General features: G+C 40.7%; 3 protein-coding genes and 1 pseudogene across 7 annotated transcripts in view; 1 reads left to right on the top strand and 3 right to left on the bottom strand.

Annotated features, from left to right (window-relative positions):
* The first annotated feature begins 18,851 nt into the window (after positions 1-18,851).
* Positions 18,852-19,512, top strand: LOC120294114 (annotated as a pseudogene).
* Positions 19,513-21,356: 1,844 nt separating this feature from the next.
* LOC104444213 (alpha-glucosidase 2-like) lies at positions 21,357-43,995 on the bottom strand. The gene is given in 23 exon segments (XM_039313119.1): positions 21,357-21,711; positions 23,367-23,512; positions 23,846-24,019; positions 26,328-26,430; positions 27,527-27,682; positions 28,587-28,695; positions 28,808-29,001; positions 29,727-29,847; positions 29,933-30,020; positions 30,824-30,893; positions 30,996-31,116; positions 31,575-31,742; positions 32,592-32,777; positions 40,054-40,103; positions 40,106-40,139; positions 40,206-40,348; positions 40,609-40,777; positions 41,497-41,592; positions 41,943-42,025; positions 42,817-42,934; positions 43,036-43,173; positions 43,254-43,322; positions 43,509-43,995. Coding segments are annotated over 23 exon segments (2,973 nt in total). The 5' UTR covers positions 43,752-43,995; the 3' UTR covers positions 21,357-21,517.
* A 1,861-nt stretch (positions 43,996-45,856) lies between these two features.
* Positions 45,857-50,673, bottom strand: LOC104444214 (protein MOS2). 4 transcript variants are annotated; one of them, XR_001987469.2, is made up of 3 exons: positions 49,088-50,673; positions 47,195-47,337; positions 45,857-46,885 (listed from the first exon to the last, which is right to left on the bottom strand). XR_001987469.2 is itself a non-coding variant. In XM_018874167.2 (2 exons), the coding sequence occupies exon 1, from the start codon at positions 50,528-50,530 to the stop codon at positions 49,121-49,123; it is 1,410 nt and encodes a 469-aa protein (XP_018729712.2). In that variant the 5' UTR covers positions 50,531-50,673; the 3' UTR covers positions 45,857-46,836; positions 49,088-49,120. The 4 variants fall into 4 exon arrangements, 2 of the variants coding, with proteins under 2 accessions (XP_018729712.2, XP_018729709.2); XR_005551465.1 differs by having other exon boundaries at positions 45,857-46,836; XM_018874167.2 differs by lacking the exon at positions 47,195-47,337 and having other exon boundaries at positions 45,857-46,836.
* Positions 50,674-59,107: 8,434 nt separating this feature from the next.
* Positions 59,108-63,398, bottom strand: part of LOC104444212 (ATP-dependent DNA helicase Q-like 2) — a 12,269-nt gene continuing 7,978 nt past the window's right edge. The window contains exons 16-20 of one of the 2 annotated variants that reach the window (XM_010057852.3): positions 62,844-62,951; positions 62,098-62,162; positions 61,648-61,726; positions 59,981-60,201; positions 59,108-59,511 (exon numbers count right to left, since the gene is read on the bottom strand). In XM_010057852.3, the coding sequence (XP_010056154.2) occupies positions 59,317-59,511; positions 59,981-60,201; positions 61,648-61,726; positions 62,098-62,162; positions 62,844-62,951 (668 nt within the window). In that variant the 3' untranslated portion in view covers positions 59,108-59,316. Of the gene's footprint in view, positions 59,512-59,980; positions 60,202-61,643; positions 61,727-62,097; positions 62,163-62,843; positions 62,952-63,398 lie in introns of those variants that run through there. The other variant, XR_725365.3, reaches the window with a different exon arrangement.

The raw sequence follows: 63,398 nt of genomic DNA, 5'->3' as shown, positions 1-63,398 counted from the left end.
GTATTGTGGGGAAAAATTAAATATAGGAAGGTAAAACGTAGACACTGGACAAAATCTGTAATTCTTCCCTTGTTTAGATGCATAATGGAGAAAACTGTGCGGGGGAAAATAAAATTGAGTGATAGATTTGAGTAGCCTTTTTCTTTCTCTTGCTTCTTGCTTACCGCTTTCACTAAGTATACTCTTGTGATTATATTTATATGTATCAGACACAAGTCAACTTCCATCCATTTACCTCTGACTTTGGAGATACCTTCTTTGGGTCCACCAGTAAGTAAACGAATTTCCTTCCATTCCGTTGTAGTTAGCCAGATAATAGAATCATTGCGAGCAGGTTCTTTTTTTTTTTTTTTTTTTCCTTCTGGTCCTTTCAATGTCTTCCATTCCAGATAAAAGAGCAAAACGCAAACACTCATGAGTAAGCAAGAAAAAGCGGGCACTAAAAATAGAGTTGAACTGCATTAATATCAATTTGTTTCAACTGTAAAAAAAAAAAGAAAAAATAGAATATCGCATTTCCTGTTAACAAGGATGTTTATGGTTCGTGGGTCTGTTTGGAGTATACTTTAAATTAAAAGCAAAAAACAACGAATTTCAGTTAGAAATTTCACCAAAATCAATTTAATAAGGTTTAAAGTCAAACCAAACCATGAACTTAGTTCATTTAAGAGATATGGCTCTAAAGCAATAACAGCTAAGAAGCTAAGTAGTGAGTTTCATTTAATTGCTAACATCAAGCTAGAAAAATATTTCCATTACAGAAAAACATAAAGGAAAAATGCAAGTTGCAATTACATAGAAAATTCATTAGCTATGACAATTTTCATTAGGTGCGAGAAAGAGGGATCATAGTCTTACTGTTGATGACAAAATTATTTCCTTAACAAATACTATCAATTTAGTTAGGTTTATCAAGTTAACACAAGTAGTGGAACCCCAACAAATAAGTTTAACAGAAAACTTCTCTACAACCTGAGACCAAATAAAATCAGCCTTAACAGATAGCAGCTTCATCAGTTTTTAAACTTTTGCCACCACTTCAACCCCAAAAAATAAAAATAAAAAGTAAAAAAATAATTAAAAATATATATTTGCCACCACTAGAGCTCATCAACCATGCCAAAGAGTTACAAAATCCCAACTTAACAAACTAATTCATATGCCTATCTAGCAATGATTTGCCAGCCACCAAGCACATGGAGAAACTAATTCAATGGTTGATTGGTTCAATCCAGAGCTACTAATTGATTGCACCAGATCCCCCAGCTAAGAGCAGAAACATTAAGTAATTCAGCATTGCCTCACTTGGTAAGCAGATCCTCTTGACTCAACTCATTAGTGCCTTTTGACACAAATAAATAAAATCACGACCAAGGGATTGGAATTTAAATTTCGCTGTATAATGAAAATTTACTGCTTTTTTTTTTCATATATTTGTATAATGACAATCATAAGACTGGGACAAGATATCATAAGTCAACCTGCACCATCTTCAGAAATCCACACTCTCTACTTCCACCATGCACAACATTTTACTGGGGCGTGGAGCCTTCGAAGGTCACCAGGGGCGACGGCACCGAGTGGAGGTGGACTTGCTTTCGGGTAACGTGCAACTTTTTTTTCTGTGGCGATTTCGTCTTGCCTTGTTTGCGTCGAGTCTGCTTTTGTTGCTGATGCGTGTTTTGACGGTGGACGAAGCCGACGGAGACGTACAAGGCGGACCTGTCGATAAGATCTGAAGAAGCACCATGCGCCGCTGACGTTCCTGGACAAGTTGGCCTTCTGGACGGTCAAGTCCTTGAGATACCCCACGGACAAATTCTTCCAGGTACGTCCTCATCTTCAGTTTATGATCCGGCGAGTTCCGCACATCTGGCGGTTCAACGCCTGGTTCTCCATCTAATCCTAAAGATCGGATAGTTGTATCGTTGGCCAATCTACACGTACACCAGCCCTCGGCGTATCAAGATCCATTAGAACATATAACTTAGAACGCGCATGGTCTTGGTTGGTGTTCCATCGTGCATGGACTAGTCGATGTTTGATATGGAGTTGTACCTGTAGAGACAGAAGGAGTCAGGGTGACCTCGCTCTTTGAAATGGACGGAGATTTCTTGGACAAAAAGTTTTAGATTGCGTTTGAAATTGCTGATTGTGCCTTCAGCCTTTTCTTTTCCACTTTTTTTCTCTCTTTGTTTTTCAAGGGGGTTTTTTATAGGCAAAAGAACGCTTCAAGTGCCATAATTTTGCCTAAAGAAACACTTAAGTGCCATAACTTACAAAAGGTACACTTAAGTGCCATATTTTAAGAAAAGTGGAACACCTGAGTACCATCTCTGGCGAAGCTGTCCGGAAATCATACGTGGCATTAAAATATTAATATTTCTCACCGATGTGGCTCGCCGAAGAGCTGACTCAACTCGAATTCATTCTAAACAACGTCGTTTCGGGTGTTGGCCCAAAATAAAGCCCTTAAATCAACGAACATGCCGTCGTCTTCCCCATTTGCCCTAAATCTAAAACCCTAAATCGAGCAAAATGCCATTGAAGCGCTAGAGCTCTAATCCCGCACCCTAATTCGATTTGCCCCAAATTCTACCACCGAATATTGAAAATAGAGAGCAGGACTTTCAGTAGCGGCTCAAATTTCTCTCGCCGAAGCGAAGGAGAAGGCGAGCGTTTTTGTTTTTGTGGATTACCAAGTCCAAGAAGAACATCGTGGACTCGAACGAATCCCGGGAGAAGATTCTATGGATGTGCCCGATACAGAGAAGGCTTGAAGTGCAAATACTTCAAATGGGTCAATGCGAAATTCTCTCACCAAACCACAGATGTGATATTGGACCTACTTGATGGATGTCATCAACCTCCATGTACGCTTGTAAACGATTTGGACGATGTTGACTTAATGCAAGCTCAAGCTCAAGCATCTTCTGTTAACCATTTGAAGAACGAAGTTTCAAAAATGAAAATTGAACAGAAGTGTTACAAAGTGTTTATTGTATTGCTGTTTTTTTGTCTATCCTACTTTATGATAAAATGTAAAGTACTGGAAGATGAGAAGAAGTTTCTCCGACTGCCATAGTTGTAAATGTGTGGAGAAATGTACATGTTTTGAATGAATGAATGAATGATTTCGACAAATACTGTTTGTACAATGTTTTTGTCAGTGATGATGAAATGTATATTAGGTCGATGTGTTGTGGTGACTATTTTACTTGAATTGAATGTAAACCAGCAGTAAATATATAAACCAACAACTTCTCTGTTTTACTGCAAACCACCATATACATAGAACAGACACGAGTGATTACTCGAGTGCTATAAGTTGTATCTAGTAATCACTTAAGTGCCAATCGTAATAGAAAAAGAATCATTTAATTGTCAAGTTATTATTAAAATGATCACTTAAGTGCCACTTGTTAAAAGTGAACACTTAAATGCTAGGTTTTTTAGAATGTGATCAGTTAAGTGCCATTTTTTTTGTACACATTGGCTACTACTAGCCACCACCACCGCCCACCGTTGGCCACCATCGGCCTCCAGCCGTCATCACCACTAGCCACACCAAGCATACAGGCATCCACTTGAGTCACCACCAGCCACCACTATGCTGGTGGTATGTTGCTGCATAAGTTGCAAGTGTAAGGTGTCTTACACCAGCTTGCACCAACACTACCTAGTGCAAGCTGTGCAGATTGCACACTTACATCTTACACCAGATGCATCAAAAACAAAAACCTCCAACCCAACCCACCACCACTAGGCTTCACCAGCCGCCACCACCAGCCACACGAGCACCCTAGTCACCACCACATATCCACCACCGTGGAAAGCAATAAGTAAAAGTAAAAAAAAAAATTTTAAAAAAATGAAAAAGTCATGCCAAAAATGACAAGCAACAACCGTTCCATTGATTTTGAACATCTATCTCACAAACTCAATGACAAATGAAGTCTCATAAGCTCAACTAACTCAATGACAAACTATCCTAAAAAAAAAAAAAGCATCCACAGATATTTACAACTAACTCCTCAGCCCCACAAACCATATCACATCCCATTTCATCAACAATATGGACAATGCCTCATGTTCGTGCTCGTTTTGATGGACCTCACACTTGATTCATAATCCTTACACTTTTTCTAATTGGACGTGAGACTTCTTCTTCAACTGTCTTGGGATGCGTTGATTCTAATGGAGCTGCAATTGTTTTAGGCTGAACTGATTCAACAGGAGCTGCAACAGTTGTAGGCTGAACTAATTCGGATGGACCTGCAACTAGGTTCTTCTTACTATTCTTTCTTGTTGGCACAGGCAATGTCTTCTTCTTTGTTGGCGCAGCCATTGATTCTTGAGTTCGGCCTTGAGAGATAAGAACCTCTGAACTTCTCCCAAGCTTCAAAAAGAAAACTCAATTATCAACAAAAGTTTACGCTATAAATTAAATTAAATGCAGCCTATAAAACTTACATTAAGAATAACTATTCCGAACGGTAATCGTATAAAGACCATAACCATATTGTTTTAGCCTCTTCCCAAGAGCCCCTCTTGTTCGAAGGAGAGCGTCACTTTCAGATACTTGTGATTGGTTGCATCTTCTTATTGCGTGTGATTTCTTCGACTCTTGTGGCTGTTCAGCTACAACATGGGCTTCTTCGGCCAATTCTTCAGCTAGGCGTCTTGTAGGTGGCTCTTGATTTGGTTTTCTTCTGGTTATTTTTCTAGTTACGCCTTCAACTTCAGTGACACCTTCGGTTGGCTTTGGTGGTGGCCCTTGTGATGACTCTTCTAGTGGCCTTTGTGATGACCTTGGTGATGGATCTTGTGGTAGCCCTTCAGTTGGGCCTTCTATTAGCAACTGAGCTCTAGTTTGCCTTCTTCGAACCTGAGAAAAGGGCAAAGGACATCATAAATATAACATCAGGCCATATTAGAACATAAATGAAAAGTAAACTCAAATCATTTAATTGACCGGTTATTTTTTTCTCTGTTGCTGCTGAAAAACAATCGACTTAACTGGCCCTCTAGTTGTTTTAGCCAATCCTGCAGCTGGCTGTCTTCCACCTTCCCTTCTTTGAACAGGCCCTTCATTTTCAGGTATAGCAGGGGCTTCGACCAATTCTTCACGTGTCACGGTGACCTGACAAAAGCAAACACATTACATACATGTCACTTATATCTATGTACATATTCATAACAAACCATAAAGTAACATAAACACAATTGTCATGACTTACTGGGTTTATTGTCGTCGACTGAAGAACAGTCGACTCACTTCGCTTTTCTGTTTCTCCTTCTCCAACCGTCCCTTTACTAGGCCTTTCGGCTAGCCTCAATTGTTCCTGCTGCTTCTTTAATTGACAACCCTTAATATTGTGCCCTGTTATGTGGCAAAAATAGCACTTTATCGGTACACATGTCCTATTCATCCTACGGTGACATGAGTCATTTCCCTCCATCATTTTTCTTTTTTTCTTTGGTCTTCCCATTCACTTCTTTAGTAGCAAAGGTTGAGGTGTTTTGTGATCTATTGGCTCCCAGAACTTGCTACTTCTAATTGGCTGCAACATGAATTGATACGAAGTAAGATATTCCGGTTTCTTGTACCAATCATCAAGGTAGTCTTATGTGTTGTGGCCCTTCAATTGAATTGCACATATGGCATGTGCACAAAGAATTCCACTTAGTTGCCATGCTCTACATGAACATTCCATCGTACCTAAACGGACAACATACTTATTGGAACCTTTCATTATCTAATATCCTTCATCTCCATTCCAAATGGGATGACAATACCTACTTGCAGCCAAGTTGTCATCTAATTTCTTAGCAATATTAGAACCATATTGCTTAGTCCACTTTGCAGTGTCATCTTTTTGTCTGTGCAGCCGAGTCATGACCAAAACCCGTATGTCTTCAAGTATCGAGATAATTGGTTTACATCTAACATCTATTATCCTCCTATTGAATGCTTCGCAGATGTTGTTATCAATGTTATCGCACTTGAATTTCTCGCTGAAGAACGCCTTACACCAATGCTTCGGGTCTGTTTGGAACAGTGCATCATAACCATCCGTTGTCAATTGATGCATCTCTTCTTTGGCCATCCTAAAGTCAGTCATATTTGTGCTATTTACTAGCTGCCAAAATTGTGACTGCAACTTGTCCCATTTATAGGTCTTTGCCCAATTTGCGTATATGTGCCACGCACACATTCGATATTCAGCATAAAGGCAACAACTCAATTATTGCTAGAACAAGTCCCTAGTGACCAAATTTTTTAAAAAGTAAGCATTACCTTTTGTTGGTCGCTCATAAACGCTCACCCTACCACATTTGTTATCTCTAAATCAGTCATCAAATTTTTGAGGAACCAGGACCAATTGTCCTTGTTCTCTACCTTCACAATAGCCCAAGCTAGGGGAAACATTTGGTTGTTTGCATCTCTTCCAATTACGGCCAGCAATTCTCCATTGCATAAGCCCTTCAAAAAACACCCGTCCAATCCTATAATCCGTCTACAACCAGGTAAAAATCCCCGTTTGCATGCATCGAAACAAACATAGAATTTATCGAACTTCGTCCCAATATCAAGAAGTGGTCTCTCAACGACCTCTATATACACTCTACTTCTAGGATTTTGCAACCTACACTCCCAAGCATAGTCCCACAACTGTCCATATTCACTGCTGTACTGACCAATGAGTATCTTCATCATGTTTTGCTTCGATCTTTTACATTGATTCCTGGATATATTGATGCCTACCTACTCCTTCACCAGCATCCTGAACTGAGTAGTATTCATCTAAGGCATCAGCTTAATCAATTCAAAGAAGTACTTCGATAACCATGCACTTGTTACCATTTTATTCTCAAAATTAATGGAACAAGTATGTTCCTCTTGGTAAACTCTAATCTGGAAAGATCCATTTCTCCGAACAAATGCGCCATAGATCTTCCATGGACAATTTTGCTGGGAACACCTAGCTCTTACAAATGTCTTAGTGTTTCTAATGAAGTCAATGTTCCTTTGTGCAGCAATGAAGTTCTTCAGTATAGCTTCTCTAAATTGTTTCGCATCATGAAATTTCATGCCTACCGATAAAGTAGGAGAGGCAACGGATGGATCATAAGCAAGAAACTTACTTTTCCTTTTCCTTCTATGCACAGGTCCCTCATCTTCTTCAAGCTCATCCTAGGAAGTAGCATTCTCGACGCTTTCTTCATAGTCGGTCTCCTCGCCAAAGACTAGCATCCGCCAGGGCCTTCGGGTCCGTTTGGAACTTCATTGGCTACTTGCAAAGCTGCAAACTTAGCTGTCAAAAAAATCCCTTCGCTGTATTCTTGACTGTACAAGCTCCTCGTCATTGTCATCACTTATAAAATTTTCAACAAGCGACCCTCCATCATCATCATCAGTTGATTCAGCTACTTCCCAATCTAATCCAGAGATTGTGACATCACCTATGTCATCATCACTTTGGTGAATTGCATCTGCGCTTCTCTCATGTCCATCATATCTATCCTACCCTCCTTCGACCTTAACGTCAGTACTACCTTGAATATCATCTCCTTCTTGTCCTACTTCGGCGCTCTCTCTCCATCATCATCTTCATCCTCACTTTCACTATTATACTCAACAAATATTTTTACATCTTCACCATGAAGATAATGGTATAGAACATCCTTAAGACCATTATCATCTTCTAAGCATCTCAAACCATCTCTTAAGTCTTTCCCAGGAATACAATACAGCAGCTTCTGAACTTTACAAGGCAAATAAGTCTTTATATCCCTAAGAAATCCTATATAAGATGCATTCTTTATATCCACAAAGATGGTGCCCTCATTTCCACCCTCATACTCCCACTCATCCTCCCCAATCACAAATTCCCAATCGTAGCAAACTATGACAACGACATAATCCTTGTCATGCGTCATTGCTGCACCAAGAATAAGAAAAAGAATTATTAGTTTTTGGGACCACTAGACAATTGCACATGGAAGTCCCCCCACTCTCATGGACTTTAGTAAATAGAGGTCCCCACACTGACAATATGCCCCTACATGACAGCCAAAAAAGAGGTTGACACTTTAATTATTTGCCTTCCCTTTCCTTAAAATATTAACAAAAAACAGAGGTCCCCACAACAAGCACAAGTCCCCACAGTAATCACAGCCCAAGCAATTTTGTCTACTACACTAAACGTGCGATGTGAGAGAATGTACATTAACTTAAGCAAATTAAAGCATACTCTTAACATCAACTTAATCAAATCACAGCAATCATAGCAAGATGGTTCAAGGACATATCCTATACAGCCTCACAAGCAGGGTGGTTCAAGGACATACCCTATACACTCTCACAAGCAGGGTGGTTCAAGGACATACCCTATACACTCTCACAAGTAGGGTGGTTCAAGAACTTAGTTTTCTTCTCAGAATGACATTGGTCACCTGCTTTACTATGATGCTCTTAAGGAGATGCATAGACAATGATCCAACAATCAAAACATACTCTGACATCGGCTTGAAAGACAAATCCACCAAATTAATGAGAAATCTGGTCTATTTGTGTAATGTCAGCAAGTTTCAGTTGAAGTGTATCAACACAAATTCCATCGGAGTTGTAATAAAATAATCGAGCCCTAATTTCATCACAGGGGAGGGGGAGAAGGGGCCGAACCTAGACGAGCGACGATGGTGAGTGGTGACGATGACCAACAATGGTGAGCGGTGAGCGGCGACGGTGACCAACAACGGCGACTGACGATGGCGACCGATGACCAGCTCTGGGCATGAACAACGACGGAGAGAAGGGCCTGAGATCTACTGTGAGCGCGGACGGGGAGGAACGTCATTTAGGTTAGCGAGCCCTAATTAAATAATCGAGCCTAATTAAATAATTGAGCCCTAATTTCATCACAAGGAGGGGAGAAGGGGCCGAACTTGGACGAGCGACGATGGTGAGCGGTGACGACGACCAACAATGGTGAGCGGTGAGCGGCGACGATGACCAACAACGGCGACTGACAACGGCGACCGATGACCAGCTCTAGGCGTGAACGGCGACGGAGAGAAGAGCCTGAGATCTACTGTGAACGCAGACGGGGAGGAACGGCGTTTAGGTCGTGCACAATAACCTAAACGACGTCGTTTAGGTCAGCGCACTCAATGTGGATGGACGACGTCGTTTTGTCGTCGCGTCGGCTTTTTTTTTTTAAATAAAAAAAATATTTGCCACATTAGTAAAAGAAGTCCCCGAAAATCACTGGAAAATGCCACGTATGCAATTTGGCCGGATTTTGGTCAGATTGGCACTCAAGTGATCTCTTTTGCTCCGATTTTGGCACTTAAGTGTACATTTCGTAAGTTATGGCATTTAAGTATTCCTTTGGGTAAAGTTAAGGTACTTGAGGGGTCCGCACGTCTGTTTTTATATTTGGTTTTGAATTTAAAGATTTAATTTTTATTTTAACATAACACCTCGAATTTTTATAAAATTATGTGAAGTTGATGTTGGACTTTTTTTAAAATTAAATATCAAAGTAATTTCTTTTTTTTTTTTCATCTTATTTATGAATTTAAAATACGAGTTTATGCGTCTAATTGGTAATTAGGGGTAAATTGTCTTCTTTCACCACTTTGTCCATCATGGGATTTGGACCTTTTTTTTTTAAGGGAAAAAGCCACGAAAAACCTTGAACTTTGCCCAAAGTGACACATTTACCCCAAACTTTTTTAGACGTGAAAAACCCTAAACTTTGCCAACCATGACACATTTACCCCAAACTTTTTTTGTGACACCAAAACCCCGAACTTTGTTATGTGACACATTTACCCCAAAATTATAGGGCATTTTGGTCTTTTCATTTTTTTTTTTTTTTCCCTCTCTCTTCCCTCCGGCGGCCGGCGGAGGAAGCCCGCGTCCGCCGAGGGCTGCCCTCGCCGGCGTCGGCGGCCCTCGCCTGCGTGCGGGGGTGCCCTCGCCCCGCCCCATTTGGCGAGGGTCGTCCCCGCCCAACGCCAACGAGGGGTGCCCTCGCCCGACGCCCGGCGAGGTCGCGTGAGGGTGTTGATATAGCTAGTATAAGCACCTAGGGGGTGAATAGGTATATAAATGATTTTTTCGATAATTGCACAATACTAGACGGTTGATAGATTTGAGACAAACAATAATCAAAGTAAGACCGAGAGAAGAGAAAATTGAACACGCGGTTTATAGTGGTTCGGCTTATTTCAAGCCTACGTCCACTCTTCTGCACTGACAGCCTATTGGCTGGATTCCACTATGAACAAAGAGATGTTACAGCGTTGTTCTCCCTTGATTTCTCGGTGTAGATGATCTACCACACTCGCTCAAGGTATCACTAAGTTTAGACACTCTTTGTGTATACAATTTCGCTCAAAATGTATCGACTAATAATCAAGGTGCTTCAGACTTTACCAAAAAAAAAATAATCAAGGTGCTTCAGACTTTGGAATTTCTCTATCGATCATGCACTAAAGCAACTAGAACGTCTTCCTTTTATACTCCTTTATGCCATCATACCCGTTGGCACTTACTAAAGGAATTCCTCCAATCTACCCATTGGACGGAATCAATCAAGAAGATCATTCGAGCTATTAAAGGAACCTAACGATAGCCCATCAATCATGTTCGCCCATACAATCAGGATCTTGGTTTCCATGAATAGAACATTCCAAGAATATTTCGTCAACCATCGGATCTTCAAACGATCTTGATTACGAATAAAAAAAAAATCCGTTATATTTATCCAGCCAAGAGATCTTCTCCCAGGATAGGACTAAATCCTCAACCAAATACTTTAGCTCGGATTGCCTTCGTCCTTTGGATTAGAAAAAGCTTGTCAATGAGAATGGTCTTGAGTCTTAAGTCTTGATTCTTTGAAGTCCGGTGATCGAAAGTCTTGGACTCTAAACGAAAGGTCTGTATTTATCCGTACTAGGCGATAGAAACGTTTGTCGTCACTTCAAAATATTCCGGAAAGATTTCTCCAACAATCTCCCCATTTTTTATGGTGACAAAACTTTCTTGTAGATTTGAACAACTTTGACCTGCAAAACATTACTCAAGCAATATGGCTATCTCATAAAGATTAATAAATCAACTAGACTCGCATCCCACGTAAAATCGGTTAGTCTTTCATGAGTAAGACCATACAACAACACTTGATATAAATGCAAACAAGTCAAACATCAAAATCCACACCCAAGTCAGTTAAATTCAAGTTCACACCCAAGTCATACTCAAAAACAAATATTCAAACACACAAAAGAAATTTAAAGTCAAAGTTTAAAGAGTTCAAATTGCAATTCTCCCCCTTTTTGTCATCATTAAAAAGGTGAGAAAAAGTCAAGTGCTTGGGAACGCGCACAACTGAAATCTCCTATCGACTGGACGATGCCTTCCAGCCTCTTCAAGTCTTCCCGTAGATGAGCCACCTCTTCTCATTTGGCATTGGCTTGAATTTGAAGAGCGAGGTCTTTCATTTGATCCGCCAGGGTAACAGAAGATGCTTGTCCAGCATTCTTCAGGACTTGAAGTTCACAGTCTAGAGCATAGATTTGACCCTGCATTTCCAGAAGAACATTAAGGATACGACGAAAATCTGTGGTATTGTCCGTCTGTGTGCTCGCATTTGCTCTTTCGGATGGAGTGAAGGTAGACGATGAAACTTCGTGTAATCGAGCAGATTTGGTGTTGACGTATCATGTCCTTCCTCGAGGCATTTGAGAAGCCTGAAAATCTTCGGATTTGCTTTGGTGAGCGACTCACACCTTCTTTGTTGACAGCATGTGGTGTAGTCCTTCCTTGCTCGCCATCTCCCCGTCTCTAGGACCTCAATTGGGGAAGAGTGATGGTCATGCTCTTCGACGTCTTGATTCCCTTTCTCTCCGGCTTCATCGCAGACTTTTCTTTTCTTGCTTCTCCTTCTTCTTCAGCTTCTTTCTCTTCGTCTTCTTTCTCTTTCTCTTGTTGCTCCTCTGCTTCTCTGTTCTTTGCTTGTCCCTCTTCTTCTCTCTGTTCTTTTTCCTCTGCTTCTTTTCCTTTCTTCTGTCGTTATGTTGATTCAGGTACAGAACGTCTGGTCCTTTTCAATGCAGAGATAGTGAGATCTTCCTCTTCATCTTCATCCTCCAAGATAAGAGTTCTTTTCTTTTTGGATGGAGCACCCATGGGCTCCTTCCCTTTTCTCTTTGATGCAGAAGATATTGGAGTCTTCACTTTGAACTTTTCCATTGCCTTATTAAGCTCTTTCAAACGCATTTTTGTCGGCATTTTCAAACCCACCACCATTTTGTCGCATGGTCGAACACAAAGAGTATGTGGAGGTTCAATGTTCAAGTGTCGAAGATCTTGGTCACAAGACCTAGATAAGGCAATTGGCCCTTTTGTCCTTCACCATTGCTCTGTACATGTGAAAGAGAATGGTGTGAGGGGGAGAGAACTTCTTCCCCGAATTGATCGCGTACATCAATTTCGCCTCGGAGTTAGACACGTTAGTCTTGGATGTAGACTTTGGCCTGATACAGTTGATCACAATTTTGTGAAGCAAGATGTTGTTGGCATGCATTCTTGTGTAGGTAACTCTTCCTTCTGTACTCCTGTCTTTGACAAGTTCCAGTGTGGTACGAGCGATTGAAACCTTGATCGGTTGATATCGTCCTCTATCAACTCAATTATGTCCGCCAACATGTCCACATCTACCACATAGACTTGGTCTCGAACACCTTTGAAGGATATTCTATTCGCATCTAAAAAGCTAAGATTCGAATAGAAGTATGCTGTCAATTGCGCATAACCGTACGTGGTATCGGACAAAATTGCTCAAGTTGAAGCGATTGAACTTCTCCCTTAAGTTCACATTAATGGCATCCAAGAAATCGAAATCAACACTCCTAGGTTTATCACCCCTCGTTTCAACGGTCGAAGAACAGATTCTCTGTTCCTTCGATTTAAACAAATCCATCCTTTTTCCCTTCACCTTCGCAGCAACACACATTCTAGGTTGAAATTCCTTGAACATTTTATCATCATCGTTCCCGTCAGTCGGATTCAGTCCCGATACACGAGGATCACTTGTAATGTTCGTAAGTGCTTCCTCGGCCTTTCCTTTGGGAGCAATTCCCAAATCCTCCATTCGTCTCAAAAGATATACTCATTCCCATAATTCTTATCTTTAAGGAAGTCATCTATGTAGTTCGGCGGAGTCCCAATGCTCTTCAACGCACGATAGAGCTTGTAAATAAAGAGGGTTTTGGACTCTTACGTGGTGCGTCCTCGATTATTTCTTCCTCCGGTTGTTGACCCGCACCTTGTGGGGTAGATGGTGAAGAGTGACGAGGTGGAGAGTGAATCGGGCTCTGTTGCTGACTCGGTAAATCTTCCTCTTCGGTGAGATCGAAATGGGTAGGCCCCTCCTTCATTCTCCGTGGTCCCTGTTGCGATTCTTGAAGATTTTCTCGAATAAGACATCCTTCTTTGTCGTTGAAAGATTCCTTTACTCGCTTTCCCAAGAAAAGATGACAACTTTCTCGAAGATAAACACGAAGTAGAGACGGATTAGGAGGAGAATGCCTTTTTAGGGTTTTGAAGTTTAAGCGAGGAAAAGCGTATATATACAACTCGGTTTTAAAAGGAAAAACCAATCGGCACAAGGAAAATGAGGCACGCCTCTGTTAAAATCGATAAACCAAATAGAAGTTAATCTTTTTGAAAAGACAAGATTCAGTTTTTCTACGGAAATTATAAATTAACTGAACTAATGATCGTACCTTTTTGAGATTGAATAAAATAACAACTTACAGTCTATAGCCATGAATGTCTAAGTCTGAGGGTTGGAGAGTCTTTAGACTTCAACTTCCTCAAGCTTCAAAATGTTGAGTCTGGAACAGATAAAATCGAATTGATTTTTCTCCAAAGGCTTTGTGAATATATCCGCTAGTTGATTTTTTGAATCAACAAATTGAATCGAGATTTCTCCATTTTGAACATGATCTCTAATGAAATGATGTCGAATCTCTATATGCTTTGCTCTTGAGTGAAGGATTGGATTTTTAGTGAGATTGATTGCGCTGGTGTTGTCGCATCTAATCTCTGTGCATGAGTCTTCAATTCCAAAGTCTTGTAGCTATTGTTTTATCCATAAAATTTGCGAACAGCAACTTCCAAGAGCTACATACTCTGCTTCTATTGTTGAGAGAGCCACAGTGCTTTGTTTCCTTGAAAACCAAGACATTGTCCTGCTTCCAAGCAACCGGCAAGTTCCCGAAGTGCTCTTTCTATCAACTCTGCAACCGGCCACATCTGCGTCTGAATATCCCAGAAGATTAAAGTCTCCCTTCTTAGGATACCAAAGACCGATGCTTGAAGATGAAGCAACGTATTTAATAATACGTTTCGCAAAGACTGAGATGGGATTCTCTAGGATCTCGATTGAAACCTAGCACAGATGCAAACACTCAACAAAATGTCAGGTCTAGAAGCGGTAAGATAAAGAAGTGAACCAATGATGCTCCTGTATAGCTTTTGATCAACTTTCTTCCCTTCTTCATCTTTGTCTATCTTCAAAGAACTTGACATCGGTATGTCGGTCTTTTTGCACTTTTCCAGTCCAAACCTTTTGACAAGATCATTAGCATATTTTCTTGATAAATAAAAGTTCCTTCCTTCAATTGTTTTACTTGAAGACCAAGAAAAGAATGTTAACTCTCCCATCATACTCATTTCAAACTCATCCTGCATAGATTAGTCTGTCGTACCAAGCTCGAGGTGCTTGCTTTAAACCATACAAGGCCTTTTTCAATCTGAAGACTGAGTCTGGCTTCTTTGGGTCTTCAAACCCGGTGGTTGTTCCACATAAACTTCCTCATGGATAAATCCATTTAGGAAGGCACTTCGACGACCATTTGGAATAACCTGAAATTTTTATAACAAGCAAATGCAAGTAATAGTCGAATAGCTTCTAACCTTGCTACTGGTGCGTATGTCTCATCATAGTCTATTCCTTCTTCTTGCGTATATCCCTTGGCCATGAGTCTTGCTTTGTTTCGTACGACTCTTCCTTTCTCATTCATCTTGTTCCTGCTTTCCCAGAATACATGGAGTGCATGGATAAGTCTTTTGATATGGTAATTTGGGTAGACCTCGAACAAGCTGCTTTGATGAGATTTTGGCTAATTGCTTCATGTTGACATGACCAAGCTTTCTGTGCCATAAGCTTGCTTCGTCTTAAATTGAGATTAGGCATTACGATTCATTTGGTTTCACATCCAGAAGATAGATATTTCCATGTCTTCGACCCATGAAAGACCGAGTAGAGTCTTTACTGGTTCCAGGAACATGTTCCTTACGGAAAGAAGATCTTAAAACCAAGTATCACACAATTGGCTAATGCCGAGAAGATTGTAATTGAGTCCTTCCACTAGGAAACATTACTTATTGTGAGATTTCCAATTTTCACAGTTCCAAATCCCACAATACTTCCTTTGTTGTTTCCTCCAAATGAAACTTTTCCACCATTTACTTGAACAAGTTTTATGAAGCAATTTGAGTCTCTGTCATGTCTTGAGCATCCTTTGTCAAGATACCACTTTTTCTTGACGGAGACCCGCATTTAAAAGAGAGTCTCAAGCTTTCTTTGGTACCCAAATTTTCTTGGGTCCTTTGGTGTTAGTAAGATAAACGGTATTAGCCCATACTTTCTTAACGGGTTTCCAAACCATAGGACACTTTTTTTCAAAGTGATCCGGATTGTTGCACTTTGAACACACCGAGGGCATTTCGACCTACGAGACTTTACAAAAACTTTCTTGAAATGATTTTTGTAAGCTCTCTCGAGGGTCTTTCCTTAATTCTTTCTTTTACTTTAGGAAAATCAATCAAGAGAATTGTTTCGCTGTCATACCTAGACCGGACTTATTGAAGTAAGGTCTTTGAGTGAAAGAATTTTTCAAGTTTTTCGGACCTATTGAAAATTTCTTTGAAATATTTGATAAGTCAGTTTTTAAAAGGGCATTTTCTTTTAAAAGATTATCTTCATTTTCTTTAAGAGTGGAAACATTCAAGTCTAAACTTTTAACTCTTTCTTCTAAAACGTTTTCCTTTTGTTTTAGAGCTGAGTTTTCCTTTTTAAGTTCGAAATTCTTTTGAGAGAAGTCTTAAGACTAAAACACAGTTCATCAATGTATTTAGAAACTTTGACAGGAATTTTAAAATTACTTGCCTCAAATTCACTTTGTTCGAGTCGATCCGGACTACGAGCCGAGTCGATTGTGCCATCGGACATAGGTTGGCATATTCATTATCACTTTCTTCACACTCTATATCACTCCAGGTTTCGGCTTTGAGAGCTTTTCGAAACTTTTTAGCTTTTCCTCTCTTCTTCTTCAGAAGAGGACAATTGGGTCTGATGTGTCCATTTTTCTTACATTCAAAGCAAACTATATCTTTATTTGGTTCCTCATCATCAACGGACTTGGTCGCTGTCTTTGAAAACTTTGTTTTTTGAGTTGAACCTTCTTCCTTTTCTATTCGAGTTTTCGAATCTTCTTATCATGAGAGCAAGCTCCTCATCATCCATATCATCTTGTAATCTGTATCATCGAATCATCATTTGATTTTAATGCAATGGATTTCTTACCTTTTGGATCTTCATCTTCATTAATTCGTTTCCACTTCATAAGACTGAAGAGTTCCAATCGCCTCGTCGACAGATAGTGGCATAATTCTTTGCGTCTCTCTTATTGAAGTCTTTATGTGATTCCAATCCTTGGAGAGTCCACGCAAAGTAGCTTGTTTACCTTCATGGGATCAGAAATTGTTTGTCCTTGATTCTCAAGACCATTGACAATATCTGTAAAACGGCTAAACATGTCAATTATAGATTCTCCTGGTTTCATTTTGAAGGCTTCATATTGACCGAGGAGAATGTTAATTCTGGTTTCCTTCACTCGATCTGTTCCTTCATAGGTGATATGTAATCTGTCCCAAACTTCTTTTCTTTGTAACACAAGAAGATATTCTGTTATATTCAGTTGGTGACAAAGCACAATATAAAGAGTAAATTGCTTTTGCATCGAGTGTTTGTCTCTTGATTATCTCTTCCTGAGTCATTCTACTGGTCTCAACAGTTTCTTTCCCTCTTTCAAAGACTGATGCAACTGTAGGAGTAATTCCTTTTTCTACAACGTCCCACTCCAGAGGATCCTTTGATCGTAGGAAAGCTTTCATCTTGTTCTTCCAGATGTTGTAATCATTTCCATCAAAGTAGGGTGGTCTGGTATTGCTTTGCCATTCCATCAGCCCTGGTGCTAGCATACTAGCCATGGATCTTTTACTCTGAAGTGAAACACTTCAAATAAAGTGAGTACACGAGCTCTGATACCAATTGATATAGCTAGTATAAGTACCTAGAGGGGGGTGAATAGGTATATAAAGGATTTTTCTCGATAATTGCACAATACTAGACAGTTGATAGATTTGAGACAAACAATAATCAAAGTAAGACTAAGAGAAGAGAAAATTGAACACGCGGTTTATAGTGGTTCGGCTTATTTCAAGCCTACGTCCACTCTTTTCTGCACCGATGACCTATTGGCTGGATTCCACTATGAACAAAGAGATGTTACGGCGTTGTTCTCCCTTGATTTCTCGGTGTAGATGATCTACCACACTTGCTCAAGGTATCACTAAGTATAGACACTCTTTGTGTATACAATTTCGCTCAAAATGTATCGACTAATAATCAAGGTGCTTCAGACTCTGGAATTTCTCTATCGATCATGCACTAAAGCAACTAAAACGTCTTCCTTTTATACTCCTTTATGCCATCATACCCGTTGGCACTTACTAAAGGAATTCCTCCAATTTACCCGTTGGACGGAATCAATCAAGAAAATCATTCGAGCTATTAAAGGAACCTGACGATAGCCCATCAATCATGTTCGCCCATACAATCAGGGATCTTGATTTCCAAGAATAGAACCTTCCAAGAATATTTCGTCGACCATCGGATCTTCAAACGATCTTGATTACGAATAAAAAAATCCGTTATATTTATCCAGCCAAGAGATCTTCTCTAGAGGATAGGACTAAATCCTCAACCAAATACTTTAGCTCTGGATTGCCTTCGTCACTGGATTAGAAAAACTGTCAATGAGAATGGTCTTGAGTCTTGAGTCTTGAGTCGAGTGCGGTGATCGAAAGTCTTCGGACTCTAAACGAAGGTCCGTATTTATCCGGACTAGGACCGATAAACGTTTTGTCGGCTTCAAAATATTCCGGAAAGATTTCTCCAACAGTGTCCCCGCCCTCACTAGCGTCGAGCGGCCCTCGCCTGCGTGCCCGGCGAGGGTCGTCCTCGCCCGACGCCGGCGGGTGCCTCGCCGGATCCGGCGAGGGTTGTCCTCGCCCGACGCCGGCGAGGGTGTCCCCTGCCCTCGCCGGCGTCGGGTGGCCCTCGCGGATCCGGTGAGGGAGGCACTCGCCGACGCCGGCGGGCGACCCTCGCCGGACGCCGGCGGAGGAAGAAGAAGAAAAGAAAAAAAAAAAAAAGAAAAAGGAAAAAATAGAATAAAAAGACAAAAATGTCCTTAATGGGGTAAATGTGTCACGGTTTGAAAAGTTTGGGATTTTTCACGTCACAAAAAAAAGTTTGGGGTAAATGTGTCACTTTGAGCAAAGTTCAGGGTTTTTCGTGGCTTTTTCCCTTTTTTTAATGTTAAATTTTATCTTTGATATGTAAGGGCGTAAGAGGCTAAACGCGCGATTCGCTCCCGAGAGTTTTGACATGAACATTTATTTCTTGTGAACAGAGAAGATATGGCTGCAGAGCAATGATGCTGGAGACCGTGGCAGCGGTGCCCGGCATGGTCGGAGGATTTGTTTCTGCACTGCAAATCGCCGAGGCGGTTCGAGCACAGTGGTGGTTGGATCAAAGCCTTGCTAGAAGAAGCTGAGAATGAACGCATCCACCTCATGACCTTCATGGAGGTTTCGCAGCCAAGATGGTACGAGCGCGCCCTCGTGTTTGCAGTCCAGGGCGTCTTCTTCAACGCCTACTCCCTGGGCTATCTGATCTCTCCCAAATTTGCCCACCGGGTGGTTGGCTACCTTGAAGAAGAGGCCATACACTCCTACACCGAGTTCCTGAAGGAGTTGGACAATGGAAATATCGAGAAAGTCCCGGCTCCGGCCATTGCCATCGACTACTGGCAGCTCCCCGAAGGATCCACTCTGAGGGATGTCGTGCTCGTGGTGAGAGCTGATGAGGCACATCACCGGGATGTGAACCACTTTGCATCGGTAATGATCTCATTCACAGCACCTCTCAAATTTTTATAGCACTTGTGCGATTTATCAATCGGACTGGATACTCAATCTGATCTTGACTGGTTGAAATGGATGAATTGTTTCAGGACATACATTATCAGGGCCGTGAGCTGAAGGAAGCTCCTGCTCTACTAGGGTATCACTGAAATATTCCAGGTCACTAAAGTGCTGTGAAGGATCAAAAGTTCGTTATATGCTCGAGGACTATGTCTTTTACTACTAAATAATTTCGGTACTCATTACAGTGTTTAGAATAAACTGTTGTGTTCATCAAAATGATTCTGGCTACAGGAGTTCATCGTCGTGAACCTCATGGTAATTGTACTTCGATTCCATTTCCCCCTTGTGAAATAACCCCATCTTGCTGTTGCTGAATAAAGAACTCATGTTTGACCAAGATCATCCGTTCTAATTCACGATGGTACTTTCCAAATGGCAGATTTTGCGGTTGATCGAAGAATTGGAGTTCGTCTGGGGAGAAGCTTTCTGCTTGAAGCGAATGATAAAATGTTCAAGCCATGTCTTCTCTCCTGCAACTCCAAGGTAGCCCAAATGGTAAGTGCAATACAGGGTGCTCTTCTTAGGCATGGCCAATTTTAGAGTCGAACCTTTTAGAATTTGAGAATTGGAGAATAGCAGTCACTGACTGACTACTATCGTGTCAACTAGGATGGGTTTAGAAATTACAAAATCTAGCAACATCTTTATAGCAAAATGTAAATTTATGTTAGTTCCTTCAAACGGAAGGATAGATTCAATTAAATTGAAGCAAGTACTATGCGAAACGGCGAGATGGTAGGGACAGCAATGATTCAATATGGTAGTGGCAGTTCCCATGAACAATAGGCAACTACCTCAATTTCAAGACATCTCCCATGATTGGGAGATGTTGAAAAATCACAAGGATATATGATCAATCTTAGTGTAAGAGTATAAGAATCGGGCCCCACTATTGTTTTGCATGAAGGTCATAGGGAAAATATAGAAATAATTAGTCAACTTTAGCATATTGTGCAATGTCATTCCTAAAGTTTCAATTTGTTCAATACTTTCTTGAACTTTATCTTGATGTGTAATATTTTCCATATACTTTTAATTTGAACTTTTTGTGCATATTCAATCTAGTCACTGAATTATATTAAAAATTTTCAATATTGACTATAAACTTGAATTAATGAAAAAGATAATATTTAATATTTTAATATAGTTCAGGGGCAACATTGCATATTAAGCTAAAGTTCATGAACTATATTGAACAACTTAAAAGTTAAGAGACAAAATTGCTAATTGAATCGAAGTTTGGGAACCATTTATATCATTTTTCCTATGTTATGAGGGCAAATGTTTTTCTCTAATCACACACCACCATGCTTAGCAAAATAAAAGGACAGGATGAACCAGCATAAACGCGGGTCGAACCAGAAGAGAAGCCATGTGTTGTGCTATGGTGCTTATACTACAATAATTTTTTTAAAATAGGATCACATTTGATTTTTGTCGAGATCACCTGCGACAAAGCAGCATATTAGCTTCTTCGATAGAAGCTCATTCGTTGGAAGGAATCGACCCGACATTTTGAAGAAGGCCCGTGAAGACCCTGGAACTTCGCTAGGCGACTGAAAGTATAACCAACGGCAAAAGCTGATTGAGTGCTTAGATTGGCTAAACCAGAAATGAGTAGATTCGCTGATGATAAAATTTGTTGAACTGATTTATGTATATTTTGGTGAAGCTTAGCGACACATGTTAACAAAGATGCATATTCTCCTTTTTTTTAGGCTAATTGTGATGATTCTGCTGATTTTCCACTGAATTTGTAGTTGACATGTTGCTCGAAAAGATGCAAACTTTTGGATGCATAAACAGAGATGGTAACAAGACTTGGCCATCCAATGGTCATAGATGAAAAGCAAGATTTGTGCAATTGTGACAAGCCTGTGATTGGAATTCAGTGAAAATGACCACAGACAGGCGATAGACGGAGCCTGAGCATAGCGCACATAAATTCACTTTCTCCTTCGCGATAATGCTCCTGTTGTTCAGTCAAAACACTGCGACGACATGATTTTCTAGACATGCGAAACGACAACCAGAGCAAGCTCAAATATTTATTCAGACTTCTCAGTTTTCTTAGCGTCACAGTGGAATATGGAAAATTCAGGACATTCTTACAACCTCATATTCATGGGACACCTTCAAAGGGGACTCTTTGGAAACGGGCCGCTCTTCCGACCATAGTTCCAGATTAACTGTTTCGGTTCCCCAGTGGATCAAACACTTGACGACCTCACTAACATTGAACCGATTGACTAGTCCCACACCAAGGCATTTGTCCCAGAGCGACCATTCACCTGAAAAAAAAAAAGACCGTCAGGCACCAAGATAAAGAACATCCTCATTTGTTAGGGAAAAAAGAAAAACGTCAAAAACGACTGGGTGCTGGTTCGATGACCAATTAATGGTTGTTCTATCCAAAAGGTCATCATCCTTAAGGAATTTTTCGAACACTAGGAGAAAAATACGTTAATGACAACAAACTAAATTTGGGTTAATCAAGTTCATTTGAGTGGATGCTATAGTTAACGACATCTAAGTTAGGTAGTCAAAGAAGAAAATATTCCAGAGGACAGGAAAATAGAAGCTGGAAGGGTTACAGAGTTACAGAGCAAGAAGTGTTGTAAACAGTGGAAGGAAGTTTGCCAACAACAGAAGTAGGACATTCTATCCCAGGAGCAAAATGTGCTTAACAAACCTGCAACTTCAAAATTCGAATTGAGTTTTGAATGATTCAATCTGAAGATCTGACACTTGATTGATGAAATTATACTCAATCAGATATAATTTAACCCAACCTAAAACTAGATATTCATTTATCATGGAAAAGAGTGAGAAAATTAGAATTTATGCCAAAGCAGATGTATGGATCTCTCAAAAGATGTACAGAAATTATCTATGGTGATTGGAGATCCACTTGATGAAGATTTTAAGCATATGTAGGTATAAGCATCTGAAGAAAGTGAAGAACATCGCCATACTCAACCTATTGATGAAATGGAACGTCCAGATATGCAGTAGCTAATTGAATGAAATCGGATATAGAGGAATCAAAGCTGATAGGTGCTTTCATGGAAGGAAATCTCATGGACCTATCAATTGACATTGATTAATGCAAGGCCATATGAAGATATACACAAGGATGGAGAAGGATGACAATGATGGCTGGCTAAAGGACCTCTGGCATTTGGGTCAACGAGAATTGAGGACTGGAATTCGAAGCAGGAGACGAGAATAGGCTATAACGAGAATACTACCAATATGAAGAGTCTACACCTTGATTCTTGTACTTCCACTTGTGCTGAACTTAGAAAGACCTCAAGTGTATTTTGAACTGTCTTTGTATCATCTCATCTCTAGTAAGCGGAGTGTGTTTACAAATTTATATGAGAGGGAGAGGCTTAACTATATGGGGGCATTGATAGGAGACCACTGTTCCGTTTTATAGGAGCAGCTGGTTCTGTACAAGGGTTTACTATAGAAGCGACTGATGCTGAAGCTGTGTGGAACAGATGGTATGAGTAGTAAGGCATTTGGAGGAAGTGGACTCAGCTTGGTTGGAGGCTGGGCTGGTAGTACTTGAAGAGAGGAGTATACTTAGCTCAGTTTTGTTAACTCAGCTCTTTTATTTCTTGTTAATCACTTAAAGCATCAATGGTTTCTGGAATATTTCTGTTAAACTAATACCAGTGTTAAAAAGTCGATGCAAACCAACTTTGGGTGATCCAAGACGGTAGAAGTACCAAAATCTTGAACAATGCACTTGGATCTTGGTTTACTAAGGTATTTGTAATCCCGTGCAAGTTTTTGACAACCCAGTGTAAGAGTTTCAAAAAGTGGAGTGATGCAACCGGATCTTGGTTTATTATGGAGTATAGCTCTCCAGTTACCCAGGCCTTTGCAGAAGATAACAAAATGCAGAACCAAAAGAAAAGGTAAGAAAAACGATTACCCTTAGGTAGAAGATTCCCTTCAAAAGTCTGCTCGCCAGAATCGGGCCAAAGTTCGTGCTTAGAACCGTCAACAGCTGTAAATGAGATAAAAGATTCTGTAGGGTGCAACAGGGTGAATGTGGGGTGTACTCTCAAGCAGACCAACCTACAGCAGAATATAAACAATCATTATAGGTGATCATCACCAATCTGAAAGTTTAGGGTGCAAAAGGGTGAATATGGGGTGAATATCTGACGATAAAAAACAAAAAGCATAAAATGCAGTTCTCTAATGATATCTCCATTTAATTTTCTGATTATATTTATTCACCGTAAGAAAAATGCAGGCTCAACTTTAAGCATGTACTCTCAATAGTGACGAGCAATGAGTTTTCATAACATTTTCTTAGCATTAACATAATTGCTCATTTCAGAAAGGCCTGTTATCAGAAGTCCTTTGTAGTTGTGTAACTTTCTCCAAGACTGTGTTTGGGCTGACCTTGAAAATCCACCAGAACCAGCACCAACTTTCCTGGCTACAAGGCTAGAGTCAATTTGAAACACCTTAGGGTTGTCCTTTCTGATAGATATGAGTCGTTGAATAGCCAGTCCACCACCAATTTCACCTTCCATCATAAGAGATTCCTCCTCTCCAGCGTGCTCAAGATTTCTCCTACAGGGATGCAGAGCACACGTGAGGTAAATCTAGTGCAAGAAAATAAAACTCTTATGTTTTGCAAAACAAAAACAACAATGTTGATAAATAAATAATTCAGCACATTACAAGTGGTCAAACGCTTCTACGTAATTGAAAAGTCAAGTTCTACTCTGGTCCAATTTGCAAACTGCTGGATTTACTAAGAAGTATTCTGAGGCCTATTGAAAATACTGATGCAGACATACACAGACTAGAAGAATTCTGATTCACTTCCTATTGTACCAAAGCCATTAAAGGATGTAGTATAACTCATGTTGTGACAAAAAGAACCCCTGTTACAAGTGTATATATTCTACAATCTTCAATAGAGAGTAAAAGGAGAATATAAATAAAGACTACACCTTTACTCAATTACTAAGGTTGCGCATGATAAAATTTCTATTTCTTGATTTCTCTGTTTCTCTGTTCCCCGGAACAGGTTTGAAACAAAAATCCGTTTGGTAACGCAATTTGATTTCTCTATTTCTGAAACATATTTCTATTCCAGAAATAGATTTGAAGAAAAAATCAGAAGCTAAAATTTTTAGCTTTTCAGTTTCTGAAATAGAAATTGAGAAATCAATTTCTGGCCAGAAATCAATTTCTGTTTCAGAAATTTTGTCATACGCACCCTAAATAACAAAGTAAATAGATGGCTCTATTTATAGATCAATAGAGACACTAGCAAAACCTTAATTTCCTTATATATGACCACCTACTAACTACAAGCTAATAGCCTAACATTATAAATGTATTTCAACAATTCCCCTCAAGCTGGAGCATCCGCCTTGCATATGATAGTTGCAACTCTCATCCAAAGTTTGTGACTAAAACACTGTGTAAACTGGACCTCGACTAGAAAATGGATGTTGATTATATCGAACCGGATTTGAGATAATGACAATTATGTCCAGACCTTACAGGACAAACTGAATATAGTCCACGTTAACACCACTTTTGATGAAAGCGCTGAAGAAACAAATTAAGATCAAAAAATTGAAACCTCTCTTTCTCATATAACAAAGGTTAAACGTGTGAAAACTCGACTTGAATTGCAGCAAACTAAACTCCATCACCCCACAACGCTTGACTTTGGCAGCTCAATGAAGGTATGCTAATATCCGGTGCTAACAGCTTTTGCTTGGAAACTTGACAACAACCTCACTCGTCGATGACGCTATCAATTGAAGATGAGTCTCACAATAAATAACATCAACAGTAGGCTTCTTAAGATTTCAAAGGACCACAATTGAGGAAGTTGTTAAAGATGAGTTGCTACTGGATAAAGCCTTTTTCTTGACTCGTCTTTTTTTATAAGTGAGAGAGCTCTATTAAAGAAACAAAAGCACATGAACCGGAGCAAATGCGTAAAGCTTGACTGATACACAAACCAGAAACGACAGAGGACGACAAAGGAGACAGCTACTGGAATGAAGGACTTGATGGAACCCTATACTAGAGAACAAAGGGACTTGATTGAGAGTTTCCACTAGCCATTAAGACAAGGAAGAGTGACAAAGAACAGCCTGTGAAGTGATGGGGAGCAGTGCAGACTCGTGACAGTGGCTTGAGAAAAGTTTGTGATTGTAGACTTCAGCTCACTGGAAAAGACAAGATCAATGGCAACAGATTGAGACGGGTGGTCAATAGACAGCGACTCAGAGGAACAAAGGAGCAGCAACTCCTTGATAACAACGAAAAAACCGACGAAAACGACAAGTTTACTTGATCTGGACGAACAGTGATTCCCCTTGATGACAAGCAGCGATTGATGGAAAGAAGAAAGATAAACCTTGGGTCCCTTTCTAAAATTTTAATGAGTTACTTGACAATGTAGACTAATACTTAAATACTTTCCCTCATGCGTAGGCTGGACTTTGTGAAATATATGATAAAGATGGCAAATGAGGCCCAAAAAAATTTAAACTTGGGACCTCCTCAGGAAAACTTGATGAACATGCGTTGACAGATATGACAAACAAAATTCTTCAGTATTTGCGAGATTCAGCAATAATACCCCTGCAACTGCCATGTTTGGCTCATGCTTCGCAATTAATGGTCCAATAACATACTCAGACCCAGAATAATAAGTCCAAACAAAGACGAAATTAAATCTTTCATTAATTCAAGCAAACTATTTGTTCCTAATAATCAACACTGCTATAATCTAAACTCTTGTTTCTTCCTCCTAATACATGAAATTTCTTAAACAACTATTTGGCTCATTTTCTTCATGCTGCAGAGAGGCAATCACCAAAACTGAGACAGAAGTTGAGAAACTTACTCGATGACAGCATAGTCCTCAGTACATCCAGCAGACCTATACTCTCTTCCACTATACTCTTCATATCCATTTATTTCAATTCTGCTATGAAGCCATTGTGTACCTGCCATACAGCCAAATAAAATTCGAGGTTCTATCTTAAATTCTGATAACTTATATATGTTTTCACATATCTTATAGCATTTGCCTTCATGCTTTACTAATCATCAAATCAACCTCAACCTTCCTCAGCGTAGAGCGATATAGAGGATCAACTGTAATGGTCATAATTGTCGTGGCAGTGACAGCATACAGGTCACAGTTGTGTAGATCATACAAGTATGAAATAGGAAAAAACTCAATGATTAACGAAGTCTCAGCTTTTGCATACTCTAATGATGCTAGATTACTTCATGTTTGCTTTTCATGAGAAAATACCAATTGAAGTGGCTGTCTTACCAGTGATGGCATAATTATCATTATGGCCATGACACAATCCAGAATTGCCTATAACATCAAGAAATATCTGGTCTATGACAAGCTGCTTCATGGCCAGTGTAAGTTAACAATAAGCTGTCATGTCCATCCCTTCTTAGATTGAGCAAGACAAGATGTATCCATGTTGATATAGATGTGATAGGAGTTATGCAAATGTTGTGGGCAATGCCAATAAGTCTCTCCAATAACTTAATTTACTACCAATCAAAGGAAAAGAAACTCCTACCAGTCCAGAGTTAAATATTCTATTTCTATTTGAATTGAACTTCTTATGCGCTAAATTGTCACATATGCAGAGAAGCAGCATCACACATATCCCGATAAAGAAGGAGGGACAAAAGTAAGCAAACTTTGTAGACAATACTAACCCAAAATCTATTCAAGCACATTAATTTACTTCTTGAGCAAAGAAAAAAAAACGATACTTGTGATCAAGTGCAAAAGGAATCTCTGCGGAATTGAACTGAACCTCTCATATATCTGATTGTCAGCTATGTAGCTACAAAAAGCATCACCCATGTCCAAACAATTCAACTTTTGCAGAACTGGTTTTTGCTGAAGAGAATCGACATTTAGTTTAAACTTACTGATAAGGAAAATCAGCACTATCGCTGCACAAACTCTTTAATATATCAGCAAGCTTTCACTTTCAAAAGTTGGAATTCAAAAACGTTTAAATATTTGTAGTAGTATCAGGATGGTTAAGAACCCAGTCAAATCACCTGAAGGAACATGCTCCATTGATATGATCCTTCCCCCAATCCAAGGAACAACTTTGGCTATCCATTCCCCACTTTTTAGCTCAATAGGGGTCCTCGAAAGTTCTACACCCTTATGGCTTGAGATCTCTTCAACGTCTGGAATGCGCTTACAGCTCTCTGCATGCAAGAATCACTTGCATCAATAAGGGTACATGGAGAAGATGCACAAGACATAGGCAAAGTCGTGATATGATATCAACAAATGCAGTGATTTTCAAACATTCTTCTTCGGAGCCCATAATAATCCATGAGGAAGAATGACATCCCCAGTCAAGGAGGAGCCACCTTCCTCGAATATCAGCAAAAAGTTGGAAAAGCTGCTACAGGATGTGCAGTAATGTTCATGGATTTACCAACTCTCTCCTTCCCACAGCAAAAAGTTTCTAAAAGATGTCCTGGAAATATCATCCATGTAAACTTTTTAAAGTTGATGCATGGCAATCAATAAGAGTTGAAACAAGTGTAAGCAGTCATTAAGGAGGCAACTTTCCTCTGTGTGGATATGAATGAGCGCAAAGTATCTCTACCAAACCATGGTTCTTGATTTAAATTTGCATTTATGACTATAAATCTGATAAACAAACATTAAAGTTCCATGTTGTTAACATGTTCACAGAATGAATCAATTCTCATGGATAGCATATTTACTATACCAATGAAAATGGGAATTTGTATCCGTTTTCCATAAAAAAAAAAAAACCAATTAACCCACAAATTGCTGCAGCTAGGGATATCTCACCAGCATTTTTTCCAGGATAAAAAACTATGAAAAGAAGACGTGGCCTAATGAATATTAATCTTCGGCTCTAATCATCGCAAAAGGAATAGGCAGTATCAAGACAAAAAACAAATATAGATACGAACATAAACTTATGAAATTGGTTTGATAAGAACTTGATAATGAGAGAGGTCCAGCCACGTTCACAGCAGAACACGATTCCATTTTGCCAAAAAAAGTAACGAATTCATCCTCAGAGACGTAGACACATCATAGGGTTTCCAACTTGCAAACTAGCATTACCTAAGCGTGCATTATATTTCTTCTCACTTGCAGCTACCATCTTAGACACTTCGTCCTCTGAAGGCAATGTAATTTGGATAGTGTCGCCATCCATGCCCCACGCATCAACCTGTGTATGATCATATTTGCTCACAATTTCCAAATAACAACTCCAGTGGTGTTTAATAACAAATTCTTAAATCAGATAAAACAAGCGCCCTTCCTTATGAAAAGGAATTTACCATTGCCCCTCCACCTAGTAACAACATTACATGCAGACGACGTTTTGGCCTCTTCCATGAACCTTCTTCTGTGTACACTCTTATGGTAACCAGCGAAGATTCACGTTCTGCAATATAGTGAGTTAGCAGATATTCTCCCTCCAAATACTTATATCCATCACCATCATCTTCATAAAGAATGCCCTTCGCGGTCCCTGTTTGGCAGAGAAGATACATATCAATATATGGATAAAATTAAACCAGTCTTCTTTACAGCAGGAAAAAAAGAAAGATATGGATGAAACACTCGGTAGTCACATGCTATTTATCATATATTCAACCTTCCAATTTTTCTTAACAAAAGATCCTCTTGCAAGTGCTTTTTGACTTAAGCCTAATAGCAACAAAAATGTAAACCCATTGCCTCACTTTGCTGTCAACTTACAGTATCGATTAAGAACTTTTGTGGAAAAAAAATTTCGACGCTCGTCAACAGTAGTGTGTGACAAAGAAGCATGCCATAGACTCACGAGATAGGAAAATACAGAATTAGACGAGCTTACTTATTGGAAAGACGGAAAGAAAACAATCGGACACAATTTAGCAAGTACATTTAACAAGATTGAGTTAATGGCATGCTTAAGTTGTTCTAAGCTTGAGCAACCAGAAATTATCTATTAAATGGACATCTGGCATTAGCGGTTCTGTCAACAAACAACATAATGATAATTAATGATAATTATAAGAATCCATAGAGGAAACAATAAATTTTTCAATTGAAAGCGATGGACAATGATAATTAGACTTCTAATCAGCAACTTGACGCGTTCCAAAGATGAATTTTCACAAGTTATATATGTTCATGACCTGTAACCATCAATACAACACTACCCAAGAAAAATTCAAGTCAAACAAGAAAATTCAAGTGGAAGAGATATACCGTGCTCATTCAAAGCCACAAGGAGTGTCAAGTCATCTGAAAGATTAGCTTCACCAACATGTTGGTGGGGAGGACCCAAAGGAATGATTGAACCACCTTGTAGAAATAATAAGGGCAGATCCTATCAAGTTAAAGCAAAATAACGTTAACTGCCGGCAAACCATTATCATGAAGAGCATTACAGAGAAACTAAGAACTTGTGGTACCGGGTGTGCATCATCGAAATCAAAGGTCAGCCAAATACCCTTGGGCAACACATGCTGCAAGTCATTTGATTCCTGATGTGGCATAGAGCTGATCAAGATTAAATGACATTAGCAAATGCATATGGATTTATGTTCGGCTTAAAGCCTTTTTAAACGCAATCTATTAAACCCTTGCAGAACCATCAATAAGGCCAAGAAACTTAGGCAAAAGAATCCAAAGAATCACCTGTTATTTTGAGGACTAACAAGAACAGTCTCAAGATTTAATAACCATCACATCTTTTGCTCACTATTCCCATTAACTTACCAGATGGTATATCTTTATGATGACAATGCTACAAAATGCAGAAGACCTTTAAAAGTAAGACATAACATTGAAGGTACTGATACGTTAACTCAATCAATCTCTCATTAATAGGGATTTTCCTCTCACAGTGGGACACGTACGCTCAAACATTAATAACATAGATAAGTAGGAAATCTATGTAATTTGTAAGCAGCGATGGCTACTGAGCCTAAGGGGATGAGGGCCACCACCAGCCCCTCCAGGTCCGCTAGTAGTGAGAACATTGATAGAATACCATATCGCATAAGTGCAGAAACATGCATACGTCATGTGATCACGCTACATAAGGCGTGGACAGCAATTATACCTAATGACATGATTAGACTACAGTATATTTAAGTTGTAATCTCAAAAGTTGAAAAAATATATTCTCTTTCTGAAACTCTGAGGAAGATACTAACTAGATCAGCAAAGACAAAAAAAAAAAGGGAAAGACACTAGTAACTGCAATACAATATGGAGAAGCAGCGAGGAGCTCACGTTGCATGTATCCTCATGACATGTGCAAGGTCAAATTTTTAATTTTATAATGAAGAGAGGATAACCTTGCACAAACCAAGAGTGGCCCTAATAAAAATGAATTTTCCAGTGTCCTTAACCTGGGATCTTTGGGATCTGCACAAGAACTTGTTAAGCTTAGATATCCTCTACGCAAATAAGAACAGTAATACATGTGGTACGAAGGCAAGAATGCTATCCAACACCAATCTAACCCACCAGCAAAAAAGGTCGGACTTGCCACAAGAGTGCCCGTTTTATGAGCCATGTAGAAAAGAGTATATATGTGGGGAAGAAAGCGGTAGCGCCGCTTCAGTGCCAGGCGACAGACTTCCTCACACTAGTGCAAGAGAGACAAAAAAGAAAGTAAAATATCATTTCTGTAAAATCTTCCAAGGAAACCAATGAATTTACAAAATAAGCACCAACAACAATTTAGAGGAATCTATACATTCCAGCAATCTGAAGGTAGAGAATCTGATACTAAAGAGTCAGCTTGCTAAATTGGTCATGATTTCATATATTTTACAAGAAAGGAAGGTCCAGAGGTTCTCTACGGACTGAGAGACATGATTTATTTCACATGTTTCATAGCCATTTAAGAAATTTGGAGTCTTTCTGATGACGGGTCTATCAGTAACAGAAGAGGGAAACCTTTTCTTTCAAAACACTGGGAGCAAGGTCAGCGGACAGAAGTGCTTTATTGAGAGAATTTAATTCGAATGAGTGAAATAAAAATCATCAGGACAAAGTTCATGCACATGACATGAGCACGTCACCAAGGAAAGCAGCACAAACCTCCTCACCAAATGACCAAGGCTCATGGTCATTGGTGTCCATTTCAGAGTGTCCACGACAGAATGGAAACATTGCACCTATACCCATCCACCTTCCAAAAAGCTTGGGTGTCGCATTTCCTACGAATCCACCGATATCAGGTCCTGAAAGTGGTTGACCACTGAGACCCTGAACAAAATTAAAATTAGTCAGGATGGATGATCTGTACATTTGTGAATTATGTGAATTATTCTCAAAAACACCGCATCAAATTTGTAGACGGGAGTCCAAAATCTGTACATAAAAGCTAGGGACTTTGGGTTGTCCAAGACCCACCAGAGGATGAAAGCTAGGATCTTTCAAAAAATGGATTCCTATTCAAAGAGTGCATAAACGCATGGATAAGCTCATAGTAAACCGTCAATTTGGAATCAAAATATGATGAATATCACAGTTAAAGTCATACCAAAGAAAGGGCAAACGAAACCAGGATCCGGTGCTTCAAAGGGTCTAAATCACTTCAAATACATTAGAGAATTAAGTCTGCAAAGAAAGTCCCACAAACAATAGAACTCAATTATTTAGAGTTACTGCTTTGTCATGCCTTGTCAACCGCAAGCTTACTTATTTAAATCAAATTGTCAGCATGGCATACAACAACTATACCTAATCAATATTGGAGCGTCACCTATGTAGGGAAATAGAAATTAAGGTTACCGCTTGCTCATTCTCTTTGATGATATGCACAATGATTACCACGTGATTGATGATGAAAACCAAATTTCTATGTCCGTGCTGCATACTGCAGTTACAACATCATAATTACCCTGATATTTACAGACACTTGAGCTCCACCTTGAGTACACAAGCTTGGAAGGAAAGACCTAAATTTGCTACTGTCATTCCCTTGAAGTAATCCATCATAAGTTATAAAAGATGAAAGTTGGACAGGAAAATGCAATAAGTTCAGCGAAAACCAAAAGTAAACGGAATTTCTTCAAGCAAAAACAAGCAGCATAGCCTCCATAATTCACTTACCAGCTGAAGTACCATTGAGATGCTCATGTGCAGGTGCTCCCAGTTTGAAATGTTATCACCAGTCCAAGTAGCTGCATACCTCTGGCTACCGACGAATCCAGCTCTAGTAAGGACAAATGGACGTTTGTTTTCGTTAGATGATTTAATGCCCTCATACGTAGATCTAGCCATCAGCATTCCATAAACCTGTAACAGGGATGGTAAAATTGAGTAACCAGATCTTAGTGGACAAAAACAAAAGTACCAGCTACATGAGCAAGGGTTACAAGTCACCAAGATATTTAGAATGTAGCATTTGCAACCGGCATCTATAACAAGGAAATTCTTGGAAATTATCACCATAAAATTTGATCTCTCGCAATAATGTCACTAGATAAAGGAGAAGAGTCAAACTACTTATTTGTTTCTCTAATTGCGAGTACATTCAAAGTATCTTTGTTGTTTTCTTCTCCGCTACTAGAGCAGCAATAACTCTAATTTGGTAAATTGCCAATCATTTTCAGGCCTTCAACTACTGTAATTTTTCCTTTGGTCTCCCTCACTTCTTTGCTTTCTCCATAAAGGTTCAAACTAGAGCTACAGCTAAACAGAAGCCTTCAAAATTTACCTAGTGAGCATCAGAGAAACAAACCAAGCAATATGGATTGCACATGCAAGCCAAAATTACAAAATTGACCCTTTCCATTTCACTTTTTCCCTTAGTGATATTGATAGGATTTATTTTTTACCGTTTTCTCTCCAAATGCTTAAAAGTTATTAGAAGTAAGAAGGGTGAATGGGTCTTTACGACTTTTGGGATTTATTTGATGTATATATATTAAACTTTATTAAATAATACCATGTACGTTTTCCTCACATTGTATCAGAGCCTTGGGATTAACTCTAGTCGATAGAGTAGCCACTCGCCGCCGTCAACTCGCCAGAATAGTCGGCCGTCACGGCCGTGGCTTGTCACTGTCGAGTGTCTCATTCTTTCTCTCTTTCTTGCACAATTCTTTCTTGACCTTTCGTGCAGCTCCCTCTCGCGGTTTGCGCGGCTCACATGCCTTGCGCAACTCATGCGACCTGTGTGGCTTGCGCAGCTCCATCGCGTGACCCACATTGCTCGCGCGACTTGCACGGTTGGTGCGTTACCCTCGCGCAGCTGGTGCGGCACCATCTCATGGCTCCATCGCGTGACCCACACAGCTGGGTCACAGATTTTGGTCGCACAGTTCCATCACATCTCACACAGCTTGCTGGGCAAATTTTGGTTGTTGACTTGCTTGATTCACATGAGGACAGACAACATATAATGGAGTGCAAAGCACAGGCACTAGTGCCCTCATGCAGGAAAGGACTCTGAGGTGTTTTTTTTTGCGACTGAAAGGAGAAATTCTTTTTTGTCCCTTTACATTGATCTTCTGGAGTTTCTATGGCCTGTGTTGCTTCGGCTTTGATGGCTGGGAAGTTTACTGACCATTTTCAGATTATAAATTTGTTAATTTGAGGGTCTGTGAATTGGTGGCAGTCTCTATTACTTTATGTGGATTGTGGAGATCTTGTGTGGTAATATTGGGTTATTAAATTATTGAGGCTGAGTTGTTGTTTGACAGAAGCTAAGGTCAGAGTTTGCTTTATTTTTATTTGGAAAATGGGCAATCGCTCAAAGAGTATAATTGAAGTAGATCCTGAGAAGAATAATACTGTGATGACTGAGGTGATTTCATTTTCATCTAATCAAAGTACTGATAAGAAGCTCGCAGATAGTGCTAACTTCCACCAATAGAAGAAAATCGTGAAACTTACTTTGATTGGCAAGAATCAACATAGACACTTAACTGAGTTTAAGCCCAGAGATGATGTAACTTGGGATGGTGTTGACACGTATTCTTGGTCAAATGCTGAATTCTATAAAAAGTAATGTAGTTGACATGGTAACTCATATTGATACAATCAGAGAACTATGGGAGTATTTGAATGTGTTGTATTCTGGCCAAGATAATTTGTCATGGATTTATGAGCTATCGCAGGAGTTTTATCGATTTGAAAGGAAGGGGCACTCTATTACCTAGTTCTTTGCAAATTTTAAGAGATTGTATGAGGAGTTGAATCTCGTTCTCCCTATTTCAGCCGATGTTCAACAAATGCAACGTCAAAGGGAACAATTGGCTGTAATGGGATTCTTAGGAAGTCTTGGTTCTAAATATAAAACTGTTAGGTCTCAAATTCTTGGAGGAGAGAATATAGCGTCACTCACAGATACATTTGCTCGAGTTCTTCGAGTATCTCGTGAATCTTCTTAGGATACTACATCTATGGTGGGGAGTTTAGCTCGTGTCCCAGACTCGAACTGGTAGTGGTAATAGGAGTGATGGAGGAAACCGTGGTGGATATAGTGGGCATGGTGTTCGAGGAGGCTGAGGCATAGGAATAGGGAGAGGTTAAGGTCATCAGCATCCTTATGGACAATTCCACATATCTACTGATAATTCGGGAACTACACGAATTTGTCATTATTGTGGCAAACCTAATCATATTCAAAAATTTTGCTACAAGCTATATGGGAGACCAGGGCAGCAGCACCAGTTCGCTAATACGGCGTCTAATATTAACTCTACTCCATAGTCATCTGAAGACAAGTTAGTGGTTATGTCTGGTGAGGAATATGCTCGGTACAAACAATCTCAAATCTCACAGCCTGTTTCTTCTACTACTACTTTGGCACAGACAGGTAATGTTATTGCATGCCTTTCAGCTACTTCTCGTCCTTGGATCATTGATTCAGGGGCTTCTGATCATGTCAGGTCTTTCAGGAATATTTTCCTCTCTTTCTCAATCTTCGTCCATAGTTACTCTAGCCAATGAATCACCTACACATGTTAAGGGAATTGGCACAATTAACCCAACTCCTTCATTGCCGTTGTCCTCAGTGCTTTATCTTCCACAATTTCCATTTAACCTCATGTTTGTTAGTAAGTTAACCAAAAACTTTTAGTGTTCAGTAACTTTTAATCATGATTCTTGTATTTTTCAGGATCTAGCTACGAAGAAGACGATTGGTAGAGGATGTGAGGAAGGGGGCTGTATGTACTTGAAGATGCTTCTTCAATTGCTTGCTCAAGTGTTGCGTCCCCACATCAAATCCATTGTCATCTTGGTCATCATTTTCTAAGTAGTCTTCAAAATTTGGATTCTAGTTTTCAATCTCTTTCTAGTCTAGAGTGCGAGTCATGCCAAGTTGGCAATTTACATCGTGTTAGTTACACACCTCAAGTAATTAAACGAGCAGCATCTCCGTTTTTATTAGTTCATTCAGATATTTGGGGTCCATGTCATGTGGTTTCTAATTCAGGTTTTAGATATTTTGTTACTTTTGTCGATAACTATTCCAAAGTTACTTGATTATATTTAATGAAAGATTATTTTCTATTTTTGTGCATTTATATTTGAAATTTATACTCAATTTGGCATGCGTGTTAAAGTTCCACGTTCTGATAATGCTAAGGAGTACTTTTCCACATCTTTTTTCTGATTTTATGACTCAACATGGTATTGATCCATGAATCTTCCTGTCATAATACTTCACAACAGAATGGTGTTACCGAAAGGAAGAATAGGCATTTATTAGAAATTACTAGATCCATGTTATTTGAGATAAAGGTCCCAAAAACTTTTTGGTCTGATGTTGTTCTAACCGCATGTTATCTCATTAATCGCATGCCTTCTTCTATTCTGCAAGGTGGTATTCATTTTTCCACTTTGTTTCCTAATGAACCATTGTTTATCCTACCACCTTGTATATTTGGTTATGTCTGTTTTGTTTGTGATTATCGACCTGGAGTATTAAAACTTGATCCCAAGGCAATCAAGTGTATGTTTATGGGTTATTCCCGTACTCAAAAGGGATATCGTTGTTATTCTCTATTACTGAGAAAATATTTTATAACAGCTGATGTTTCATTTTTTGAATCCACTCATTATCATAATGTTCCCATTGATGTGTCTAAATTGGATGAAGACTTGTATATGACCACCATTCGATCTACTATTCCAACTGTATCACCAGTATCTACAGAGAAACCACTTCCTCTCCAGGTTTATACTCGACGTCCTCATGTCACTACTACTGCTCCCCCCGCTCTTCCCGTTGCTACTACGTCATCTTCTGCTCTAGATCCGCCATTAGCTAACCCTCCTCTTGTATCTAATCTTGATCTTCCTATTGCTCATCGCAAAGGTACACGTACTTGTACTCAACATTCTATTGCAAATTTTATTTCACTCTTTTGTGTCTCCTACTTTTGAGCTTTTTTAACTATTGTTGAACAATATCCTGTCCCCAAGTCTGTCGCTGAGGCATTACAAAGTTTTGGCTGGAGAATAGTAATGAAAGAAGAATTAAAGGCTCTCAAGATTAATCAAACTTAGGACTTAGTACCACTTCTTCTAAGCAAAACTGCTATTGGTTGTCAATGGGTACATGCTGTAAAAGTCAACCCTGATGGTTCTCTTGCTTGTTTAAAAGCAAGACTTGTTACCAAATGATATGCTCAGATGTATGGGGTTGACTATCTAAACACATTTTCTCATGTTACCAAACTTACTTCTGTTCATATTTTGATCTCTCTTGCTACAACATATAACTGGCCTTTATTTCAACTTGATGTTAAGAATGCTTTCTTGCATGGCACTTTTCATGAAGAAGTTTACATGGAGCAACCTCCGGGGTTTGTTGCTCAAGGGGCTAGACTAGTTTGCAAATTAAAAAAGTCTTTATATGGTTTGAAACAATCTCCACGGGCATGGCTTGGAAGATTTTCTAAGGTTGTACTATCTTTTGGGCTATCGAGATGTGGAAATGATCATTCTTTCTTTTATAAACAATCAAGGGAGGCAAACTATTCTTGATTGTGTATATTGATGATATATCGGGAGATGACTTGGTTGGTATAGCTGAGCTAAAAACCTATCTTCAACAACGGTTTCAAATTAAGGACTTAGGAAAATTGAAATATTTCCTAGGAATTGAAGTGGCGCTGTCACAATGAAAATATGTCTTGGATTTGCTCATTGAGATAAGTATATTGGGATCAAAGCCTCTTGATTCACCCATGGAACAAGGAGTTAAATTAGTTGCTGATGGATGAGAAATTCTTAATAATTCAAGAGACGTGGAAGACTGGTAGGTAAGCTGAATTATCTTACGGTTACTCGATCAGACATTGCTTTTCCTATTAGTGTAGTAAGACAAAAACTGTCTTCCCCTCGTACATCTCATTGGGATGCAGTTATTCGGATATTAAGGTATTTGAAAAAAGCTCTAGGGAAAGAAATTGTCTACCAAAACCATGGTGGGTTGAAGGTTTTTCTGATGCCGATTGGGCTGGATCTCCAAATGATATAAGATCAACTACTAGGTATAGTATCTTAGTCGAAGGAAATCTGGTTTCATGGAAAAGTAAGAAACAAAGTGTTGTTGCCCACACTCCAGTGCTGAGTCAGAATATAGAGCCAGGTACAAGTGACATGTGAATTAGTGTGGATTCGACAGTTATTGACTGAGTTAGGTTTTAAAGATTTAGTACGCATGATTCTATGGTGCGATAATAAAGTTGCAATGCACATAGCTTCCAACCTCGTGTTTCATGAGAGAACAAAACACATTGAGATTGATCGTCATTTTATCCAAGAGAAAAGTTGCAAAGTGGAGTAATTCTTCCCAGTCATATTCAAACCAGCGAACAACTTGCAGACATCTTCACTAAATCCTTGGGTAATGAGAGGATATAACATATTTGTAACAAGCTAGGCATGATTAATATTTATGCTCTAACTTGAGGGGGAGTGTTAGAAGTAAGAAGGGTAAATAGGTCTTTACCACTTTTAAGGTTTATTAGATGTATATATATTAAACTTCCAGCTTGAAGGGGAGTGTTAGAAGTAAGAAGGTATTTACCACTTTTAGGGTTTATTTGATGTATATATATTAAACTTTATTGAATCATACGATGTACGTTTTCCTCGCAGAAGTTATTGATTAGCTGTTTGGTTCTTCATCCAATCTCAGAACCTACACAGGTTATTGTTTGATAAAGATGAGTCCAACCAAAGCCTCTATACTTTTTAATCTCCAATACTATGGTTCTTTTTTGAATCTTACATGTTTAAGGTTAAAGTTTGTAACTAATGCCACTGTTAGATTATTGCAAATAAATCACTTGATTTCAATCTCCATATCACTAGACTGATGTTTAATGCGATCACAAGCCACATATGCCTATTCATTTTCTCTTTTTTTTTGTCGGTCCTACTTTATTCCTACTCTAACACTCACTCTCATACTTTTGTCATGCCTCATTGCAGGGCGTGGGAGTCGAAACCCACTCCTGAAACTTAACCGTCCTCACCCAAACCCTCCGAGAAAGTAGGGATTCGAACCCCCACCTCCCCCTTCCAAGTTGAAAGCTACAAAAATGATAATTTTCTTCAGTCCTTTTATCCTTTAGACAGCAAACTTACTGATGAATGAAAAGCTTACGATTATTTGTTGATCTCTTCACACCGTTGGTCCCATAGCTACAGAACCGCTTATTTTTGTGTGGGAATTTCAACCCACTCATATATGTGTTTTATGAAGGACAAGGCATGCAACCCTTATAAGTGATGTGTTGAAAGACAAACTAAACTGAATGCTTAAATCAATCTGACCCCAAACTATCTATTTATAGTAAAGTCAAAAGGTCAAAAATGACAATGTTGCCCTTATTACCCCATACATAAAATAATAAAGTAAATAGACAAATATACCCCTATTAGCAAAATACTCTCAACTTGATGAAAGTAAAGATAAACCTATTGTCCAATCTTGATGTTAGAGTAATTAAATATTAAAACACGCCTTCATCTAACAACTTAAGTTTTTAGAATATTTGGCAGTGATTCCACAAAATCTCACACTTGCGATGGTGGTATTGTTAATGCTTTACAAAGATAGAACTATTCTTCCACTGGCCCAGTCTCAATTTTCTTAAATCTAATGGTTTGATTGTGATTTCACACATGGAAGAGAATACTTAGGTCATGGGAGAGAAGGTTCTCAAAGCACACAATGCAAATTTGGCAGAGAAGATCCTCAGACAAGGAGGTGGAAAGCAAGGCACTATCTTAGTTTGCTAGCCTCACCATTCATTTTGGATGAAGCCAAATGTACAGGTAGGATAAACTAACCAAAAGTTGAAGCATGACATTGCTTGTGCTAAAATGTGGAAAGCCAGAAGTTATCGTATTTTATCCTACTATATTCAATAGAAAGCATTTAGCACTTCACTCCAAATCAACAACTCATTCTTTAACTCTTAACCCCCCTTGCTTTTCCAGTACAAGCACAGTGGATACATTACAAAATTGCTTAATATCTATTTTTATATAACTCAAAAAGATGAAACACAAACTACAAATAGCAAAAAGTTGGAAAACATACATTATGATAGTGTGAGTGATTCTGGACACCTCCAAGTTCATCATCTCCCTATGAATGTTGCTCTCAGGCATGGTCTTCGTCACAGACTGAAAGAGAAGTTGTAAGCCATAGTCCAACAAGAGAAAATGACAGAAACTAAAAGTACTAGTTACCTTAAAGACAGCCGGTTCATTCATATCATTCCATATACCATCAACTCCATTAGAAATGAAATCCTGAACTAACTGAGCCCACCAGTGACGGACTTTTGACTGTGTAAAGTCGGGGAAAACACAAGGACCAGGCCACACCTCCCCTGACAAGCAAACAGTTAATCAGCATTGTCTGATCAATTTCTGCCTTCCAGAATTTTGATTATATACATACATATACGTAGATTTATCTTCAGCTAAATCCAAATGAATGAGAATGTCTACATTTGTATGTTTTGAAAGATCTAAGGGATTACTTTACATTTCAAATGCTACAAAAAAGAAAAAGACGAAAAGGAAATAGCAAAACTAAATAGACAATGACAAAGATTAGCCAAAACCACAGTAAAAGACAGCAAAGTACCAACAAATGGAGTCCCATCTGCTGCTTTCATCCAGACATCACTTTTGCAACCACTGTCAAAGACAAAATACCCCTCTTCGCGTTTGATACCAGGATCAAGCATCCAGATAGCTTTAAACCCGTCTCGGTGGAGACTATCTACCAAAGATTTTGGATCAGAGAAGCGGTCCTGAGAATAAATACTTTGTCTCAGTTTCCATGCTGAAAATAGTACTGTTTATTTAGTAGAGGTGTCTACTGTAGACTAAGCATTGAACCTCAGTCCTTCTACTATTAGACAAGTCAGCGAGGCAAAAAGTCCTAGACATGAATGCGCTTAGGAGGATTCGAACATAAAGTGAATACCAATCTCAAAGGACTTGGTGGATTAAACGTATGGAAGCAATGGAAAAAACAGAAATGCATGGCATTTCTGCATCAAGAACCATACCTAAGGTTGAGATTAGAATATCAAAAGAACATTGATCATTGCAGTTCCTACAAAGTGAATTAATCGACAACATATTCCACACAACCTACCTCACTTCCAAAATGAATAACACCATCTTCCTCAAGATTATTTCTAGATGAAAACAGATCTTCATTCATATTGGACAAAATTCTCACATCTTACATGTAGATGTTGATATATGCTTCGCTTCAAGTGAACTTTCATGATGTAGATATGTAGTTATGCTCTGTTTTAAGTGAATTTTCATGATATGTATGTGACGTCTTTTTGAAATTGGCTAAAACTAAGAATTTTCATCCGGACATAAGTTGCAAGTGGCTTCATACCTATTGAAAGTGAGGCAGATGATGTGAAATTAGACATATTTAGAGGAAGGTAGTCTGTAATATTTTTTTAAACAAGGCAATAACGGGTTAAACCAAAACAGGAGTCCATGCCTTGTCAAAAGTGAAGCAGCGAAACCCATCCATATAATCTATATCCATCCATACGACATCACAAGGAATCTTCTTTTCTCTGAATGAACTCGTGATCTGCAATAAGTGGACAAAAATTAGAGCTAAAGAACTGTCATGCATCGACTCATGAATGATATGCCGACAGCATACAGTGAAAGTTAATCATTGATCTAATCCATTCGGGGCTTTCGGGGAACCCAAAAACGAAGTCTTTTGACTTTTTTCATAGATAGAATCCATGAGAGATAGACAAGAGATAGATGAACGAGATCTTTTTTTCTTTTTTTTTTTGGGTTGGGGGGTTGTGGAGGCTGTTCGCCTTTTGAATCTTACAAAGGTTGTAGTAGTATCAAATCAGGTAGAAGGAAACGAGGGTTGAGGAAGAAAGATTGTAGAATCAAGCAAGATGTATCAAAAGGGCCAACCTCTCTAACTCTGTCATCAGAGTCATAGCTATAGCGGCATTGATGATAGCCTAAGGACCACTTTGGTGGCATAAACACGGTTCCTGACAATATACCGCAAGCTATGTTGTTAATTCAAGCAATAATAGTAATAAACAGACTATCAAGAAAATTGTCTAATCATTCCGGTGGTCTTGTGAAGTCCATTTAGTACTAAACTAAAAATCCACAGATGGATGTTTCCAAATAAAAGAAAAGTCACAGAATGACAGAAAAATTTATTCTGACAATTTTATTCATTAGCATGAAGCTTTTTCTTCATTTAAAGACGGGAAAAACAGAGAGTTCATGGTAATAAGAATTATGCATGATATCCTGATAAAATTAATACATTCAACTTTTCTGTGTCTGTAATTCTAACAGCATAACATGCATACTCCTCAGGAAAACCAATTAAGTGAAGCCTATATTTGTAATAAAAAGCAAATGGTCAAAAAAAGCATTAGATATGCCTCGAGTGTTTTGGCATCAAATGTCAAAATCAAGATCTCAAAGTTTAGAGAGCATCTGTAGAAAAGATTCTAAGAATTTGAAGTATCACTTGTCCACAAGAGGAAAAAGACCAGATAAAAGAGGCAGTAGAATTTGCAGTATAGGAAGCACAAAAACCTTGCTTCTAAACTGAAGTATCCGGTAAGCTAACAAAATGGACTTCTTCCATGTTCTTAGGGATTTTTGGTAAATTTGTTTTGAGGTCGGCTCATTCATTGACACACTTTCCAACATAGTGAGTAGCATCTTCGAAAAGTGGCCACACATTAAAAATGATTGGGAGAATAGAATTAAGCAGAATAGCACACATGTGGAAAGAAGCTGACATGCACAGCATTATTACCAATTGCATGAGACAAGGATGTTAAAACTGCGCCAGGTGAAGCAAATGGACCGAATGTAATGACAGGGTATGAGGATGGAGCCGTGAACTGTATTATTGACTTGTTTCTCAGATCAATCTGCCCATGAGAAAATATCACTCGTAAGCTTAAAACAAGTTTGAATCGGATCTTCCAAGAAACTACTCCAATATGTGATCACAGTCATGAGTTCACAACACCTCACAACATCGTGTCGTGTCAGCAAGAATCCCCAGTGACTCTCCACTCGGAAGAACAGCTAGCACCCAAGGATGAGATTGGTACAAAGATGTAGTACCGGGGCCATAACCCCATGCGTCCGTGTTCCATGTAAACACCTAAAACAAGAGAGATCACTGAGAATTCAAGGAGAGAAAACACATATGCTAGCATGCAAAGTCGAGGAAAGAGAACCAACTCTTTTTCCTGTGCGCTCAAGCTGTCCACTGACTTCGCCAGTCCCGTAAAAACTGGTCCCAGCAGGTAGCTAAATCGTACGTAAAATAACGTTATTAAGGCTTCGACAAATACATACACACTTGGAAAACAGAAATCAAGCAGATGAAGCTCCTAAAAGTATTGGAAACATCACAGTCCGGGGAGCGCAACAAAACCAACCAACAAGTGATTCAACTAATTCAAGAGAAAGAAATAAGAGCATGCGGTGACTGACCTCAAGTTTGACAATCTGCTGGCCAAAGAGACATTGGTAAGTCGGGATATAAGACGGGACATGATGAATTTTTATCGGCGTGTCCCTATCCTTGCCGTTGACAAAAGAAAGGCTAGGAAACGCCGCCGCTCTGTCGTTCGCAGAACAATCGAAGCGGAAAACTCCTTCCTCCAAAATAGGCTCAAAGATCATATCTCCCGCAGTGACATCCGCCGCAACCGCCTGACCTTCTCGAATAGTCATTTTAGTTTTCAATCTCGACCCGTCTCTGCATGCCACAAATTCGCACAGGCATCACACTGCTCTTACACCAATTTATCATTTTTCCACATGCCAAGAACCAAAAATGCTAAACGCCATCGAAGAGTACTGATTATAGTGTAAGAATCAAGATCTATAACCTCGCGTGCACGGCAGAGAAACATCATGCATGTTACATATTAAAGTATATAACACAGGCAGGAGAGCTTGTGACACGCAGGGACTTCCGCATCAGAGAAGCATCGCGCATGTTGCGTATCGAGATCTGCCGCAGCACAACCAATCTGATACTCGGAAAAAATCAAATAAAAAATTGAAGCAGTAGGAAGCCAATACAACAGCAATCCAGCTCATTGACTTTGTGGCTGTTTGTTTGTATTTTATTTTTTATGAACAAAAAATTTATTTTATTTTTCTCGGGAAAAAAAAAAGAATATAAACGCGTTTATTTGCATTTTTATTCCAAATCTGTTTTTTTGTTCCTGGAAACAAAACTATAACAAAAACAAGAAAAAAAACTCGTAGTGGCAACGTCGTTGGTTGGGCATAGGTTCCTTTCACGAGATGTCATGAGTTCGACTTGCAACATCGTCAAGCGACTTTCCCGGAGCAGAAGGGTGGTGAAGGGTGGTGGTGACTTTACTACTTCTCCAGAGTTTTCTCCACTGCGAAGTGGCGTACGGAGATTTTGGTCACTAAAAAAAAAAAATATTTCTTGTTTTTGAAACAATTTGAAAAAACAATTTTCTCTCTCTTCTTTCTTTTCTTCTTCTTTTTTCTTTGGCCGGTCACTGGCCTCAGCCATGACCGGCGACCGGCCGTTGAGGGCCGGCAACCTCGCCGGAGCGTCGCCGGGCCACTGCCAAAGGAGAAGCTGCACGTGCTGGGACGGCGATGGTGCTAGTGCGACTGAGCAGTAGCAGGTCCTCCATTTTGTCCGCCTCCGGGGAAGTGAGTATTTAAAGAAATTATTTTTTTTTTAAATATATATATTAGCAAATAAAAGGAAATGTATAAATTAAAATGAGAGAGAGAAAATGGTGGTGGAGGGGTGGGGACTTGACTTGATTTGAGTTGCCTTTTGCTGCGAATCGCGTGCATGTGCAGCATGCCAGGTCTCATGCGCTGCTTCGAACTGATTTTCAGTCGGAAGTTGCTCATTTGATATTCAAGAGATTTTGTGAGACTTTGCGTGATTTGATATTTAATTATTTTAATATTCTTCATTATGTTTAATCTGACTTTTTTTTGCTCAATATTTGAACTTACAATCTGTAATTCTGAAATTAAGTAAAAATTTATAATACCACTACTAATGATTCTAAAAATTCAATAATCCTATCAAAATTCTCCCCGGAAAAAAGAAGTATTTTCAATTTGATCCGGCATTACTCCCTTATTTTAGAAGGAGCCCACTACCATTAGCATGAATACAAGTTGGAGTAAAGTCAAAATTATTTGGAAAAAAAATTTCCTACAATTGAGAAACGATCAGAAAATTCAAATCCGTGAGTGAGAGAAAGATTCCGAACCACTTGAGACTATAGTTGCATCTACAAAAGTCGTCCTTCGTCCATGCAATTGCTTTGCCCATTCGGCATTGGATAGTTCTATGTACCACATTGTAATAGATATGATAAAACACCGTAGGGACAAAAACAGAACGATCATTTAAAGGTCATATTCGATATGACAAAACATCTTACAACTACAAATGTGCTATAAGACCGTTCATTCTCAAATTTTTCATGCACTTTTTTATTAGAGGAAATGGGACAATCCTTTTTGGACAATAAAGTGCTAACAAACCAATCATATCACATCTTTGTAACGTGTGAACCTCGTGATTATTATTTTAAACGAGAGTCATAGTCAAAGATGATTTCGTGCATTGGTTGGACGTGCATAATATCAAATACTAAATTGAATCTCTATTAAAGTAATGCTTCTTTCGATACGAGCCAAAAAAACCAGATCAGTGTTTGAACCCATCAGTCCGTAAGGACGCTGACATTGCCTGCGCTTGCGGACATAAACAAAAGCAACCTAGCTCAAACCATATATTCATCCACTAGAAAGGGTGGCCGTATCCAAATTCTCTATCAACATATCTTATCTCGTGTCACGTGACGATGTCAGTACCTTTTAGATTAAGACTTTTATCAAAGGGGGAGGGGCCGTGACTGGCGGTTGGACAATGAGCTGCTCTAATTCAAGCATCATTTCTAATCAGAACTCTTGCCGGCCCGCCCCTACCTTAACAAAACCACTACAAAGGGGGAGACCATTTGGGAACGTCGCCGTTCGTCGCATCCGAGATATGGCAGAGTCGCTGCTCGGTCTCTTAAATATGAAACCTTTCAAGGTATCAAATTAAATCCACTCGCCCCTTCTAACAAGGGGTTGAGCAGAGCTAAAGGCAATACATGACTACCGGGAAGCCGGGAAGCAGCACTAGTTGGAAACAACGGGGAAAATACAACCTCCAAGTCATCAAACCAGAGTCGCAGCTAGGTCCGGAAAACAAGCGCGATGTACAGGATGTTCGCTCTGGACATGCATGGACAAACTCAATGCATGTCCAGAACGAACGCTGGATCAAACCGTGCCGCGATGCTCACAGAAGCAGATATTGTGTCTGCACAGTGGAGGAAAATACAGCAAACATATCCAGCAAACCTCTTTTTCTCCTCCAATAAAGGATACTGGAAAAGAGACAGAAACAAGGGAGGCAAGAAGCTCCTCACTTCCATCACCTGGAAGTAATCTGGACTAGTTACATAGCAGCCTGCAGTCTTCTCATTTTATGGCAACCTGGATGTCAGTTGTGCTGATCAAAATCCGCTGAACATCCAACTTTTGATGGGATGTTCCATCACGGAGCTACGCACACAAGTGAACTACGGAGAATTGTGGATGTCAAGATCTAAACACAGATGGTTCGATGAATATTTAGGAAGTATCTGTATCAAATCTTGGGTGGTCATCTGCTGCTCCTCATAACATTTTAGGCGTTCAGCAAATGTTTGCCATGGCCCTGTGATTCAATTGCATCGTATAACCATCCCTGGAGAGCAACAGATCCAACTCTCCATGAGCAAATACTAGCGAGAACCCTGATAATTAGATATGAAGCGTAAGAAAAAAGCGGTGAGGTATGCAGAAAAGCAATTGTGCGGCGAAAGTCAAGTATTGTAGGGAAAAAATTAATATAGGAAAGTAAAACGTAGACACTGGACAAAATTTGTAATTCCTTCCCTTGTTTAGATGCATAATGGAGAAAACTATGCGGAGGAAAATAAAATTGACTGATAGACTTGAGTAGCCTTTTTCTTTCTCTTGCTTCTTGCTTACCACTTTCACTAAGTATATTCTTGTGATTATATTTATAAGTATCAGACACAAGTCAACTTCCATCCATTTACCTCTGACTTTGGAGAGACCTTTTTTGGGTCCACCAGTAAGTAAATGAATTTCCTTCCATTCCGTTGTAGTTAGCCAGATAATAGAATCATTGCGAGCAGGTTCTTTTTTCTTTTTCTTTTTTTCCTTCTGGTCCTTTCAATGTCTTCCATTCAAGATAAAAGAACAAAACGCAAACACTCATGAGTAAGGAAGAAAAAGTGGGCACTAAAAATAGAGTTGAACCGCATTAATATCAATTTGTTTCAACTGTACTTAAAAAAAAAAAAAAAATAGAATATCACATTTGTGTTAACAAGGATGTTTATGGTTCGTGGGTCTGTTTGGAGTATACTTTAAATCAAAAACAAAAAACAACGAATTTCAGTTAGAAATTTCACCAAAATCAATTTAATAAGGTTTAAAGTCAAACCAAACCATGAACTTAGTTCATTTAAGAGATATGGCTCTAAAGCAATAGCAGCTAAGAAGCTAAGTAGTGAGTTTCATTTAATTGCTAACATCAAGCTAGAAAATTATTTCCATTATAGAAAACCATAAAGGAAAAATGCAAGCTGCAAAGAAATAGAAAATTCATTAGCTATGACAATTTTTTTCATTAGGTGCGAGAAAGAGGGATCATAGTCTTACTGTTGATGACAAAATTATTTCCTTAACAAATACTATCAATTTGGTTAGGTTTATCAAGTTAACACAAGTAAGGGAACCCCAACAAATAAGTTTAACAGAAAACTTCTCTACAACCTGAGACCAAATAAATTCAGCCTTAACAGATAGCAGCTTCATCAGTTTTTAAACTTTTGCCACCACTTCAACACCCCACCCCCAACCCCCCAAAAAAAGAAATATATATATTTGCCACCACTAGAGCTCATCAACCATGCCAAAGAGTTACAAAATCCCAACTTAACAAACTCATTCATATGCCTATCTAGCAATGATTTGCCAGCCACCAAGCACATGGAGAAACTAATTGAATGGGTGATTGGTTCAATCCAGAGATACTAATTGATTGCACCAAATCCCCCAGCTAAGAGCAGAAATGTTAAGTAATTCAGCATTGCCTCACTTAGTAAGCAGATCCTCTTGACTCAACTCATTAGTGCCTTTTGACGCAAATAAATAAAATCACGACCAAGGAATTGGAATTTAAATTTCACTGTATAATGAAACTTTACTGCTTTTTTTTCATATATTTGAATATTGACAATCATAAGACTGGGACAAGATATCATAAGTCAACCTGCACCATCTTCAGAAATCCAAACTCTCTACTTCCACCATGCACAACATTTTGGAACCACTGTCACTGATCTGGTCCACTATCAAAGGGTATATCCATACATGTCCTTCCCAAACAACTTAAAATCAAAATCGTTTAAAGCAAATTGCTTTTGGAGTGTCATCAGAATAAGTTCCTGTTATGAGGTTGAGATCTAACTAGTCAAGCCAGCAATTCGTTGTTACTGCCATTACAGCTCAACATATGAACATCCAATTATTTAGTACATTTCAAAGTGGAAGAATAAATGAACAAAAAACTGTTTTCTCCGTGCTCTATTTTCTTCTTTTGATCTCTGTTACTTCTCGACTTTTTTTCTTTTACTCTCATCAACTTTATGTAACTTAGCAATAAAATAGACCAACGACGAGAATAACAGAAGAATACTAAAACAAAACCTTAATATTCTTATTTGACAAAGGAATCGCTTCAGCTGGTAGAACTTACTTAATATCTCAAAATGTACATAATATGAATCTAATGGACAACAGAAAAATTTACTTAACGCCATCACCATCACCTCAAGCAACTGCTAATACCGAATGCATCAATCAAATGTGACCTCAAACTGCCTAATTACTAAATAGGAGACATGTCAAACAGGAACACCTACCATCCTTTTCACACTGTTGTGGCATGGAGCAAATCAATATCCAATTAAGCTTGGATCTCCAACGTACTCAGCAATTTGATCAAGCCGCACATTGAACAACTCCTGACTGTCAGCATCGCGGACTACACCAGTCTCTCTGTCAGAATCCCTGTCCACTAGACTCCCATGGACACCCTTATAACGACCAGACAAAACAAAAACTGGACCCCCACGCTTGGGTAATGCAGTCTCGAGATAATCTTGATCTACACCTTGAATAAGTTCTTTGCTCTCATCCATCAATATATCACAAATCTTCGGTCCAACGACATCAACCACCCTTCCCTTCTTCAGATACAATCTCCCACCTTTCAAATTCTTGCTGATCACTCTAACTCTAATGTGACTCATCAGCCACCCAACTTTACCACTGTCACCCCTCTTATCTCCACCATTTCGAACATCTCTCTTCACTTCATCTCCACTCTTTCTACGACTTCCAGAGCTATCATTCTTAATACGAAGCTCCTTCATCTTCCTCAAAAACTTTTCTTCCTCAGCAGAACCCAACTCAGCGAGATCCTTGATCCTGACCTTGACTTCCTCTTCTCTCCTTGAGAGATTCAGAATCACCGATTCGCCACCAACTACTTCCACAATTTTCCCCTTCAATCCAAACAAGTCCTCTCTACTTCCCCCAACAATCCTCATCTCTTTACCCACTCGAAACCTCCCATCGCCTCCCCGACTATCCCTCCCGTTCGCCTCCACTTCCGGCACTGGCTTCTGGGGCTCAAACCCCAGCCCAAACCTCTCTCGGCCCCTCTTCTCAATCTGCCTAATCGGAACATCCTCCTTGGCGTTCTTCCCCACCCCTTTCCCCTCTTGCCAACCATAACCCCTAAGATAGGCCGCCGCAAATTCCTCCACGGGCATGTCCTCGTACCCCGGATCATCCCCCAACTTCGCCAGCTCCTCCCTCAGTTTCAGCCCGGAATCATCCAGCCTCCCCGATCTCTCGGGCGCCTCGGGCTTGACCTCGACCTCACCCTCACCCTCACCCTCACCCTCACCCTCCAACTCCATCTCGCCGCCGTTCTCTCTCCGACGGACGGTGAGGCCGTACGACACGGCGCCGGCGTTGGCCTCCTCCTCGAGGGACCTGGACTGGGACTGGAACCGGGAGAGATCGCCGGCGGCGGACTCCTCGGGGCGGAAAGGCAGGTCGAGGTTCTTCATCTTCTTGGAGGGGCGCCACTCGTTGGGTTTCGGCGGGATGACCAGCCGGCTCCTGCCGTCCGCCGAGACATCGGAGGGATCGAATTGGGTGATCTCCTCGCGCCGCGCCGATGAGGACGGCGCCTCCCCGCGGCCGTCGCCGGCGTCGGCGAAGCCGAAGGGGGCGGAGAGGGGCTTGGCGGCGGGCTTCGGGGGCTTCTTGGAGGCGTTGAAGGAGAGCTTCATGGCGATTCCTAGAGCTTCGCCGGAAACCTAACCGGAGCAGAAAGAGGGGCGACGGGAGCGGCGATGATGTAAATCGAAGGAAGACGATGAGGGAACGATCGAGGAAAGAGGGGAAAGCGGAAAATAGTTTTTAAAATTCTAGGATTTCGGTCAAAACTCTTAAAAAGCGTGTTCGTGTTTCTTTATTTAATTTATGACTTAATGATGTCCACATCAGACTGCATTACAGAATTTCTCAAAAATATTACTTCCTTTATTATATTAAAAATAATGGCTTAATTAGATCTTGCTCAACCGGTCAACTCCTTCTCATGCTGGAAGGGATAGGTGGGAGTCCGAATCTCCACATTTTTAATGGTTTCGGGTGAAAGTAATTTAGGTTTACGTGTGGGTTTTTAAAGGTGTGTTTATTTGTGTTTATGTTCAAAATTGTTAGGGAAATGTAAATAGAAAAAACTATTTTTGTTAGGAAAATAATTTTGATCGAAAACGCGTTTAATAAACATTAGAGAATAAAAAATGAATAGAAACACATTTGGTAAAAAAAAAAAAATTGTTTCTTTTAATTTTTTAATATTTTTATTTTATTTTCCTTTTTTTCCTTTTTTTCTTTTTTATTTATTTTCTTTTTTGTCGCCGACCATGTTGAGGCGGCGGCCGGCGACGGGGCCGGTAGCCTTGCCCAACCACGGCAAGGCTCGCGGCCCTCGGCAAGGCCGAGCCTCGCCGTGGTTAAGCGAGGCTCGGCCTCGCCTTGGCCGGGCGAGCTCGGGCTTGCCTAGATCTAGCGAAGCGGTGGCTAGGCGAGCTTGGCCTCGTCGGATCTAGGCGAGCCCGAGCTGGCCCAGCCAAGGCAAGGCAAAGTGTCGTTGGCCTCGCCCGCGCCAGCGACGCTCCGGCGAGGTCGCCAGCCCTCGACGGCCGATTGCCGGCCATGGCCGAGGCTAGCGGCCGGCCGAAGAAGAAAAAGAAGAAGAAAAGAAAAGAGAAAATTTGTTCTTCAAAAGTGTTTTGAACAAAAAAATAACTTTTTTTTTTTATTTCCGTTTCAATTTTGTTCCGGGAACAAAAATACAGGTTTTGAACAAAAATGCAAACAAATACGTTTATGTTCTTTTTTTGTTAGAACAAAAAAGATAAAACTTTTGTTCATAAACAGAACAAAAGAACACAACCATGCACGCCCTAACTCTCACGCCTTATAAAGAAGTTGGCCAAAAGTTTAAGAATGAGAACTAAAATAAAATAAAATAAAATAAAAAAGATCTCGCTCATTGATTTACCTTAATTCTCCCTCTTCAAATAACAATGCAAGCCTATGCGAAGTTCTTGAGCTCAAGACTTCTCGGGATAAGGATATTCTAATTTCAGATTTAATATCATAAAAAAACTTCAAATTATTATCAACTACAACACAAATATCTAAAACTTTTATTTTATATTTTATTATTATTTTTATATCTAGAGAACCCACAGTACGTGCCCGTGTAGGTGGATAAACCACGCTAGCGAAGAACCCACCACCCTAGTGTCACGGGTCAATCAATTTCGGTCGATCAAACATCGCGCGGCCTTAGGATCAGTGATCCCAAGTCAGCCTTACACACACACACACGCTCGAACACAAGAAATGAATGGGCAAAGAGAGTGTATATTCTTTGTGAACGAACTGGTTACAAAGTGGGAGAGGGATCCCTATTTATACAAGAGCGGGTCGCATCTTAGCCGTTGATCGTCCCTTTGATCCAACGGTCTATTTCAAATCCGTATCATCATTACAAAGCTATACAACAGGCTACTCGAAGGCTACTCGATGGTCTGTACACGGTAGGCCCTTGGGAAGTCCATGGGTCGCTCGTCGAGCCTTAGGCGGACCATGGGCGTGTGTCGAAGCAAGATCAGGGTTGCAGGTCCGTCTGACACGCGACCAGCCGAACCGTCACGGGCTGCTCGAACATCGCTCATGGGCCGCTCATGGATTGCGCATGGGCCTTCTCGCTCGTTCTGCTCATGGGTCGACCGTGGGCTGCTCTCGGGTAGCCCCTTGTACGTGACACGGCCCGTCACGGACGATCTTGGATCATGCTTTGTTCGTGGGCCGTGTCATTCTCCCCACCTAATCAGGCGACGCCCTCGTCGCGTCTGTGGCATGGAAGGCTTCAACGTGCTTCTTGAATTGCCACAGAGCCTCGGAGGGTTCCCAACTTGCTTCACTCTCGAGAAGGCCTCTCCACCGGACGAGGTATTCCTTCCTTGGTGCCCGATATTTCTTCCGTATGATCCGATCAGCCATGATACACTCAACATCCCGATCATATGAGGTCTTTGCCCCAAGGGGCGCTCGCTGTGATGTGCCCCGATCCGGATCATCCTCGTCCACATGAAACGATTTTAGCATGCTCACGTGGAACACGGGGTGTAGCCTGAGCTTGGGCGGTAAGTCCAGCTTGTACGCCACCTTCCCGATCCACTGTATCACTCGGAAAGGGCCTTCATAGCGACGGATCAGCCCTTTGTTCACATTCCTGTACCGAAGGACGAGGTGCAATTTGGTCAGTACCAAGTCCCCGACCTGAAACTCCACATGGCATCGCTTTTTGTCGGCCCATTTCTTCGTGCGTTTCGCGGCCCTATTCAGACACGCCCGGGCCAAATCCGCCTGTTCACCCCATTCCTTAGCGAGCTTATATGCGGACGGGCTGCTTCCTCGATACCCCAAGGCGATTGCGCTTGGCGTGAGCGGCTGCTGCCCAGTCACGATTTCGAACGGGCTTTGGTTCGTGGACTCGCTCCGCTACAAGTTGTAAGAAAATTGGGCCACGTTGATCAGCCGTGCCCAGTTTACTTGCTTGTTGCTCACATAGTGTCGAAGATAGATTTCCAGCAATCCATTCACTCGCTTGGTTTGTCCGTCGGTCTGTGGATGCATGCTAGTGGAAAGGTTGAGACTCGTCCCTAGCAACTTGAAGAGCTCGGTCCAAAACCGCCCAGTGAACCGAGGATCGCGATCGCTCACGATCGTGCGCGGAACGCCCCAATACTTGACGACGTGCTTGAGGAATAGCTTGGCGGCTTCCTCGGCTGGGCACTCCTTTGTTGTTGGCACGAACGTCGCATATTTGGAGAGGCGATCTACCACGACCATGAGGGTCCGACACCCTTCGGACTTTGGCAAGTTCACGATGAAGTCCATGGAGACACTCTCCCATGGACATTCTGGGATAGGCAACGGCTCAAGGAGCCCCGCGGGGGACTGTTGCTCTATTTTGTCTTGTTGGCAAACAAGACATGTCCGCACATATGTCTCCACATCATCTCGCATATGCGGCCAATAGTATTGATCTTCAACAAGCGCCATGGTGCAGTGGATTCCCGAATGTCCCACCCATTTGGAGTCGTGGCACTCTTTTAGGACTTCCTTTCGAAGTTTCCCGTGGAGCGGCACATAGAGTTGTTGTCCTTTGGTGTAAAGGAGGTCATCCTTGAGCCAAAATCTCCTTGTCAAGCCTTTTTGGGCGTATCGAAGGAGGGCTTGGGCTGTTTGATCATGCTTCAGCCCCTCCTTGATACGATCAACCCACGGGCAATCAGGCCCGCTCACAACATTGGCCAATTCGAACTTCCGGCTTAAGGCATCGGCCACGGAATTGGATTTCCCGGGCTTGTATTCCAGTACATAGTCGAACTCGGCCAGGAAGTCTTGCCACCGAGCTTGTTTCGGGCTGAGCTTCTTCTGAGTTTGGAAGTAGCTCGTAGCCACGTTGTCAGTCCTCACGACGAACCAGGACCCCAAAATATAGTGCCTCCATGTGCGAAGGCAGTGCACCACCGCGGTCATCTCCTTCTCTTGGACCGTGTATCGTCGCTCGGCATCATTCAACTTTCGAGACTCGAAGGCCACCGGATGACCTTCTTGCATCAAGACACCACCGATGGCAAAATCAGAAGCATCGGTCTCTACCTCTTATGGTTTGGTGTAGTCGGGCAGCATAAGCACCGGCTCCTTGGTCATGGTCCGCTTCAACCGCTCGAACGTCTCTTGACACTGATCCGTCCACTCCCACGGCCTTTCTTTCTTCAGCATGTCCGTGAGTGGTACGGTGAGGCGCAAATACTCCCGAATGAAGCGCCGGTAGTAGTTCGTGAGACCAAGAAAGGATCTCAGCTCAGTCACCTTGGTTGGTGGCTCCCAATCAACAATGGCACGGATCTTGGCCGCATCCATCCGCACACGTCCACCCCCGACGATGTGCCCGAGGAACGGAATTTCTTTTTGTGCAAAGGCACATTTCTCACGTTTCACATACAAGTCGTTTTCTCGAAGGGTCCGAAAAACTCGACTCAAATGTTCAACATGCTCCTCAAGCGTCCGGCTATATATCACTATATCATCAAGATAAACTACAACGAACCGATCAAGGAACGGATGCAGTACCTTGTTCATGAGTGTGCAAAACGTCGCCGGCGCATTGGTCAAGCCAAATGGCATGACAAGGAACTCGTATGATCCATAGCGGGTCACACATGCTGTCTTCGGCTCATCCCTCTCGGCAATCCGCACTTGATAATATCTTGATCGAAGGTCGAGCTTGGAGAACCAACGGGCTTCTCCGAGCTGATCAAACAAGTCAGCAATAAGGGGAATCGGGTACTTATTCTTGACGGTCAGCTTGTTCAATGCCCGGTAATCGATACACATGCGGAGGGATCCATCATGCTTCTTTTGGAACAAGACCGGGGCACCGAACGGTGCCTTGGATGGCCGAACATATCTAGCATCCAGCAGCTCTTTGAGCTGTTTCCTCAACTCCTCAAACTCGGGCGGGGCCATGCGATAGGGAGCCATGGCCGATGGTCGAGCATCGGGTACCAGCTCGATCCGATGGTCGACCTCTCTCCAAGGAGGCAGCTTCTTGGGCAGCTCGGGCGGCATCACATCTTGGAAGGCATCGAGGACTCGGGATGCTTCTTCCGGTACCGTGCTTTCCTCCGCGCCCTCCTCCTTCAATGCCGCCAAGAAGGTCACCTCGCCTTTCTTCAGCCCTTTGGATAGCTGCATGGTCGATAGCATCTTCCTATCGCGTCCCGATTCACGGTAGATCGGGACCATGCATTGGCACCGCTTGTCCAGGATACATATGCAATCCGCGAAGGGTATGACACCCGCATTGATCCGGTCGAGAAATCTCAAACCGAGTATGAAGTCATAGTCATCGAGGGGAATTACCTCGATATCTTCCTTGCTGGTCCAAGGACCTAGGTGGAACTCCACGCCCCTAGCCATGCCGCTAGTCGGGACTTCTCTGGAATTCACCGTCTTGAGCCAACTGGACTCATTTGCCTCGACCGAAAGACGCAGCTTCTTCGCGGCCTCTTTGGATATGCATAGATCGAACACCCCGGTATCCACGAGTGCGCTCATCGTGGTACCTCCGATCTTCACGTCTACGAACATCATTCCTTTCGGTTCTTTGGCCTTCTTGGCCTTGATCGTTCCAAAGATCCGCAACGATCCCAACCACGCCTCCTCTCGCGGCTTGTCCTCCTTGCACAGGGCCGCCAACTTTCCTCTCTTCGGGCAATCCCGAGCCATATGGGGACCGTCACAAAAGAAGCACTTGTATGTGCGTACCTTGCGTTGGTATCCTCCATGGATTGACTCGGGTTGATTCCTATGAGGGGTCGGAAGCGATCTGCCAGCATTTGGTCGAGGGAACCGGCCTCGATCTCCCCCACCAGTGGCCTTTTCTCTCGATCAAAAGTCGGGCTTGGCAGCGATTGCCGGCCTATATTCAACAAGGGACTCGGCCACGGAAGTGGCTGTGGTGAGGTTTGTTGCATTGCACCGTTTGAGCTCCTATTTGACCCAAGGTTTGAGTTCGCCCATGAACTAGTGGAACGCCTCTGTCTCGGTCATGGACGGGATTTGGAGCAGTAGCTCCGAGAACCGCTTCACATAGTCACGAACTCCGCCCTTCTACTCTAGGCGCTTGAGTTCCCCTCGGGCTTCCTCCTCCGCATAAGTGGGATAGTAGGTTCGCCGAAATTCCTCGACGAACCGAGCCCATGTCACGATAGGATCGCCATTCCTACCATTCGACTTACGTCTCCACCATAGCAGCGCATCATCAGCTAAATACATGGCTGCGGTGTTCACCCGGATCACGTCATCGGTTGTTTCCATGGTCTGGAAGTATCGTTCCATGTACCATAGGAAGTTGTCCACGTCCTTTGCCACCCGGGAGCCCTTGAACTCCTTTGGTTTGGGCGCATCGGAACAGGACTGCACGGTGATCACCCCGTTCACGCGTGCCGCTTCAAGCTCCACGAGCTTGCCCTTCATCTCCATCATTTCCACCCGCATGGCCGCCATCGCGGCTTCCCAAGTCTCATCCCGCTGCTGCAGCTCGTGCATGAAGGATCCTTGCACCTCGACACGGAGCTCTCCCATGCCGGCTTGGAGCTCTTGCACTTCGGCCAAGAACTCCTCCCTACCGGCTTCCGCTCCTTCAACGGCCTGGTGCAGGTTGTCCATCAATGCCTGGATGTCCGTGACGGTCTCCTCTATGGCCGTCAAACGGTTGTCCAAATCTCCCTTCAGATCCCTCGCACACGAGGCAGCACGGGCCTTCTTCGACCGGGTATTCCTCTCGGTTTGACGCCCACGATCTTCACGCTCATCGCCTTGAACGACCGGAGCATCAGCGCGAGGATCAGCCATTGCGTTTGGAATGTTGGCTCTGATACCACTTGTCACGAGTCGATCAATTTCGGTCGATCAAACACCGTGCGGCCTTAGGATCAGTGATCCCAAGTCAGCCTTACACACACACGCTCGAACACAAGAACTGAATGGGCAAAGAGAGTGTATATTGCTTGAGAACGAACTATTTACAAAGTGGGAGAGGGATCCCTATTTATACAAGAGCTGGTCGCATCTCAGCCATTGATTGTCCCTCCAATCCAACGGTCCATTTCAAATCCGTATCATCATTACAAAGCTATACAACAAGCTACTCGAAGGCTACTCGATGGTCTGTACACGGCAGGCCCTTGGGAAGTCCATGGGTCGCGCTCGTCAAGCCTTGGGCAGACCATGGGCGTGTGTCAGAAGCAAGATCAGGGTTGCAGGTCCGTCTGACACACGACCAGCCGAACCGTCACGGGCTGCTCGAACATCGCTCATGGGCCGCTCATGGATTGCGCATGGGCCTTCTCGCTCGTTCTGCTCATGGGTCGACCGTGGGCTGCTCTCTAGGAGCCCCTTGTACATGACACGGCCTGTCACAGAAGATCTTGGATCATGCTTTGTTCGTGGGCCGTGTCACTAGCGCCACACTTAAGACATCAAATGCCTCCATTGGGTTTCGAACCCCTCACCTTTGAGGAAGGATCAATGGAGCTTTTATCCAGCGGAGCCACCACGGCTTATTTGTATCATTAAAAATTCTTAAATACCCTAGACCCTTTTTTGTGACATAAAAAAAAAAAAAACTTAAATTTATACCAAGAAGACAAATATTATCTAAATAGCACTAAAATAAAGGGTGTCACATTATAATCTGGATATTATAATTAACACGAAACTCAGAACAACCCCCATTAACAATTCCTCTCGTATTCATTTTGGTGTTGCAATGAGTTTAACTTAGGCATGCATGATAAAATTTATACTTCTTTATTTCTTTGTTTTTCGGAATAGATCCGCTTGGTAACGCAACTTGATTTTTCTATTTCTGAAATAGATTTCTATTCCAAAAATAGATTTAAAGAATAAATCATAAGCTAAAATTTTTAATTTCTCAATTTCTGAAATAGAAATTAATTTTGGCTAGAAATCTAGAAATTTTGTCATGCGCACCCTTAATGGCCTGGAAATATATTTCTTCTTTGATTTGGGTAAGTTGTAGTTTGTCATTGGAGTTAAAAACAAAACCGGCGGTTCCAAGGTAAGACTCAACAGAACTTGCTTATGGAGTGCGACAGTGAAGCCAAACCGGTTCCCTCCAGAACCAGACCGTCCATACCAATTTCAGTTGATTCGCAAGCTGAATCGAAACCCCTGCTAGTCGGAAGAGGACCTTCGAGTTCCTTTTCCGATGTGTCGCATTGGACAATGATATTCATAGATGTAACCAGGCAAATGAAGCTTCTTTTCGGACTGCGAACCTGCATTTGATTTGAGTACATATGGAGGGGGGGATACAAATAGATTCGGAAGAAACGTATAGTTTTAAGGTAAGGAGGAGGTCACATGAGATTTCTAGGTAAACAAGCTTGAATGAATGCTCGATGAAATCTGCAAATATCGGTAGTTCACCCTACACCAAAAGAAAACTACGTCCTTCGAGCAGCTGCTACGCATTTGCCATAATTTTGGAAGATTAGGCAGTGGTCTCATTGGCCGTGCAATAAAACTATGTGACGCCAACTTCAGGATGATCATCGACCATCACAATATTAAGTACAGTACCGGAGAGCGAGAAGCGAGGCTAGCAAGCAAGAATTTTCCGGCGCATCCTCGGCTAATTTGAAATTCCCTAAACAGCCAAGGAGTCACAATTTGAGCCCCAAAAATACAACCAAGCTAAGTAAACTGATCCACCGCCTGCCCATCCTCCAAAAGAGGAGGACGAATATATATTGTATAGATCAAAATTCACCTGTTTGAGGCAAAATACAAACAGGACCATCGCGTGCGAATCTACTTCGCATATCAAATTCCCATCCGTTTCGTAAATTCACGGTACTTCAACAAAATGGCTCAAGAGATGCGAAATAATTTATCATTCTTCATCTTCGCTTGTCTCTATAAGAACCAGAGGTTTTGTCTTTGGTCTCTTGGATGCTCTATGATCAATGCTTTGGCATTTACGTGATGAATTCTTGTCAGGCTGATCAGAGCCTTCGTACTTCTCGACTTCTTCAAGAATTCTACTCCCATACTTCCCTGCCTTGAGCTTCCCAATTATGCTTTCCAGCTGCCAGAACAATTAATGGTGTGGTAAGTCTTCGTCCAAGTGACAACAAATACCCAAAAAGAGAAGCAGTGAAATTGTCTCGTTCATTTTTTTGGCAGCACAAACCTCTTTTATACAATTAAGGAATTACTAACATTACTGGATTTAGTAAATTAGTTAAGAACTAAAACTGCTCTGAGCTATGTAGCGTGAATTTCAAAGGAGCTCTGAACAAATCATGTTTTCCCCAATCAATCGCACACAGGTCCATAAGCTGATTGTTTAGATTTGGATGCATTCAGAAAAATGAGCTCAGTTGATGTGATTAACACTTGACTTTCAAGATTTCCAAAATATATGTTCCATAGGCTTTCCTAATCTTCATGAAAACATAATCAAGTAAACTCTTCTTGACGAAGAAAGTAAGCATATTTATGCTACACTTCGAACCAGAAATTTATTCTTAGTGCAAAATATAGTCAACACTTGCCTCTTCTATTGAGCTGGGTTTTCTGGCGCTAATCGTGCTTATATGTTGAGTTGTCAAGACTGAATGCGGTAATATCCCCCCATGGATAGAAGAGAGTTCCTTTCGCAGCTCATCAAGTTTAAACTCCAAACCAGAGGTGGTGAGGCCACGCTTAGTATGTTTGATATTGTCGTTCATTCCTTTCTGATCGCTTAAAACCTCAAGCTTAATCATCATCTTTCCTGCGTGAAAATAAGCATTATTGGTGTTAGAATACATCCCATTCTCTCACACAAGCTGTTGGACCTACAACATAGGCATATCATTTGCAACCTTAAACTAAGATAGAGCAATAAGCAAATGTTCATGTGAAGGTTGAACGCAAAAGCTTAATAATTATTCAGACTAACAAGGAGTAAAAATTATCAGTGCACAAATCCCTTGTCATGAACCAGCATGAGAATAGTAGCCATGTCTGCAGTATGAACTCAAAAAGATTCACAAACAGAGGAAAAGCAAAGGTGTCAACTGCCCCCTTATCTTCGGTCATAAGCATGACTTCAGAATTATTCCTTTGTTCATACCTCAAAATAAAGTCCTCAAATAATCTGAAATTGCAGTTACCTTTTACTTGATGGGTAAGCATTAGCTATTTCTAAGAAATGTGAAGCAGCATTCAGTATAAACATGCACTCCCTTCTCAAGTGTCCAAGTAGGGAGAGGTTTGACAAATGGACATTAATGCTTTTGTCAAGATGGACAGCGAGACCCATATGGATAGATTAGTACAAAATCAGATCGACACAATTTTCGTGTCATCCAATTGCATGGAAAACCAGTGAATTATAAGAACAGAAATTCCTAGCCATAGTAAATGTAGGCCACCACTTAATCTCCTTTTAATTATCTGGACAGATTAGGAAGTTGACGATGCAGTGGTGGAAAAATATTGGCTTTAAAAAAATATGATGCCAGTGGTCAAGCTCCCCAGAGCACCAGTGTATGGCCAATCTCAAGATCGGCATTGGAAAGCTCTGATCAGAATTTTGCCAACCACTGACTTGCTTAGCAATAAAGAGGCACACTGATGGAATTTGCAAAACATGCTGCTCCACTTCCTGAGATATGCGAAGACATATCCATTGCAGGAAGATGAGATTAAAACACCAATCTTACATCACACAACTACTTAATTTTTAGTGCTATCAACAATGGACAAGTGACTACTCCAAGGTGACCACATTCACATTATCTCAAACAAAGAAACAATTTAATCAAGGATAAGCAATCTCAACAGGCGTCCGCTGCAATTAAAAATAATCGTAGGTTACATAAATCTCAAGAACTAGAAGAACAACTCTTCATACTACAAGTTTTGAAACGTGTACACATGATGCACAAGATACTAGTTTTGATTTCACAAGAAATATGCTAAGATATTCATAATCTATTAAACAGATTGAAAAATCAGCAAGTGAAAAATCCCTGAAAGATGAACCTCAAGGGTATGCCCCTAAGGGAACTTCATTAATAAAAAAGGCATGCCAAATGCAGATATTCCACAAACAAGAGCATCCTGGCCATTGCAAACCTCACTTAGTAGTATTTAGAACACAAGGGCATAAGATGTTAATGACATGCAATAAAACTAAAAAGTGACACATGCTGTGAAGATAGAATCTTTGTACCTTGCAAAACTTGCTTTGTCAATGGTCCAAGTGTCACATAAGCATTTGTAGCATAAGCTGTATGCTGATATTCTTCTTTCTACACAATCAAAACAAGACTTAGAACTCACCAAGAGAGTTTGAACATTTGACTAGCAGGTGTATATATCAAGGAAGCTCTTCACAGGAAAAAAAAAAAAAAACTCTAGAATGAGGAAATCACACAGGTGTAACATCTTATTTATAGTTCTAAAAAGATATTAAATAAAATTATAATTCAATTATGTCTTCACCCTTGTGAAAATTAACCACATCAAAAGACCATTGTTTGGCAAGAGTGATTAACAATTTCTCTTGCATCCACCACGGACACAGATCCAAGTACTCATTCTCATCCCAGACAAACTGACGATAATACAGCAGAAAAATCACAAAAATAAGTTAAAAGGTCAGGAGAATCTAAGTTCTTACCAACACTCGATCCAGTATCAACTGTATCACCAGTTGCTCTAATTGCTCCTTCTTAAGAGTAGAACCTGGAGAAGATACACAGCAGAAAATATAACATGAAAGAAAAATTAAAGCTGGAAGAAGGGGACAATTGCAAAAGGAAGCTACAAACTCCTAGAGTGGCATTATCAAGAAAGAAAAACAGATCATTCAAAATAAATGGATAGCATCTCATAATAGGAGATTTATCAGTATTAGAACAAAAGGAAAACCCATTTACAGAAACCTATCCATTTGTAGCTGACTGCCGAAACTGTTTGATTGATACCAAATAACATTGTCTCTAGGAAAGACTCAGGACGAACTTAATTGCTTTGTCCCATGCAGATGTATTTTTATCTATAATAACTAAGATTTAACCCGATCCTTCAAGTATCTTTATACATATCTTATATCATTTATCACTTCGACATGAGTCTCCTTGCCGCAATCTATATAAGACTGCCACAAATTTGGAGACAATTGGATACAAATAACATAGCTGGACTACTCTATTTATTTGCTGTCTGAATATCATGTTAAACTAGAGGATGAAGCCATCAAGTTTAAGGGCCAAAGAACTACATTACAGGTTCTATACCACAATGGATATTTACAAGAGAAGCAATCAAATCACTAGAGAATTTCACAAACAAACCCAACAAGTACGCGTTCATTTTAATGTTACATGCATTTATTATATAATATTAATATGCACAAAAAGCAACCTAACTCCTTTTGCATTGTCTTTATTTTATCAACCAGCTGCAACATGGTCAATCTCTGATCCTTCTCCCGTACATCTTGAAGCAAAGAAATGACAAGCTTTGCATGGCCTGCAGACAAGATCGGTCAAAGCTGAATTATTGATCATCCTAGAAGGCAGCTTTAAACTACTGGCATCAAAAGCTAAAAAGAAATGAAATAAAGCTAGTAGGAAGCTTGATGCAAAGAATATAAAAAAAACATGTCATTCTTTAGAAAACAAAAAGACATGAGAGCGGTGGGAAAAATTTGTAGAGGATATATTCTAGTGCACTATATTTAAGCCATTGCAATTCCATTGCTAAAGGAATGGCCTTGGGAAGGAGCTTTGGGTGTCCAAAGCCCATTTGGCCAAATATTGGGTGTTTGGTAAAATTTTTGAAAACCACCTTGAGGGGAAAGTTTGCCTTTGAAAGGCCGAAAGCCCAAGGTAGGTCCTAGGCTGCCTTGGGCTTTTAGCACTCTCGGAAGGCCCTCTCTAGGGTTTAGTATAAAAATTTTGTTCCAAAACTATCCTA

Source organism: Eucalyptus grandis, chromosome 5 (assembly GCF_016545825.1).
Source record: "Eucalyptus grandis isolate ANBG69807.140 chromosome 5, ASM1654582v1, whole genome shotgun sequence".
NCBI lineage: Eukaryota > Viridiplantae > Streptophyta > Magnoliopsida > Myrtales > Myrtaceae > Eucalyptus > Eucalyptus grandis.
Note: the sequence above shows the minus strand (reverse complement) of the source record. Positions and strands in the feature narration are given on the sequence as shown.

Coding starts and splice junctions, on each gene's coding strand:
- LOC104444214 (XM_018874167.2), bottom strand. CDS start 50,530: ATGAAGCTCTCCTTCAACGCCTCCAAGAAGCCCCCGAAGCCCGCCGCC.